At 44.6% G+C, this 67,926-nt stretch overlaps 3 protein-coding genes and 1 long non-coding RNA gene across 5 annotated transcripts; 1 reads left to right on the plus strand and 3 right to left on the minus strand.

The window, feature by feature from the left end:
- Nucleotides 1-9,065: 9,065 nt before the first annotated feature.
- Nucleotides 9,066-10,244, minus strand: LOC140712172 (defensin-7-like). The gene is made up of 2 exons (XM_073017927.1): nt 10,073-10,244; nt 9,066-9,488 (listed from the first exon to the last, which is right to left on the minus strand). Exons 1-2 carry the CDS (start codon nt 10,242-10,244, stop codon nt 9,376-9,378), a joined length of 285 nt encoding a protein of 94 aa, XP_072874028.1. The 3' UTR covers nt 9,066-9,375.
- LOC140712173 (uncharacterized) lies at nt 9,435-28,611 on the plus strand. The gene is made up of 3 exons (XR_012093640.1): nt 9,435-9,515; nt 26,894-26,992; nt 27,962-28,611. It is a non-coding gene; the product is annotated as an uncharacterized lncRNA (long non-coding RNA).
- LOC119618887 (neutrophil defensin 6) lies at nt 26,768-34,576 on the minus strand. 2 transcript variants are annotated; one of them, XM_073017925.1, is made up of 3 exons: nt 34,490-34,576; nt 27,986-28,169; nt 26,768-27,011 (listed from the first exon to the last, which is right to left on the minus strand). In XM_073017925.1, exons 2-3 carry the CDS (start codon nt 28,155-28,157, stop codon nt 26,899-26,901), a joined length of 285 nt encoding a protein of 94 aa, XP_072874026.1. In that variant the 5' UTR covers nt 28,158-28,169; nt 34,490-34,576; the 3' UTR covers nt 26,768-26,898. The 2 variants fall into 2 exon arrangements, with proteins under 2 accessions (XP_072874026.1, XP_072874027.1); XM_073017926.1 differs by lacking the exon at nt 34,490-34,576 and adding an exon at nt 30,898-31,664.
- Nucleotides 34,577-43,170: 8,594 nt separating this feature from the next.
- Nucleotides 43,171-46,533, minus strand: LOC140712174 (defensin alpha 4-like). Its single transcript, XM_073017928.1, has 2 exons — nt 44,525-46,533; nt 43,171-43,556 (listed from the first exon to the last, which is right to left on the minus strand). Exons 1-2 carry the CDS (start codon nt 44,694-44,696, stop codon nt 43,444-43,446), a joined length of 285 nt encoding a protein of 94 aa, XP_072874029.1. The 5' UTR covers nt 44,697-46,533; the 3' UTR covers nt 43,171-43,443.
- Between the last annotated feature and the right edge of the window lie 21,393 nt (nt 46,534-67,926).

Genomic DNA, 67,926 nt, shown 5'->3' on the forward strand with positions numbered 1-67,926 from the left:
ATACTCTGTCCTTATCTGCCCCTTTCCCTTAAATTGATAGATGCCTCTGAGAATATCAGCTCAAATTACTCGTTCATCCTTTTCTCTTGCAACATTAACTCCTCCAAATCCAGTAGACTTAGACCCTGACCTTGCATATCTCTGTCCCTGATACCATTCTCTCCAGCAAACAGTCTTCTCTAATCTTCTTTTTAATCTATTCAGTTGTAAACATCTTTATGTTCCAGTTTAAGATACACCATAAAACCTATCCTTGCCACTCCAAGACAAAATGATCTCTTGTTTCTAAAGTCCTAATGTTACATAAAGCCACATTTAACCCATGATATTCTCCTATATTTCATTCTTAAATGATTTTAGTGTTTGAAAGGTCTAGGATCACATGAACTGACACATGGAATTTTTTCCTCTGTAGGTTTCAGCTTTTTTTCTATGAAGTTGAGTAATACAAATGGAATTTTGTAGTATTATGTGATATTGGGGATAATTAATTAATCAGAATTAATTTATTGATCCCCAGCTATGTGTTAGGCAGTCATCTGGGCACTGTGGAACAACAATGAGCAAAACATGCAGTTTCCCTTCCAGTATAAAGACAACTGTTACCGAGAGTAAGTGAAATGTATAGGATGTGAAATGGTTTGAAATTCTACAGTTAGAAATAAAGAGAGCAAGGAGGATGGAGGTATCCAGGGGAACTTGTTGCAATCTTAAATTGAGAAACCAAGAAAGGTTTCAGTGACCAAAAGATGTTTTAGCTGAGACCCCAGGAGCTGGAGAAATGAGCCGGGCGGACTTCTAGGTGAAGGGCAGGTGCCCCAAAATGAAGTGATCCTGGCCCACTGGACAGTTAGGAATAATTTGCAGAGTTAGTTCAAGGACCTCATGACTCCAACTCCAAGGCAGTTACAGGAACCCAGGAAGGCTGCTTGTTTTTCACCCCCTGAATCCTAATATGTGTCCTTCCCTGTCTACACAAGGGGGAAGATTTGGGAGCATTTATTTTGTCAGACATGAACCCACTGTGTCCTCCTTAAGGTCTGTAGTAGATTCCCCAGCTGTGCAGTGTCTCAGCGGGGTGCCTGGAACCCTGGGCTCCCTCTTTACACAGGCAGAGCCTCAGTCTGGGGCTGAGATCTGCTCGGGGTCTGCATGGTTGGACGTGGACAGTACCTGCTTCCTTTTCCTAGGTGCTGGGCATTTGTGGTTGGTGTTGCTGGTCACAGTTGTGTCTGGACTCATTATATTGTTTTATTCAAGAATGGTGAATAATCCACTTGAAACACTCTCTGCAAACTGTGGTCTCTCTGTCACTGTAAGAGTTCTCGGGGCGTTTTACCAGTACCACCCAATAAGAGTAGCCAAGGCTGGAACAGACATATTTTTATTCAAAAAATGTATTGTGGAATCGCAAACTAGCACTACTAAGTTTAAAGTAAAATAAAGACTCGGGGCTCACGCTGGAATTCTTCCCAGGGCTCTGGGGCTCACGCTGGAATCCTTTCTGGGGCTCTGGGGCTCATGCTGGAATCCTTTCTGGATTCCATAGGCTATTTGCAGGATATGTTGAACTCGTGTTCAAGGTTCAATGGGTGCCTAGAGAAGGAAAGAGAAGAGAGACAGGAAGGGTCACATCACACCTCAGCAAGATGTCAGCCTGGCCTCAGGGACACCGGGAGTGACCCTGTCCTCTTGGAGGAGAAGAGAAAGACAGGCTCAGGAAGGTACATACCCAAGGTGTGCTGGGCCTGGTGGGGAGGCTGCAGTTGGAGGCAGGACCACAGGGGGCGCTGTGGCCTTCCCGGCAAATGCTCTGAGCATCTCAGAGGGCGCTGAGCTCTTAGTTCATTCCCTTTCTCCAGACCTGGTTTCCTGCTCACTTGCTGATGTGCAGGGCGTTCTGAGTATCAGAACCTCAGCGTCCTGCAGCACCAGCAGGGACGCAGATTACTTGGATAGCTTTTCCCTCACTTCTGTTTTCCTGGTGCCCCTTTAAAACTGTATTTTCGGGTAGAATCAGGTCCTCAGCAGTTTTAAGGGAACCCGAGAGAGTGTTACCAGATGGAAGGTCTTGACTGTGGGTTGTCCAGGTTGTTAGTGCATTGAACAAATAATTCAACAAAACGTACAAACAAAACAACAAAAGAACGAAGCAACGAAAGACAAACCAAAGCAACATGAGAATGCAGTAACGAAAGTACAGATTTATTGACACTCCACAGAGTGGGAGCCGGTTCAAGCAAGTGGCTCAAAAGTCCCCCATTTAGGGTTTTTATTAAGCTAAAAGAATTTGGTGTTCTGCCTAATCTTGCCTGGAACTGGCTGCACCTGGTTTTCTTTTCCTTATGCCTTAACCCTTGATTACCCTACTTCCCTATTCTCCTGTCTCAAGGGTGCATTTTTCAGAATACAGTTGAGGAATCTGCATTTTGTTTGTGTGAAGACAACTTTATGAATATGAAAATCTTGATTTTCCCTGGCATGGGTGGAAAATATTAGTGATGAGTCTGTTGCAGTGAGGTGCTCCTATGCTTTTTGTTGTACTCATTACAGGTTTTTTGTTGTTGTTGTTTTTGATTGAGTTTCGCTCTTGTCACCCAGTCTGGAGTAAAATGACATGCTCTTGGCTCACAGCAACCTCCATTTCCCAGGTTCAAGTGATTCTCCTGCCTCAACCTCCCAAGTAGGTGGGATTACAGGCACGTGCCACCACTCTCGGCTAATTTTTGTGCTTTTAGTAAAGACGATGTTTCACCATGTTGGCCCGGCTGGTCTTGAACTCCTGACCTCAGGTGATCCACCCGACTCGGTCTCCCAAAGTTCTGGGATTACAGGCATGAGCCACTGCTCCTGGTCTGAAACCATTTCTTTGATGCTGGGATGACAGGTATGAGCCACCACACCCATCCCATTACAGCTTTCTTAGCTGTCCATTCCAATCTCAATTAAATGTTTTTCAATAGAGCTGTGACAACCCCAGGTCTTCAAAGCCAGATGTGTGATCTGGGTCTGTTCAATGAAGCTCCAACACTTCAGAAAGAACATGGTGTTTTTTTTTTCCTAAGAAGTAGCGATGATATGATTGTGTAAACTGGAAGCTGGCAATGATTGTTTTTCCTAACACATGGGAGTTACCTTTGAGTGAATTCAATAGCAATGAGGCAGAGTGAAAAGACTGAGAAGTAGAAGGAGAAATCGGCCACATAATTTGTGCTTGTAAATCAATTTGTGTGTGAAGCCAATGTTTGTCCTTGATGTTCTTAGAATTTGGAGTTGTATTTTGCCTAAAAAGCTGAATGTAGGATTCTGGTACTTGCATCCCAAAGAGTCTTGACTAAGAGGTGCATTAAACAGCAAGCAGGTACAAACACGGAGAACTTGTAGAAACTTGTAGAAACTGACTAGGTGATTCTGTAATTTATATGGAATAGTAAGGATCCCAGAATAGCTAAATCATCTTGAAAAAGAAGAAAACCTTCCTGTTTTCAAAACATTCTACAAAGAAGTAGTAATCATGACAGGGTGGTCCTGCTGTAAATATAGACATAGATCAGTGGAATGGAATTGAGAGTTCAGAAATAAAAATGTGTGTATGGTTATTAACTGATTTTCTGCAATGGTGCCCAGGCCGTTCAATGGAGTAAAGAAAATTCTTTTCAACAGATGGTGGGGTAAACTAGATGGCCACATTCATCAGAATGAGTTGGACCCTACCTCACAGTACATTTAAAAGCTAATTCAAAATGGGTTAGAAATACAATGTAAAATCTAAAAGCATAAAACTTTTACAAGGCAACGTAGCCGCAAGCCTTCATAACCTCTGTTTGGCAATGGATTCTTAGATATAATATCAAAAGCATGAGCAACCAAAGGAAAACAAGTAATTCGATATTATCAAAATTAAATTCTTTTGTGCTTCAAGTGACACTATCAAGAAAGTGAAAAGGCAACTCACAGAATGAGAGAAAATACAAATCACGTATCTCGTGGAAGACATGTATCCAGAATATACTCAGACCTCTTATGACTAAACACATAAAGCTAAATAAACAAATTTTAAAAGGGGGAAAGGTGGGACCTCGGCTCACTGCAACCTCCGCCTCCTTGGTTCAAGCAATTCTTCTGCCTCAGCCTCCCCAAGTAGCTGGGATTACCAGCATGCACCACCACGCCCTGCTAGTTTTTGTATTTCTAGTAGAGCCGTGGTTTCACCACGTTGGCCAGGCTGATCTTGAACTCCTGACCTCAGGTGATCCGTCACCCTCCTCAGCCTCCCAAAGTGCTGGGATTCCAAGTGTGAGCCACCGCGTCCGGCCTATCTCTTATTTTTATCATGTATGTTGTTGCAGTTAAACATAATCATCAATTATAAAATGCCTCTCCCATTTCACATTTCATAAGAGTGAAGAGATTTTTAAAAAAGAGATTTTCTAGAGTAGATGATGTGACATAATTTTGTTCTCTTTTGAGATTGGAAACATAAGGATTTTTGGAAGATTTCTAGGCAGGGCAGAGAACTCAGTTGTGTTTTAATTGGATTTCCGTGGTTGGGACTTTCTCTCAGCATCAAGGTGAAGGTGAGAACAATATAAAATTGATGTGGGCTTAGTATTTGGCATTTGCCCAGAGATATCAGAGAGTAGGGGGAAAAGAACAAGGTCCTCATTCAATAGTGATTAAGTGATGAAACATAGACCAGGGCTGGATGTGAAAGAATTAAAAGAGTTTGGACAACTGATTGGGAAATAATGGTGTTCCTAGAGAATGGAGGTATTGACGACATTGAGTGACAACGTGGGAGTGGCTGAGTCAGAAAGATTGAGGGGTGGGGATGAAGCAGGGTAGGACGCTGGAATCTGCATTTTTAAGATGAGAGTATCTCCAAGTGATAAGAAGATTGATGTTATGGCTGTGGAGTGGGTGAATAAAACAGAGTATGAGGAAGGTTTCTGAAACCAACAGGTCAAGGATCCCTGAGGTGTGATGTTGGGAGCCATGGGAGAGCACTGCCGTTTCCCACACCACAGCAGGTGTTCTCAAAGCCAGAGCTCTGAACCAGAAGCACCTGCGTCACCTGGGAACATGGTAGCAATAGCAACTCCTGGATCCCACCCCAGACCTGCTGAATCAGACACTCTGTGGAGTGGGTCCCAGCAATAGTGTTTTACTGAGACGGCTGTGGACCTCGGGGAGGTTTACTGCTCATAGATCATCATCGCTCAGGATAGAGACTCTTTCTCCCAGGTCCTTCGAAAAGCAATGGACATAAACGCTTTCTGTTAAATCCCATTGCTGAGGTTGGTGCAGAGTGAAAGAATTCTGAAACTTTTCAGCCATTTCCAGAGATGTGCGTTTTGTGTGTAATTGCATTTGTTTTGTATTTACTTGACCTTGGCAATCATTTATCCAGTGTGAGGTGGCCTTTTAACCAAGGCCCAGGATTCCAATTAAACCTGCCTCCTTCACCCCAATATTTTTTTTTTGAGACAGAGTCTTGCTCTGTCTCTCAGGCTGGAGTGCAGTAGCATGATCTCAGCTCACTGCAACCTCTACCTCCTGGGTTCAAGCGATTCTCCTGCCTCAGCCTCCCAAGTAGCTGGGATTACAGTTGCACGCCACCACACTCGGCTTATTTTTGTATGTTCAGTAGAGACAAAGTTTCACGGTGTTGGCCAGGCTGGTCTCAAATTCCTGACCTCAACTGATCCACCCGCCTCGGCCTCCCAAACTGCTGGGTTTAAAGGTATGAGCCACTGTGCCCAGCAAATTGTGCTTGTTCATTGTGAATTAAAGCTGTCCACTCCACTTTCCCCACTTGTTCAAGGGGAAGACAGCAATTCCCCTATCACCTGGCAATCCTACCCGGGAGCTATTACTCAGCTACCCTCGTCTATCTAAGAGGACAAGATTCTTCTAAGGATAAGTGGTCTTGATTTCCCGGTCTTGACTTAAAGGGGAATTCTGGAATTGTCTGATCTACCTTTTGGAAATAAGAAGTGGCCCCAGCTTACTCCAGATGGAATAGGAGATATCACAGTTAGTTCACATGGTGGTTGGTAAACATACAGACAGACGGGAAGCAGGGAATCTTATCAGGATCTGTATCACGACTCATGAAGTCATCAGAGGCACCAAGCAAATAGATGGCAGACCTGAAATAAAAAGAACATCAGAGGGCTTTGGAGACAATAAGGGAACTTCAAATGGTTTGCTTTCCTGTCTCCCCTCTCCTCCCAGCCCCCATACTCACATATGTAGAAACGTCCAAGCCCTATTCGGCAAAGCCCGTTACTCTTGGGTCCAGCTTTCAGTGAACAAATGCAAACACAGGACGGGTATGATTTCCCCTCATTAGCCATCAGGATCCTGAAGCCTCGTGAGAAGTAATCACCGTCCCCTGTGATGACCGCTGGTCATGAGGACCTTCTCTCTGCTCAGCGCCCTTCTCTCGTTCACCCCACCCCACATCGAAGCCAGAGCATTTTCACTGAAGTGCAATCTGTTTGTGCCAAGGGCTGTTTGTCCTTTTCCTCCTCAGTAGCTTCAGTATGTTTCCACCTTGAGATGTCCTCAGTCATCAGAGGGCGACCTAGCAGTGCCCACACTGTATTTCCAGGCAAGGAAAACCTGCCCTTACAGAAAGATGGGCCGGCAGCGCTACAGTAGCACGTTAAGGACAGTAGGGGGCGCTCCTGCCCCTTATAAACTTACCCCGAGGGACCTGCATAGGTACACTACTGAATAGTGGTATCCAGCAAATTCTTCTTCTTTTTTTTTTTTTTTTTCCATCGTGGTTCTTATTGAGACGGAATCCCGCTCTGTTCCCCAGGCTGGAGTGCAATGGCGCCATCTCGGTTCACTACAACCTCCGCCTCCCAGGTTCACGGGGTTCTCTTGACTCAGCTTCCCGAGTAACTGGGATTACAGGCACACACCACCATGCTTGGCTATTTTTTTATTTTTAGTAGAGATGGGGTTTCACTATGTTAGCCAGGCTGGTCTTAAACTCCTGACCTCAGGTGATCCGCCCACCTCAGCCTCCCAGTGTGCTGGGATTACAGGCATAAGCCACCATATCTTTGTTGGACGCAGACCCGCTCTGTCCTCCCTGGGATCTGTATTGGATTCCCCAGTCGTGCAGTGTCTCAGTGGGTTGCCTGGACCCTCTGCCTGTCTGAAGCTGCCTCTTCAGACAGGCAGAGCCTCGGTCTGGGGCTGAGACCTGCTTAGAATCTGCATGGGGTGAGCGTGGAGAACACCAGCTCCCTTCTCCTGGGGTCTGCGCATTTGTTGTTGGTGTTGGTGGTCACAGCAGTATCTGGGCCCATTGAATTATTTTAGTCAAGATGGTAAATAACCCACTTGAAATTCTGTCTCTTTGCAAACAGTGGTCTCTCTGTCACTCCAGGACTTCTTAAGGCATTCCACCAGAGCCCACCTGGTAAGAGTAGCCTTGGCTCAAACAGACATATTCTTATTCCAAATATGTGTCGTGGAATCACAAACTGAAACTGCTATATTCCAGATAAAATAAGGAGCTGGCACTCACGCTGGACGCCTCCCCAGGGTCTTGTGGTCAGGGATTGATAGGCCATTTGCAGGACATATTGGATAAATGTTCAAGGGACAGTTGGAATCTGGAGAAGGAAACAGAGGGGGACAGGAGGAAGAGTCACATTACACCTCAACAAGATGTCAGCCTGGCCCTACAGAGACACCGGGTTTAGGCAGTGACCATGTCCTCTTGGAAAGGAAGGAAAAGACAAGCTCAAAAGGACACAGGCCCCAAGAGTGAGATATTAAGATGAGCAGCAGTTGGAGACAGCCTGGCAGAGGAGCCATGCCCATCCCGGCACATACTCTGAGGACCTAAGAGGGTGTTGCTGTTGCTGTTGCTGTTCCTCCTGGAAGGTCCTGATAATGAGTCTATCAGAGTGTGGTGCTCCTGGGCTCTTTGTGTGATGTGCGATTCATTATAGCTTTCTTAACAACCCATTCCAACCTTCAAAACAAATTGTTTTTTTTTTTTTTTGAGACAGGGTCTCAGTCTGTTGCCCAGGCTGGAGTGTCTCACTCTGTTGCCCAGGCTGGATTGCAGTGGTACGATCTCAGCTTGCTGCAGCCTCAACATTCCAGGCTCAAGCAATGCTTCCACCTCAGCCTCCCTGATAGCTTGGACCATGGGTGTGTGCCACCATGCCCAGCTAATTTTTTGTATGTTTTTGTATAGACGGGGTTTCACCATGTTGCCCAGTCTGGTCTCAAACTCTTGCAACCCGTTCCAACCTTAATTAAAGTTGTTTCAATAGAACTGATATAACCCCCAAACTTAAAAGGCAGATGTGTGATCCAGGTTGGTTGAATAAAACTCCAACATTTTTGGAAACAGCATGATGGTTTTTCCTTAGAAGGAATGATTTGTTGACTGCATAAACTTTAAGCTGACACTGATGTTTTGCCCAGGACACCGGAGTTCTTTGAGCGTGGATCCAGTGAAAAGGAGGCAGAGTGAAAAGACAGAGCAGCAGATGGAGAGATCAGGGGCATCATTTGACCTTTCATATACATCTGTGTCTGAAACCGAATTCCTCCTTGAAGTTCCTAGAATTTGGATCTTTATTTTATTAGATTGGCCGGGCATGGTGGCTCACGCCTATAATCCCAGCACTTTGGGAGTCCAAGGTGGGTGGGTTACGAGGTCAGCAGATCAAGACCATCCTGGCCAAGATGGAGAAACACCGTCTCTACTAAAAATACAAAAATTAGCTGGGCGTGGTGGCGGGCGCCTGTAATCCCAGCTACTCAGGAGGCTGAGTCAAGAGAATTGCTTGACCTGGGAGGCAGAGCTTGCAGTGAGCCGGGGTCCCGCCATTGCACTCCAGCCTGGGCGACAGAGTGGGACTCCACCTCAAAAACAACATAAAAGAAAAAACCTGGGGCCGGGCGCGGTGGCTCAAGCCTGTAATCCCAGCACTTTGGGAGGCCGAGGTGGGGGGATCACGAGGTCAGAAGATTGAGACCATCCTGGCTAACACGGTGAAACCCCGTCTCTACTAAAAAATACAAAAAACTAGCCGGGCGAGGTGGTGGGCGCCTGTAGTCCCAGTTACTCGGGAGCCTGAGGCAGGAGAATGGCGGGAACCCGGGAGGCGGAGCTTGCAGTGAGCTGAGATCCGGCCACTGCACTCCAGCCTGGGGGACAGAGCAAGACTCCGTCTCAAAAAAAAAAAAAAAAGAAAAAAGAAAAAACCTGGAAATCATGTTGCCAAGTATTTATTTGGAATGAGAACAGGAAATTGAGGACAAGGTATAGAAATAACAATTCCCTTTAATGCTCAAAACAAATTATGAACTGTTTCTCTCTAGACGGCAAGCTTAATAGCAGCAGATTGGGTAGCCTTCGCCATGGATGAAGCAGGTCCCACCAAGATGTTCTCCAAAAAGGCAGTAGAGTACTCTGTAATGGCAGATCAAGCCCTTCGTTGAGCCTGGGGACCCAGAGAGAGTATCGGAAAGTGAGTATGGGGTCAGCAGTGGGTGGTAAAGGGAATCTTGGAGAAGTCACCTGTTGGCTGATGAGTGATGTTGTCTGTATTGCAGCCGGTAGCAGAAACAATCTCAGACAATAGGAATAAATACACAGAGCAGTGCTGGTCACACAGGACTCGAGACTCATTTTCCTTGGCTTCACTTTTTTGCCCTCCTGCCCCATCACACACACACCTGAACACTCTTAGGCTCCTCTCCAGGTTCTAAAACATCCTATATAGACAGGGTGAAATATTTTCTATATACTTAGACTTATTTGTCTGGATCCAGAAGGAACTAGGTAGCATCCCCCTTATATTTTAAACCTAGTGAATTTCACAGTCATATCTTGGAATCATGTTTTTGGAGAAAGAAAAATCTCTTAGATTTATTTGGATCTCTATTCCATTTAGAAATGAGAACATCCAGGACCAGAGATGTTAAGTAAAGCCACCTAAGTGACATCTGCCACTGAGACCCAATTCCAGAGCCTGTCTCCTGTCCTTCCCTCTAGTCTGTAGCTCTGCATGCTGGCGTCTCTCACCTGGAACCTGAAGAGAGGAGTCCTCATCTCCTGAAAAGTAAATGAGCACATCCTGGTCGCCTGCTGGAGGCTGCTCCTGGGCTGGCATCTCCTCAGCTCTTGCCTGGAGCGGCTCTGCCCAGGTCTGGAGGGCCACCAGGAGAATGGCAGAGAGGAGGGTGAGGGTCCTCATACCTGTGGTCACCTGGAGGAGAGGAGGGAGAGCAGGAGTGGTTGTACGGGGACGGAGGAGCCAGCCTGGATTAATAGCTCTGCTGTGAGAAGGCTCAGAGATGGATGCTGCAGTGAGAGGAGGCGTGCATTTCGTTGGAGAGGGTGCAGGTATCCATTGGCTTCCACATCCTTCTGAGGCTCCTCTGCTCTCCCAGCTTTCGTTCTAGCATGAATCTCTAGGTTTAGTGTCTGTGCTAGGTTGGAGCTCATGGTGATGATAAGGATCCTACCATTTTTTCCATTTTTACCTGCTTAGATATTTATTTTTAATATTGCAAAAAATAATAGAAACAATGCTTTAATTCAGTAATTTCAGGGAATAAATGCCTCTTATTTTCTAAAAGTGAGCCCTCTTCTCTTCAGAGATCCAGACCCTCATAACAGACCTGAATTCCACTGGAGTAGAGAACTAATTCATTGCAGGATTCAAGGGCATTACCACCCTCGTGAAGGGGTGTTTGAGGTTAGGGGATGAGCAGTCTCCTATAGGAGCTGGTAGAGAGGACAGCAACCTCATCAGGCTATAGGTGAAACAAATTCAGTGAGATAGAGATATAATTGATTGAAAGATAAAAATATGTTTATTATTTTCAGCTCTATTTACATACATGGGACAATTAAACATTGTATGTGTCTAATGTATACTACCTTAGAATTTGAGATATGTGTATATGTGGTCTTTTTTCCTAAACCATGTACAAGAATCAACTCAATGGATTGAAGACCTAAACATAAAATCTGAAACCATAAACTACTAGGGGAACATATAGGGATAAAGCTTTTTGACATTAATCTGGGCAATTATCTCTTGGCTCTGACATCAAAGGCACAGGCAATAAAATGGAAATACACAAGCGGGGCTGCCTTGAACGCTAAAGCACCTGCAAAGCAAAGGAAACCATCAACTAAATGAAAAGGCAACCCAGAACATGAGAGAAAATATTTGCAAACCCTACATGGTAGAAGGGGTAAATATCCAAATACACAAGGAGGTCAAACAACTCAATAGCAAAAAACAATGAACCTAATTAATAAATGGGCCAATGAGCTGGAATGATGGTTCACACAGGCAATCTCAGTGCTTTCAAAGGCCAAAGAAGAAACATTGCTTGAGCCCAGGAGTTGGAGACCAGCTTCAGCAACATAGTGAGACCCCATCTCTTTAAATAAATAAATAAATAAATAAATAAATAAATAAAACATAAAAACTAAAGAACATGAATAGACTTTTCTCAAAATAAAATAATGTTTTAGCAGTATGGCGATTCCTCAAGGATCTTGAAATAGAAATACCGTATGACCCAGCCATCCCATTACTGGGTATATACCCAGAGGATTATAAATCATGCTGCCATAAAGACACATGCACATGTATGTTTATTGCGGCACTATTCACAATAGCAAAGACTTGGAATCAACCCAAATGTCCATCAGTGACAGACTGGATTAAGAAAATGTGGCACATATACACCATGGAATACTATGCAGCCATGAAAAAGGATGAGTTCGTGTCCTTTGTAGGGACATGGATGCAGCTGGAAACCATCATTCTCAGCAAACTATCGCAAGAACAGAAAACCAAACACCACATGTTCTCACTCATGGGTGGGAATTGAACAAAGAGATCACTTGGACACGGGAAGGGGAACATCACACACCGGGGTCTATTGTGGGGAAGGGGGAGGAGGGAGGAGGGATGGCATTGGGAGTTATACCTGATGTAATTGATGAGTTGATGGGTGCTGACGAGTTGATGGGTGCAGCACACCAACATGGCATATGTATACACATGTAACAAACCTGCACATTGTGCACATGTACCCTAGAACTTAAAGTATAATAAAAAAATAATGTTTTAGGAGCTATTGGTATGATCATCTCTGTTGGACATGTTAAGTAGGACACGTGTGTTTGGAAGGAAACTGCCTGAATTTAGTAGCTCATAGCCACTACCCTCTGCAACAAAGAGTCCCACACAGCAAAATATGCCCTCACTGGGTCCCTCTGGGGTGGCCCCATAGTCACGGGTCAGATTGAGAACACAGCTTCAGGGGTGAAACTGCAACATGAAAGTTTAAGTTTTGTATTGTATTACTTACAGATTGTTAAGCTAGGCAAGGCCACCAGAGTGGGCAGAGGACAGTCCCCTGTCCCAGGGCTCATGTTGCTACACGTGCAGCTGTGCACAAGCAGGAAAGGACTTCCCCTATTTAAGGGTCTTTTGGGAACAGGTGTCCTAATTTTCAGGGTTACTTTCGATTGAGTAGTTTAAATACCTGCTGGTAAGAACAGTTGAGAAATTTGTTGGGAAGCTGGCATTAAAATAGGAGTTCACAGAGGGATGCCTTGTCTATGGTCAGCCCTGGCCAGGCCCCAGGCAGCAACCAACTATGAATTCTCCACGACTCCTAAGATAATTGACCCTGTGATGCCTACACTGGTGGCTGAGGCTGAACTACCTGGACCAAAGGAATATTGAAAGCCACTGGGACAGCCTGGCCTGTGTATCGTAGTATCTACTCCGTAAGGAGACTAGGCTAAGAATGCCACCCACACACAGACGAGGATTTGGAATCTGGCTTGAACCAGCCTCCTTGGAACCTGGGGTCTAAGCATAGAAACAAGTCAAAGCGGTTTGGACAAACAGGTGTGTTGGAGAATGCCCGGTGAGATGAGGACCAACTCGGTTTGTGTTGCTAAGCAGGGCAGGTTTGTTGGACTTTCTGGAATTAAGGATGTACATACCACAGGTGGTTTCTTAGAGGGAACACTCGCCTCTTTGCTTGACCTTAGAGAGTTCAGGCTAAACAATTTGCTAGGACTGTTTGGGCCTAGAAATCCTGAGATTTTTAGGTGAGACCTAATGTGTCTCAGAGGTCCCACAAGGGAGGGGTCCAAGGGGACAGCAAGACTGGTGCTGTGTGCTCAAACACCTTGTTCCAAAGCCAGTTCTGGGTAGGCTTAATGGCCACCATGCACTCGGCGTGAGTGGGATGATTACTTTGTGCTTGGGATAACCAGGTTTGAGCTGGTATGGTCCTCCCTGGGTTATTTGAGGGGGAGTCCTAGGGGGACCAATGCACATTTTAAAATGTACCAATCTCCACCCTCCTCCTCCTTCTCCTAGTGCGGTAGACGGAATAAGGTATCTGGAAATGAGAAAAGAATGCAGTCACTCCTGAGGCAATAAATCCCTATGGTGAGGTTGCTGAACCCAGTGTGCAGGCCGGGCAGCCCCTGCCGCCCTGGGAAGATCATGCACAGCGCTGGTCCCACAGGCTGGGTGCTCAGGGCCTCCCTGCAGCTCTGTGTGAAGGCAGCAGGCACTGGGCTGTGCAGGACTGGGGACAGTGGAGTGAGAGCTGAAGCGTCTCCCTCAGTCTTAAGGAGGGAGGAGGCATCTCAAGCCTCGCTAGGGGTGGTCGCTGTTCCAGAGCAGTGGGGTCGGCTGCCCCTCTGAGGAAGCAGTGAGCTCCTGATCTGCAGCAGACCCAGCAATTCCACCGTTGGAGGAAGTGGGTACTGGACTCATCCCAGCAGAGGAAGAAATTCGAGCCGTTTGGGGAACTGGGCCCCAGATGATGGTTTTAGGTTCTAGGGCATCAGTAGGTGCCTGAAGAGCTCAGTGGATGTGGATGTAGAGGCAAAATGAGAAGGGGTGTGTGTGCATGTGGGGAAGGTCTGGTGGTTTTGGGAAACGTCCAGTGTCCTGCAGAAGTCAAACCTGAACCAGCCTCCTGCACACAGAACACACTCCAATCCATAGGCATTTCCTCAGTAACACATGAGACAGCTGTAATGGGGAGAGCTGGTTAGATTTGCATGTGGTGTTGTTACACACAGGTCTCCCAAGTCCATAGTTTTTGCATAGCTTGTAGGGCATCCTCATGGTGTGACCTAGGCCCTATGGTTTCCTTGTACTAGAGGGTGTAGCTAATGGGGTTACATGAAGACAAATGGTGTTCCCAGCAAAATACCACTCTATGAAGTCACCTGCAGGGTACTCAACAAGGCATGAGCTAAGAGAGCAGCAAAGCGGGGGTTCAGGTACTGGATGTAAGCCAGCACCATGTCCTGGGGGTGGCGAGGTCCCTACCCTGTAGCAGTAAGGAGAGGCTGGTTTAGTGGTGACCTCACCATCAAGGTGGGATTCCTTGGAGTCCCCTGGTTCTAGTGAGGCTGTGGTTTTTCTTGACAGCCCCTTGGGTTGGGGCACTGTGGTCTGAGGTTGTGACCATCCATGACCCCCACCCCAGTAGATTTTTCTAGGAATTTCTATAAGTGTAGACTTCCAGTGTAGACGTGGTGGAAACTGTTCTCTCACACACATGCATTTGAATTTCCAGAGAATATTGAAGTGAGCCTGCACTAGGTTGGAGCTGACTCTCCATAAGTGCGTTGACACCATCACCATCAGGCTGGAGTAAATATTCTGGGGAAGCTGTGGGTGGGGGTGTAGGTATAGGTGTGAGAGGAGAGAGGCCTCTAGGAGCAGCAAGGATATTTTCACACAGCTGAGGCTGTCTGGTGGCCCCAGCAGACACAGAGTGTGTGGACCTCGGGCAGGGCCCTGGAACATGGTTTTGACCTGGTAGAGAAGGACAGTCATGGAACGTAGCGTGTGTGTTATCATGGGGCAGGGCGGAGGCTGCGTGGGGGTGAACTCTGAGGACCCTCCACCTCCCATCTTCTCAGAGAGCACCGCCCTGTCCCTCCCCTCAGCCCTTTGTCCACCACCCTGAAGGGAAGGTCCTGGTGCTGCCTGTGCCACACAGCGACTCCCAGGCCTCCAGATCCAGCTGGGACAGGCAGGAGCTCTGAGTCCCTGCCCTTTGTTCCCTTTTCCCAGTCACCTCTCACAAGCTTTCTATGTGTCTGCTGTTGGCATCTGCAGCAATTTTCCAAAAACCTGTGAGGGAATAACTCCCTTGTGCTGTTTAAAATGTGTCCCTAAATCATTGACTCTCCTCACACAGAAAAGGAGGTGACTTGTCTCTTGTTCAATCGAGACTGGGTAACATCTTGACCAACTGAATGCACCTGACTTAGTGCCATGCTGTTTTTCTGGGATCAGGCCTGATGAACTGGTATCTTTCACTTCCTCTCTATTGGATGGTGCTGCAACCTGAATGTTTTTGTCCTTCTGAAAATCATATGTTAAAATCTTGAATCATTAGTTGATAGTGTAAGAGGTGGAGCTTTTGGGAGGTAAGAAGGTCAGGAGGGCACAGGCTTTATAAGTAGCACTAACGCCCTTACAGAAGATGCCCCCGAGAGCTCCCTCTCTGGTGAGAGGGTTCACTAGGTGAGAATACAGTGAGAAGATGCCGTCTATGAATCAGAAGGGCAGTTCTCATGACACCAAATCTCCTGGCACATTGATTTGGACTTATCAGTCCGTGAGAAACACATTTCTGTTTTTATAAGCAGCTTGGTTTACGGCATTATTTTGCTAGCAGCCCACACAGACTATGAACGCTGGTGACTTTGGAGCCCAGGCATCGTGCTTGGAGGAAGCCTGAGCGTTGCACAGGGAGAGGAACTGAGCCCACCTACAAGGACTGGCTAGAGAATGCAAAACAACCTGCTTCCTGGGGAAAAATAAACCTCTGATTTGCAGTGTTTTAAAATTTCTGTTCTTAAAATTCTCCCAGCTATGGATGATTTAACAATTATTTCACAAAAACTCCTCTCTCATGAGCCAGCATGATCCGACCCCAGCATGTCACACAGTCCCTTCCCTCAGTCTTGCCGGAGCTGTCAGCTGAGCCAGCACCGCCTGCCCCTGTGCAGGAGTGTCTCAGCCCTGAGGTCTTCAGATCCCAGCAGAACCTCTTCTCTGATACCCCTGGAGGGAGCCAGGCCCCAGTTGCAAATGCGTGAGTGAGGACATGATGATGCTGTTTCAATCCTCTAAATTTTGTGGTGGCTTTTTACAAAGCAGCAGGTGAACAGGGAGAGAAGTTCTCCTTGTCATGGAGAGAAGTTGGACTTGAGCACTTTTTGCATGTCAACTTTTGCTTCTCTAAAATATTGATAGATCTTCTCAGTTTATTTTCAAAGTGTGACGCAGAGACCATCATGGTGGGGGAATGGGATTGTGGACTTTTTCCAGTGACTCACTGATCCCCTGTCAACTGTTCTTAGTTTAAATTCTTCCTTCGGGAGCAGGGGCAGTATGGGACCCAGGTGTGGTGCCAACCTCCACCCTCAGTGACAGATTCAGAGTCGGCCATGGGACTTGGGCGTTGGCTGGAACAATGGGAAGGAAGTAGGGATTTCCTCCAGGAGATCAGGTACGAAGGTCACAGAGAGATGACCATGATTCACATGGCTGTCACTGCGGAGAGAGCCCAAAGTAAGACCAAGAGAAATAAATGGGAAGACAACAATGTGACTCATGCTTTGAGTCCTTAAATCAAGCATTTCCTGAAGCCAGAATTCCCCCTCAATTCCAAGATATAGGAGTCAAAATGTTAACTCAGCTTGTCATGGTTTGACGTTTGAATTCAAGACCCCACTAAGATGTCTGAAAAACATCAAAATTACCAAACTCAGAGAACTTGAGCGGCAAAGACGGTGCAGTGCACAAGGACAGGAGATGAGAGCAGATGACAGTTGTCCCGGGGATAGCTTGGGCCTCAGGCTCCCTGGCAATTCCCATGCACAGCCCCGGGGGAGAAGAGCCTTGTTGATGTTGATCAGCAGGGAAGGAGGGACGGCTACGAGAGAGGCTGGAAGGACAGCGGGTGAGTCAGGGATGGGGACCTTCATAGTTGATGTTCAGAAATGGAGGAATTCCAGGTGGTGGCAGGAGTTAGTGGGTGACCATGGGTAGAAGGCTGGGGCAAAGAGGAAGGGGGATCACTGTCATCCAGGAGGACAAAGCACTGAGAGGTTGGGAGGGTGATCTGCCAGGAAATATTAGAGTGAACTCTTTCCCTTAGTTTTTAATTTAATTTTATTTTATTTTTTATTTTTTTATTTTTTTTATGAGTTATTTGGCCTTTAGTGGCAAAGGAAGAAATATAGAACTTCAGAAAAGGAAACGAGTACTTTTCTCATCTCTTACATTCTGGTTTTGTTTGTAAGCAGAGTTCAGAACAAACAGAGATACAGAAAAAACAACTCTATACTTTTCTTGTAAAAGAAAAATTTCAGCAAGACTTTCAAGAAGTGTCAAGGAAACGTTTGTTGAAGACTGTTGCAATAGGAGTCAAAACGAAGTAATAGGAAGAGCCCTTTGACTCAACTTACCTCAAACCAAAGGCAGGAGAATTTAAGCCTTGGGGGGAGCTAGCAGGATGGTTCTGGAGGTCGTTAGGAGGGAAGTTGGCTAGTGTGATTGGGCCATCTGTGTTTGCTCGGTTGTGCTGTTGGAGTGAGGCTCCTATCCTCCCACAGAGACAGGGCTGCTGCCCTCTTGGGTAATTGCATTTATAGGGATGAGGCATCTGACTTATTCGTTATTCATTGTTCTGCCACACGAGTGGTTCAAGGTAGAAAATCTCTTGTATATCATCAGTGAATGTAGAGTGTTTGTGCATCCCAGTGAACAGTTCTGGGTGTTACTTGAGGCCGAGCAAGTGGCCCTGGTTGTTTGGAGACCCTCACACCTCTCCCTGAATTCTCTATCCTAGAGTTTGCAGCTGTCATTGCTCACCCTAGACTACAGTAGCAGAAGCCACATGTGGTGCTCCCATTGTGCCTTTATCCAACAGAGGAGCAGGGAGGCTCCATCCTCATGTGACCCTTTCCCTTGGATTGATGGATGCTTGTCAGCACATCAGCCTGAATTCTACTCCATCCTTCTCTCTGGCAACATCCATTCCTCTGAATTCAGTGGAGGTCGACCTGACCTTGCATATTTCTTGCCCTGATATTATTCTCTCCACTGAACATTGTACTCTACCCCTTCTTTTAATGTACCCACGTTTTAAATACCTCTGTGTTTCCCCATGAAGCATTTTCTTGCACTCAAAACCAAAATAGTCTATTTCTTTCTTCTAAACTCCTATTGCTTCATGAAGCCACATTTTCCCAAGGATATTTTTCTATTTTCAGCCTTCAATGTTTTTAATTGACTTTTTTTTCCCCATGCTGTCACAGAAACCTGATACGTGGACTGCATTGCTGCTGTAGTTTTCATTTTTTCCTATGCAGTTTAGTAATAATGATCTAATTTTATATCATTATGTGATATTGAATATAATTAATTTTATCATAATTTATTGATCTCTTACTATGTGCTAGGCAGCCATGTGAACACTGTGGTCCAATAATGAGCAAAACATGCAACTTCCCTTCTAGAGTAGGGAGGGAAATGTTACAGAGAGTAAGTGAAGTGTACAGAATATGAGATCGTTACAATTCTACAGTTAAAAATAAAGAGAACAAGTGGGATGGAGACTGCTCAGGAAAGTTGCTGCAATTTAAAATTGAGAAATCAGGAAAGATGTCAGTGACAAAGTGAAATTTTAGGAGAGACCCCAGGTCTGGGAAATGAGCCAGGTGTACTTCTGGGTGAAATGCAGATGCCCTCTGGATACAGTCAACCTGACCCAGCCCACAATTTGGAACAATATGGAACGTTAGTTCAGGGACCTCAGGACTTTAAAGCAGTGGTGGTTACTAGCAACCAAGGGAGGCTCCTGGCCTTCACAATCTGAAGTTCTGTGTGTTTCCTTCACCATCTAAACAAGGGGAAGGGTGGGATCATTTGTCTGTCAGAATGCCTGTGTCCTCCCTGGAATCTGTGTCGGGTTCCCCAGCTGTGCAGTGTTTCAGTGAGGTGCCTGGACACCTGAACTGCCTCTTCAGACAGACAGAGCCTCATTCTGGGGCTGAGACCTGCTCAGAATCTCATGGGGTGGACGTGGGAAACACCTCCTCCCTTCTCCTGGGCTCTGGGCATTTGCGGTTGGTGTTCGTGGTCACAGCAGTATCTGGCCCTTGAGATGTTTTGGTCAAGAATGGTGAAAACCCACTTGAAATTCTGTCCCTTTCTTTGAAGTCTGCAATCTCTCTGTCCCACTCAAACTCTTTGTTTCATTTTACTAGTGACCACCTAAGAGTAGGTATGGCTTGAATATAGGTTTTGTTATGTTCTGTTTCTAACTTCATTTGTTTCAAGCAATCTTTAAATTTCCTTCTTATTTTTTTATTGACCCATTGGTCATTCAGGAACATGTTGTTTAATTCCATGTGTCTGTACAGTTACCAAGGTTCCTCTTATCATTGATTACAAATTGTATTCCACTGTGGTCAGAATACTTGATATAATTTTGATACACTTGATACAGTTTTGGCTCAAAAATTTGTTGAGAGTTGTTTTGTGGACTAATATACGATCTGTTCTGGAGAATGTTCCATGTGCTGATGAGAAGAATATAGTCTGCATCAGTTGGATGAAATATTCTGTAAATGTTAGTTAGGTCCATTTGGGCTAGAGTGTAGTTTAACTCTGATGTTTGGTTTTGTTAATTTTCTGTTGAAATGATCAGTTCTTTACTGAAAGTGAGTTGTTGGAGTTTTCTACTGTTATTGTATTGCAGCTTATCTCTTTAGATCTATTAATATTTGCATTTGAATGCTCTTTAAATTTTTATAACCTTTTGCTAAATTGACCACTATATCATTATGTAATGATCTTGTTTGCTTCTTTTTGTAATTTTTGACTCGAATTCTATTTTGTCTGATAGAAATATGGCTACATTTGCTCTCTTTTGGTTTCCATTTGCATGGAATATCTTTTTTCATCCCTTCACTTTCAATCTATCTGTGTCTTTATAGATGAAGTAATTTTCTTGTAGGGAGCATATAGTTGGATCTTGATTTTCAATCCATTCAGCCAATGTTTGTCTATAAATTGAAGAATTTAGTTTATATTTAATGTTATTATTGATGGGTAAGAACTTACTATTGCCATTTTGTTACTTGTTTTCTGGTTGTTTTGTAACTCATCTCTTCCTTTTCTTTCTTCTTTTATAACTTTCCTCCTTAGCAGTTAAATGATTTTCTCTGGTAGTGCTTTACTTCTTTGCTTTTAAAAAAGTATATTCCATGCTGGGCGTGGTGGCTCACGCCTGTAATCACACCACATTGGGAGACCAAGGCTGGTGGATCACGAGTTCAGGAGATCAAGACTATGCTGGCTAACACGGTGATACCCCGTCTCTACTAAAAATACAAAAAATTAGCCGGGGGTGGTAGCAGATACCTGTAGTTCCAGCTGCTTGGGAGCCTGAGGCAGGAGAATGGCCAGAACCTGGGAGGTGGGGCTTGCAGTGAGCTGAGATCATGCCGCTGCACTCCAGCCTGGGTGACAGAGTGAGACTCTGTCTCAAAAAACAAAAAAGAAGTGTATGCATTATAGGCTTTTGCTCGGGGGTTACTATGGAGATTATGAAATGTGTATAAGAAGTTATTTTGAACAAATGACAATTTAACTTTGATCACAAAGAAAGTAGAAGAAACTAACAAAGAGAGAAAAACCTAAAAAACTCTGTACTTTAACTCCCTCCCCCTCAGCATTTAGACTTTTTTTGGTCTCAATGTATGTCTTTTTATATTGCCTATCTCTTAACAAATTATTTCATTATTTTCGATAGATTTGCCTTTAAGTATTCATACTAGAGATATGAGAGATCTGCATACCACAATTATAGTATTACAGTATTCTAAAATTGTCTGTGCACTTACTTTTACCAATTAGTTTTATACCTTCAGATGTTTTCTTATGGCATGTTGGCACCCTTTTCTTAAAGACTAAAGAATTTCCTTTTATAATTTTGTATTAAGACAGACAGGTCTGGTAATGAATTTCCTCAGTTTTTGTTTGTCAGGCACAATTTTATTTCTACTCAGTATATGAAAGATAGCTTTGCTGGGTACAGTATTCTTGGTGGGAAGATTTTTTCCTCAACCTACCCCCCAGCACTTTGAGCATATCATCCCTCTCCTTGTTGGTCTGTAGGATTTCCACTGAGAAGTTTGTAGCCAGAAGAATTAGAGCCCCTTTACGTGTAATTTGCTTGTTTCTTCTTGCTGCTTTTAGAATCCTTTCTTTGTCCTTTGAGAGTTTAATGACTACATGCCTTATGATAGTCTTCTTTGTGTTGAATCTGTTTGATGATCTTTGACCTTCGTGTACCTAGATATTTATATCTTCCTCTACATTTGGAAAGTTTTCTTTCTTATTATTTATTTAAGTTTTGTAGCCCTTGCCCTCTCTCAGCTCCCTTTTGAAGGTCAATGACTTTTAGATTTGCTCTTTTGAGGTACTTTCTATATCTAATTGATATTCTTCATTCTGTTTCCCTTTTTTTCTGCTCTTACTTTGTATTTCAAATAATCTGCATTGAGCTTACTGAATTTTTTTTACTTGATCAATTCTGTTATTGAGAGTCTGATAGTTTTCTGCCAGGGAGTTTATTTTTCAGTTCCAGGATTTCTGTTTGATTTTTAGAAAACTATATTGATCTCCTTGCTAAATTTTTCTGATACATTTCTGAATTACTTTTCTGTGTCATCACAAAGTTTGCTGAGTTTCCTAAAAACTGCTGTTTTGAATTATTGAACATTGCCATGTTCTTAGGATTGGTCACTGGCTCCTTTGTCCATCGGGGGAGGTCTTCATTTTCTGTTTACTATTGTTTCTTATGCAACATCAGGTGTACCGAAGATGAAAGGATGGGTTTCCATGTACCAGGCCTCCATTTCTTCACCTCTCAAATCTAAATAATTGTCTCTCTCCTACCTCATGTGTAGTAGGGAAAGGAATTGGTGTGATGCCTAACACAATGGCGGCAATGACTGGATATTAACCAATATTGCCATATTTCCTTGATCCTAAGATGGTACCTGTCATATATATATATATATATAGTTTCCATAACTGAATACCTAAGACTGGGTAACTTATAAAGAAAATACACTTTTTTCTTACAACTCTGAAGGCTGGTAAGTCTGAGGTTTAGAGGCTGCATCTGGTGAGGGCCTTCTTGCTGATAAGGAGTCTCTGCAGTCCTCAGTGGTACAGGGCATCACATGGTGAGTCGGGACACACTGAGAGAAACTGGCTTTTACAACAGACTCACAGCAGACTCACTCTTGTGACAATCTACTAACATGTTAGTTCATGAAAGGGTTAATCCATTCGGGGGCATAGAGCCCTCAAGACCCCATCAGCTCTTAAAGACCCCACGTTTTAATAGTGTTATATTGAGGATTCAGTTTCAACATGAACTTTTGGAGGACACACTCAAATTATAGTAATACCAATTACATAATTATATAAGTTTATCAAAATAAATACAAGCAAAACCACTATCAGATTACTTTTACACATAGATGTAAGATGGATCAATAGCTTCAGAAGCAAGGCTGGGTGTGGGGGCTCAAACCTGTAATCCCAGCGTTTGGGAGGCCAAGGTGAGTGCATCACCTGAGATTGGGAGTTTGATACCAGCCTGGACAACATGGTGAAACCCTGTTACTGCTACAAGTATAAAAAATTAGCTGGGCGTGGTTGCATATGCCTGTAGTATCAGCTACTTGGGAGGCCAAGGCATGAGAATCGCTTAAACCTGAGAGGCAGAGGTTGGAGTTGGCTGAGATCACACCACTGTACTCCAGCCTGGGTAACAGAGTGAAAGTCTGTCTTGTAAAAAAGAAAAAACAACAAAAAAAGACAGTTTCAAGCATTTAGTCTATGAAAAACGTGATATAGAATATGATAGAACTAAGATATTGTTGAAGTCCTTCTAAAGAACTGGAACAAGACTGAAATACAGAGACTTAGAAGATTGCTCAGTAAAACTGAAGGACCAGTGTGATGGTTAATTTTATGTGTCAACTTGGTTGGTTTGCAATGGACCAGATATTTGGTCATACATGATTCTGGGTATTTATGTAAGGGTGTCTTATTGGATGTGATTAAGATTTAAGTTGGTGGACTTTCCGTGAAGTAGATTGTCTTGTTTAGTGTCGGTGGTCCTCATCCAATCCGCTGAAGGCTTGAAAAGGGAAAAGGTTGACCTTCCCTGGGCAAGAGAGAATTCTGCCAGCAGACAGGCTCCAGACTTGAACTGCAAGTTTGACGCTTCCCTGGGCCTCCAGTATGATGGCCCATCCTGGAGATTTTTGATTTGCTAGCTCCTTAGTCACATGAGGCATTTACTTGAAAACAATCTCTCTATACATACACATTATTTTGGTTCTGTTTCTCTGGAGATCCCTGACCAAGACACACAGTTTAGGTAGGCGCTTGATTTGTGTGGTCACCTGAATTTTCTGCAGCAGAGAAAAGGAAGATCTGCAGTTAGACTGACTGGGGTTGGGACATGAGAATGAGGATGTGTGGGAGATATATGCAGGACACATTTGAAATGAGAGTGAAGTGCCTTGTATCAGGCCTTTTTGTTTAGCTCCATGCTGAGCCAAGAATTTCCATTAACAGTTAGAAAAAGCCTCCCATTGCCTGAAGGAAGGGTGAAGAACATCTTCTGTTTATCTTGGTTTTTGCATAACCTGCTCTCCTCCTGACCAGAGACTTGATGCTCAATGTAATAGCTTTGGGCCCGAGGAAACATTTATTTTGTTTCTTACTGTAAGTTTTACTCACAGTAGAGAGTAGGGTATTCTTCCCCATGACTTTGGAGTCCTACTTCTTGGAAGTTATTCATATCCTCTGATCACTGTGCTAATATAAGACAAGAGTCTTAGCTTCAAGGGAAAATGGGACGTTGAAGAGATCTGCCTGGAAAACCTAGAGTTGTTTATACTGTAGCTGCTCTGAATGGAGCAGCGGAGCCTCTAACAAACCCCCACTTTGTAGCTGATGTTTACATAAAGGCTGATGAGGAACAGGAGATACTATTCAAGATTCTTATAAAAACAGAACCCATTGACCCAGCACAGTGGCTCATGCCTGTCATCCCAGCACTTTAGGAGGCCGAAGTGGGGACATCATTCAAGGTTAGGAGTTCGACACCAGCCTGGCCAATATGGTGAAACCCCATCTCTAATAAAAATACGAGAATGAACTAGGCGCATTGACACTTGCCTCTAATCCTAACTACTTGGGAGAGTGAGGCAGAAGAATCACTTGAACCTGGGAAGTGGAGGTTGCAGTGAACCAAGATTGTGCCACTGCACTCCAGCCTGGGCGACAGAGGAAGACTCCATCTCAAACAAAACAAAACAAAACAAAACACCCAAAAAACAAAAAGCAGAACACATCAAAAAGAAAGGGCAGAGACCAAACAACCAGTTAGTTTTGGCTGTGAGTAAAGCAGTTAAATAGAGTAGCATCACGGTGACTTTTAGGCAACCAGGTGAGACCTGGAACATCCTTCCCTTTCACCTATAGGCCAACCTGACCTAAGTTCACAGACTTTGTAGAGTGACTTTAACTTACCAAAAGATGTACTTGTATTCAGCATCTGAGGTCTCTCCACTACCCGTTCTGGTTCCTGCTGCCAGAGAGCCTCGCCTCTTGGGTGGTGCATGAGAAGGCTCTCCCTCCTCTACAGTGCTCTCTGGCTGGCCCTCCAGTTCCAGGACCAGGTGTGACAGCAAGAGTGGAAGAGAGTCCTGCTCAGAAGGGTTGCTGAGGCAGAGAACCAGCCCCCACCACCTATCTCCCAGTAAAGTGGAGAGCTCTCACTAAGGACCATCAGATGAGGAAAGGCAGCACCAGCCTGCACTAGCTTGGTAGGTTCTTTAATATTGGAAGGACTCTTGTGCACAGAGAAAAATCTGATCACTATTTACACTAAATTTAAACCAGGTCTTGAGTATTAAATACTGATACAAAGGTGATTATTTAAATTCCCTTCATCTACATTGATGTCATACATTTAGTATGCCTGGTTGTTTTCAGACACATCTAACACCTTCAAGAATAGATAAACATATTCCTGAATGATGATCCCAAGCTTATTCATTCATTATACCAATAGTGATATAGAAGGGCCCATATCATGGATTTGATATCTTTTCTTATTTGTTTTGATATTATTCCTTCCTGTGATTTTCGTGATCTTCTGAGACCCCAGATTACTAAATGAGGTTGCAAGTCTAGGCTCAAACAGCTGATCCTTGATCAGGAAACAGTGCTTTGTATGTGTCTAAGATGAATCAAAGTCAGGCTACTTGTTATTTACTATCAGGTTGAGACTTTTTGTTGTTGTTGTAATAAAAATGTTTGTTTGTGTTTTGTTTTGTCATATCATGGCACTGTTCAGTCCCTGTCTTTTATATAAATTTTAATTCTAGAAACTTGCCTTTCTCACAAATATGTTGTTCTTAAGTTTTTGCACAGCCGTAAGTGTATGGCCAATTGTCTTATCATTATGATTATTGACTTGGTTCATTGGCATAATTAAAAACATATTAACATATCTTTTCTCACTAGCATTTTATTAAAATGAGTATAGCTTTATTATAATGAGTAGAATTCATATGCTTGAAGGGATGGAGAATTGAGACAAACTCCTTCATTAAACATTGCTCTAATTAACCTTTTGGGGACCAGTAAAGGACCATTTGTCTCGTTGGTTATTGGGCTTCATCCTCTATGGTCACCAGCTTCTGAGTTCTTCTTGTATGTGGTTATTAATTGAATCACTGATGCTCGTCAGTCTCTCCTATTTTTGGCACAGTTTTAACTTTTTCCTTGTTAAACTTTATTTTATTCTATCTTGTTGATACAGTGATATATCACTTACCAAAATAGAGTGAAATGAAGCTTAATGTATAGCATATGTATTTAACACATCTGCTTAAAATTTCAAAAATTATGTATAGCAGTGCTTTCCCACTTTTTAAAATTAAAGGACAAGTGAACATAGCCCATCAGATCTATCTTTCCTTTGAGCCAACAACCACTTTTTGCCTCTCATTGTAAACTTCTATTGTTTGAGAATCATTAGGAATGCATTAAACTTTTAAGTTTCAAACTATTCCAATTAACAGTTATATCCTGTCAGGCATGGTGGCTCAGCATGAAATCCTAGCACTATGGGAGGCTGAGGAGGGCAGATCACTTAAGCTCAGGAGTTCAAGACCAATCTGGGCAACATGGTGAAACCCTGTCTCTCCAAAAAGTACAAAACATTAGCAGGGTGTGGTGGCACATGCCTGTAGTCCCAGCTACTCAAGAGGCTGAGGTGGGAGGATCATTCAAGCACAGGAGGTCAAGGCTGCAGTGAGCAGAGATTGCACCATTGTATTCCAGCTCGGGTGGCTAAGTGAGACACTGTCTCAAACAAGAATAACAGCAACAAACCCAATTTTATTCATTTTTGCTATTTCGTTATTGCTCTATGATGCTCGAATAGTGCATTATTGGAATGCAAAGACCAGTTAACTTAATGTAGATCAGAATTCTCTATACAAAGGAACCGTACAATCCACCACATAAAAAGACAAAAGGGAAAAAAAGGAAAAAGAAAAGAAAATTTAAAAGGTCAAACACACTAAGTTTAATGCTTGAACTTTATTTTGGAGAGAAAAATTTAGAAAGACACAAGGTACACAGAGTGAAGTGTTTTTTCTTTTTCAGGACCTTGGATTGAATCTTGCACGGCTTTGGTTTCTATCTAGGAAGCTCAGCGACAGCAGAGATTGGAGAGGCGGCCATTGATGTTGCAACTCCCAGAGTAGGTCTCACGCCTGGAACAACGGCCAGTTCGGCAATAGCAGGTGCGTCTCGCCTGAGAACCTGTGGAAAGAAGAGAGGGTCAGGCACAGCGAGGGAGGTGGGGAAAAGGACAGGCAGAGCCAGACTAACTGAGATAGTCTAAACAAGAGACACTGTATCAGTCATGTTAGGATGGAGGAAATTCATGTCTTTGTCATAAATGACAAGAAATTGTACTAGCTATGTGTTAGTCATGCAAGATCATAGCTCTTTCCCCATCTGAGTCTATTCAGGACATGTTTATTACCTGCTCCCTTTTAAAACAATATACCTCTCAACCCCCGGGTTACCTACTCTTCATTCTGCTTAATCCATACCCCTAATCTTGACCTCCATGTATGATCTGCATGTCCTAACAAGGCTCCCTAATGCACCTAGATCCGTTTCTGAGTTGCTGCATTGTGCATGCTCATGTCATGGACTCAAATACTTTGGTGCTCAAGGAGTCTTTGAAGACCTTCCAAATTCAAATTCTTCATTCTCTCTTTCTCTTTTTTTTTTTTTTTTTTAACATTTTACTTATGCACTTATTTTAATTGACAAATAATAATTGTGTATATGTATGAGACACAATATGATGTTTGGATCTAAGTATGTATTGTAGAAAGATTTAATTAAGCCTATTAGCCTACATTGAAACACACCCATAGGTTCCTCTCTAGGTTCTAAAAGCTTTACCAATGGACAAAGTAAAATATTCTCTCTATAACTAAGTCTACCCATTCAGACCTGCAAATAACAAGTCAGTGTAGCTCTTTCTATCTTAAAAGTAGCAAATTTCACAGAAATATCTTGAAACTAAAAGTCTTAGAAGAAAGAAAATCTTTTAGATGTGTTCAGTTCTCACTGATTAATTTAGAGATGAGAAAATCAAGGTCCAGGAAGATTAAGTAAAGTCACTCAAGTGAGGTAGACTTTTCCACACTTGACGCCAGAGCCTGTCTCCAATCCTTTTGTTCTACATTTTGCAGATCTGCAAGATTGATGTCTCCTACCTGAGGCTCTAAGAGTAGAGAGTCCATTTTCTTCAAAGGAGATAGCAAAGTCCTGGTCGTCTTCCCCAGGCTGCTCCTGGGTTGCAGCGTCATCAGCTGTTTCCTGGAGTGACTTAGCCTGAGCCAGCAGGGCGAACAGGAGAATGGCAGCAAGGATGGCGAGGGTCCTCATGGCTGGGGTCACCTGGTGGAGGGAGAGCAGGAGTGGATGTGTGGAGAGTGAGGAGTGAGCCTGGATTTATAGCTCTGCTGGGAGAAGGCCTGAGACAGAAGCTGCAGTGAGAGGAGGTGGGCATGTGATTGGGAGGGGAAGGGCTGCCTTCATCCTCTAGATCCCTTTGATGCTCCTCTTTCTCCCGGCTTTCATTACAGAGTGAGTCTGTATGCTTAATGCCTCTTCTTGATCCAAACTGTTAATGATGATAAGGGCACTACTATCCTATTCTGTTTCCCATATGCTTGAGTATGTACTTGGTCTGATCTCCCGACCTTGCGATCCCCTTGCCTTGGCCTCCCAAAGTGCCGGGATTACAGGCGTGAGCCACCGAGCCCGGCTGATATAGTGATTTCAAATTTTTGGAGATATACCCAGAAGTGGGATTGCTGGGTCCTATGGTAATTCTATGTTTAGTGCTTTGAGGGACCTCCATACTATTTTCCAAAATGGCTGTACTAATTTACATTTCCACCAATGGCACACAAAGGTCCCCTTTTTTTTGTATCCTCACCAACACATATTATTTGTCTATTTGTTAAAAGCCATTCTAACAGATGATTACCTCTTTGTGATTTTAATTTGCATTTTCCTGATAATTAGTGTTGTTGAGTATGTTTTCCATATATCTGTGGGCCAGGTTTATTGCCCATTTTTAAATTGAGATGTTTGTCTTCTTCTTATTGAGTAGTTTGACTTCCTTATATATTTGGAATATTAGCCCCTCATCAGATATATGGTTTACAGATACTTTCTCCTAGTCCATGGATCATCTCTTCACTTTGTTTCCTTTCTGTGCAGAAGTTTTCTAGTTGATGTAACCTCCTTTGTCTATTTTTGCTTTTGTTGTCTTTGCTTTTGGAGTCCTGTTGTAGAAATAATTGCCCAGAGAAATGTCATAAGGATATTCCCCCATGTTTTCTTCTAGATTTACAATTTCGGGTCTTTTATGCAAGTCTTTAATCCATTTTGAGTTGATTTTTGGGTATAGTGTGGAATAAGTGTCCAATTTCATTCTTCTGCTTGTGGATATCTAGTTTTCCTTACACCTTTTATTGAAGAGACTGTCCTTGCCCCATAGTGTGTTCTTGGCATCTTTGTTGAAGATCAAATAATCATAAATACTTGGGTTTAGTTTTGGGCTTTCTCCTCCTTTCCTTTGGTTATTGTGTCTGCTTTTACGCCAGACTATGCTGTTTTGCTTACAATAACTTTATGATACATTTTAAAATCAGAGAGCATGATGCTTCTATCTTTGTTATTTTGCTCAAGATTACTTTGGCTATTCACTGTCATTTCTGATTTCATACCAATTTTAGTATTTTTTTTAATACTGTTTTTCTTGTCCTTTATTCTGGGTCTAATCTTGCCTCTCCTATACTCAGGGCTGGGACAAAAACAGGATTTGCATCCATAATATGGACATTCACTCTTAGAAGGCATGTACCCCCGATCGATGATTTAATTATTTAACATAAAAATTAATTTAACTGTGCTAAAAAGTAGAGGGCAAGGAAATTGGCCTGAAAGAAAATACTTAAGATAACAACAGAATCTGGTTTTATAATAGGGTTTTGTATTCCAGGATATTCCAGGGAACAAATAATGCTTAGAAGTGTGTTTATTACTGGTAACAGTCAAGCAGATGGGAGACAGGAAGAGTGATAGGGGCCTTCGTGAACATGAAGAGCAGGTGTTTCAGTGCAGCCGCTGGATTGTAGAACTGTTAAAGGTCTGAACTATCAACCCAGAGGTTGCCGCTCTCCCACAGCCACAGGGGTTTGGGGTAGCTCATTGCCCTGGGATGCTGCTTCCTCCAATTAGCACAGAGCTGGGGTCTTTTCACTCCCCTTAGTCCTCAAACTCCTTCGGTCCCTTGAGAGACATTGACCTATAGGAAGCTCACCGCCCTGAGGACCCTTGTCCTTCTCTGGAGCCTCTTGGAGAAAGTGCACCAGGGCCTAGCCTTGGAGCAACCTGGGACAGAGGACCGAGATGTAGGTGTCCTCTTTGCAGGAATGAATACTGCATTATAGGCTTCAGGTAAGACAGCAGGCCAATGTGCTGTCTGTTGGGAGCTGTGGTCTCAGTGGTGTCGTCAACTAACTGTGGGATCATTAGTGAATGACTTCACCTATCATGGCCTCTGTCTTTCGACTCCGAATTGGGGGCCATAGACTCTCTCCAAGGGGTGTTGGGTGCAAAAATTTGGTTTTACGGCCTGTGCATGTCAGTCTGAGCAGCTTCGGCCTCAAAGACTAAACCAGATCTATTAGAGTCTGCACTTCAGGGTGTGTGTGCACCTGTGCGTATGCTTGTAATTTTTTATGTATGTGTGCATGTGTGGTGAGGGGAGTGTGTTGGGAGGTGGAAACTGGGGATGTATGTGTTGTACGTGTGCATGTGCATGTCTATGAGTCTGAGTGCCTGTGTGCAGGGAGAGGGGACTATGTGATATAAATGACAGAGAGCATGAAAGGAAGAACCAGATCTTAAATGGCCGACAGGTGGCCAGTTATGATCTCTTTATTCTGCTCTAATAGAATCTGCAAGGTATGTTTTCCATGAGCAGACACAGTCCTCCTCTGGGCTGCTCTGATCTGATTTCCTGTACCCCGAAACCCAGCACTGTGCCCAATATTCTGCTCCCTCTTCCTCAAGGTCACCAGGTGAGGGGCACCTGCAGTTGCAGACCCACCTGTTGCCACTGGGCGTCACTCTGGGACCTGTATCCTCAGCGACACCTGCTACAGGCTCAGTTGTCCTTGTGCTTTGTTAATTGAGACCCAGATCAGGGCAAGATTCCACTTGAAAATCTGGAAACGAACAATTTAGTCTCTTTACCTTGTGCTTTATCTTCTGTCTATCTCCAAAAATGTGTTTTCACAGTAAACTCAATGTATTTGGGCCATGTAGTCTCCCCTTTTCTTTCTCTTATTTTTTTCTTTACTTTTTTTCTTACCTTTTGTTTCTATTGTCCTGGTCATTTTCATAGAGATGTCGATGCTGCACTTTCTACCCTGAGGAGCTGGATCTCAGGGTAGAAAGGTCTACTTGTCCAGGTCACTCAGGGCCAGGACAGAAGGAGGATTTCCACCCATAATATGGACATTCACTCTTAGAAGACATGCACTCCCCTGATGGATGTGTTAATTATTTAACATAGGAATTAACTTAACTGTGTTAAAAAAGTAGGGTGCAAGTGAATTGGCCTGGAAGAAAATAAGATAGCAACAGAATCTGGTTGTATACTAGAGGTTTTGTATTCCAGGATATTCTAGGGGACAAATGATGCTTAGACGTGACCCTATTTATTGCTGGTAACAGGCAAGCAGATAGGAGACAGAGAGAGATAGGGGCCTTCGTGAACATGAGGACCTCTGGCTCCTCCTGGTGGGCACCTACAGCCCAGTTTTGCACTATTGGATGAACCTTCTACACTTGTTCAGAGGCTGCCAGACACCAATTGCAAGAGCACAGCTGTGGGGGCATCCTATGTATCCACATGTATCCACAAAAGTAGTGCTTCTTAAAGAAAAGGCGATGAGCTTCCCATCCTCTTTAAGAAAGAGGCACTACTTTTGTGGATACATGGGATATGTGTGGTTGGTCCCTTATTTGTTCGTTCCTGGAGAACCATAGAGATTAGTGCCTGTCAGGACTTAGTACCCGGTTGTTGCATCTTGAAAATGGCTGGGAAGGAGCCTCGCTAGACAGGGGTATTGACCAGCTCTCGAAAAGGGGTGCTCAGGGGCAGCGCTGATGAACGCTGTAAAGCAGCGCTGCCATCTTGCTCTGGCTGTGAGGAAAGTGGACATTCTTGGGGAAAATGCTCATACGGGAGGATCTGTCAATGCAGATGTGAAAATGAAAGCCGGCCTCTGACGTTTCAGGTAAAGACGCAGGAGAGGCGCACCACCTGGACCATGCATCAGCAGGCTACCCTCCTTCCTGGGAGGCAGAGGCCCTGGATGGGGTGGGGGAGAAGGTGGGTGCCCACTTTCTCAGAGAGGGTGTCAGGATGAGGAAGCCAGAGTTTTTGCAGACGAGAAATTTACCACTTTGGTAAACTTTCACTGCCCTCTGGGGCTCCAGACACTGACACAATTTGGAAGAGTTTGTCTTGTGGCAACCATTGTGCTTTGTGCACTAGCTCTGAGCTGTATCTGGAGGACAGACTTGAATGATGTTCATCTCTCACTATTCATTCTTACTGTCTCATTTGAGACTTTGCAATCGCTGCCAAAGAATTTTTTCTTGTCCAAGATTCTGCCAGTGCTCTGAGCTGATGAGTCATGGAAACCCTGTATGTTGGCATCTGGATTAGTCAGCTCAGAATATCATAACAAATTTCCACAGACTGAGTGGCTAAAACAACAGGAATTTGTGTTCTCACAGTGCTGTAGACTGGAACTCTGAAGGTGTTAGCATGCTGGTGTTCTCTGCAACCTCTCTCCTTGGCTCATAGACAGCCGTCTTCTCCCTGCATCCTCACGTGGTCTGTCCTCTGTGTGTGACTGTGTCCTAACCTCTTCTTGTAAGAATTCCAGTCATATTGGGTTTAATGCCCACTCTCATTACCTCATTTTAACTTAATGACTTCTTCAAAGACTCTCCAGATACAGTGCGACATTCTGAGACACTAGGGGTTAAGTCTTCAACATACGAACTTTGGGGTAACACAGTTCAGTCCCTAACAACCTCCTCTGAAAAAAGCCTGGTGGCTGGTGTGGACAGTGGGGGAAGTTGAGGACAGAGGTGGTCAAGAGCCAGGGCTCATACCTGCAAACCATGATAAGACCTTGATATTTTCAGTGGAAAATAGACTACAGTGGACCAAAGTGTCAGCAGGAGCCCCGTTACAAGGGGGCTGTGGAAGCCTGGGCTAGAAGTCAGTGTATATTGCACCAGGGAGCCAGCAGTGCAGGGGATAAGAAGTGGCCTTATTCAAAATTTATGTTGAAGGTACAGCGGCAACAGCAATTGCTGATGTAAGAATATGGAATATGGGGCTATGTGAAGAATATTTTTATTTTTTGCCCTGAACAATTTCAGAGAGACACTAGTGCCATTTTCTGAAATGACAACACCTGTATGTGCACGTGGTGCCTGCAAGCTGGGGAGATGTACAAGGAAGAGTTTGGTTTTGGACACTAGGGATGAGATACCTGTGGGAGATTCTAGTGGATATGTCAGGACACAGGTTCTGGAGTCTGGAGTTCAGCTAGGTGGTTGGAACTGAAGATATAAATGGAGGAATCATTCCGAAATTCACAGCATTTAGCACTATAGATTTGGACAAGATTACATGGAGAATGAATTAAAGAGAAGATTAAAATTTCAGTAATATTGGGTGATTGCCTTAGTGAATTATGTGAAAATTGAATAATATTGGGTGATTGCCTGAATGAATTACATGGACTTTGGGGTTAAAAGTTTGATATTCAACATTATTGTAGAGTCTGGAGAAATTTTGACAAGCTGTTTCTGAAAGCAGCTTAGGCTAAGACAGCTGTAAGTGGCTGTTATTCTTTTTCTAGTTGTCTACTCGTGCCTGTGGGATGAACTGCATACATTAACTAATCTTTCAAGGCTTTCATTGCTGCACTACTCTGCACAGTCCCTAGCAAAGCCTCTCCTTGGGAAGCCAATGGCAGGACTCTAATTCCTAGAATTAAAAAGACCTAAATGCAACACCCGAAACCATGAACTACTAGAAGTGCATATAAGGATAAAGCTTTTGACATTGATGTAGGTAATGATTTCTTGGCTATGGCAACAAAGGCACAGGCAATAAAAGGGAAAATAGACAAGTGCGGCTGTATTAAATGCTAAAGCATCTGCATAGCAAAGGAAACAATCAACTGCATGAAAAGATAATCCAGAAAATGAGAGAAAATATTTGCAAAACCTACGTGGTAGAAGGGGCAAATATCTGAATACATAAGGAAGTCAAACAACTTAATAGCAAAATTCAAACAACCTGATGGAAAAACAGACCAAGGACCTAAATAGGCTTTTCTCGAAAGAATGTTCTAAAGAGCTACAATCGTCTTTACTGGACATATGAAGTAGGACACGTGTGTTTAGAAGGAAACTGCTCGAGTTTCTCTGTTAACTTAGCTGGTAACCAATGCCCCCAGCAGCCACCAGAGATTCAGACAGATGTTCACAGCAGGGGATTCACCCGCTGGGTCCCTCTGGGATGGCCCCACAGTCAGAGGTCAGATTGGAGGTATAGCTTCAATGATGAAAACTCAGTGTAAAAGTTTAAGTTTTGTGTTACTTACAGCTCTTCTAGCTAGGCAGGGCGACCAGAGAGGGCAGACAGCAGTCCTCTGTCCCAGGTCTTCTGTAGCAAGCAGCAGCTGTGCACAAGTGAACTTCCCCTATTTAAAGGTCTTTTGGGATGAGGTGTCCTAATTTCTAGGGTAACTTTCTGTTGGGTTCATTCAACAATTGTGGTGTCAAGGACGGTTGAGAAATTTGGTGGGAAGGTGAGGTTAAAGTTGAACTCCACAGAGGAACCCCTTGTCTACCTTGGCCAGCCCTGACCAGGCCTGGGCAGCAACCAACTCTGGATTCTCCATGGCTCCTAACACAATTGACCCTGTGCTGCATTGGTTGTGGCTGAGGTGAACTACCTGCACCAAGGGAGTATTTAAAGACGCCGGGACAGCCTGGCTGCATATCGTAGTATACACCGTGCAAAGAGACTAGGATAGGAATGCCACCCACACACAGAAGAGGATTTGGAATCTGTTTCTGAAGCAGTGTCCCGAGGACTTGGGGTCTAACCATAAAAACAAATCAAAGCCATTTGGCTGAGCTGGGATGTTGGGAGTACCCCGGTGAGACTGAGTGCCACCTGGGCTTCTGTTGCTCTGTGGAACAGACTTTTGTGGGTTCTCCTGAGTTATGGATGTACACGCAGCATGTGGTTCCCCAGAGGGGATAGTCCTTGCTTGGCCAATGAACAGTTCAAGGTTAAACAATTGTCTGGGATCATCTGGGCCAAGAACTGGTCTGAAGCGTTAGCCTTCGGGGTCGGGGTGGCCTTTCCAGATGACCACCCAAAAAGGGATGTGGGAGTCTGGGCATTCACTTTACTGCTGGTGTTGTACAGCTTCTCAGCCCTTGTGGGTCTTCAGAGAAGCATTTAGCAAAAACTTGAGTGGTGCTTCCTGGGAGGCAGAGGAGGTTTCCATCTGTAACTCGTATACGTTGGAGCACAGGTTTATCGCTGAGTCCATGATCATGTCTGGATGCTTTCTGTGAATGCAAGGCTCCAACCCTTCAGGCTGCAGTCTGGGTTTGTGCTGCAGCGTCGTTAGCCCATTTGGATTGAAGCCTGTGCATCCAGAGAACCACCTTCTCATCCTTAAAACAGGGTGATCTGAGGTTGTGAGGGCTGCTGGTGTTTAAGCATTGGTGCCATGGGACCCAATCAATATCTAAGAATTGAGTTGCCCACCTTGGACACAGGTCAGGTTGTATTTGGGGTACAGCCCCTCTAACAGGACTCACAGGGAATTCCCCAGTTTTCCAGCCTGGAGTACAAATTGTGACTAGGGGTGTCCTGTTCCCAGCAGCTCTCTAGGCTGCAAGGCCTGGGTGTAACAGCTACCGCAGAAGCCATGTGTGCACGAGATACCAAGCAAGGCCAATCATCGAGAACACTGACATCTTGTCACTCAGGGCTTTCTTCCCAGTGCTTCCATGGGTCAGCTCGCACCCACTTTTCCTTGGAGCCTTTCTCCCCCATGGCTACGTTTGGTGATGGCACTTCCATATGGTCTTTGCCTGATGTAGTTGTTGTCTCTAGTTTGAAGGCTTCTTCTCCTCATTTACTGCCTCTGACTGCACCCTCGGTGGGTTCTGGAGCAATAATCCCTACTTCCTGCCAGGAGGAGTAAGTGGGAAATATTAGCTAACCTTTAAACCCGGTAAAAACGGGAGCTTGTGCCAGAAGTTGCCTGTCAAATGGAGAGGTGTGGTCTAGCAAAAGCCTCGTGGCCCTGCTGGGTGCCAGTGGGCCTGGGGCGTCAGTCCTCAGAAGATCATAGTTTACTATCCATCCACAATTCGTTGTTCAATAAATGTTCGATGTTGAGATGGTGGATGTCCTGTGATGGTGTGGGGAGGTCTCATTATTGGAGAACATGTAAATGATGTTATCTCTAACGGAAAAATAAGCTAAATCTTCCGTGATCACCAAGGTGGGCACCACAGTGGGTCTATCCCAACTGTGATGAAGCGATGGTGGCCATCGGGTTGAGAATTAAAAAAGTGATGGCCCTTGGAAGGATCTTGGTGCCTTGGGTGTCCGTAGCACATCCAGAGACATTAATAACCATGACTTTAGGAGGCCACCGCGCTGCTTGAGGAGGCTGGTGGCTTGGGGATGATGAACTAAATGAGACTCCCTTAACCCACCGCAGTGTTGTGATGCCCTGAGGGGGGAGCCTCCATCTGAATCAATGATACGCGTGGTTCTAAAGGAGAAAGCAAAGAAATGCCACGAAAAGAGAACACCTGCTCCACCCAAGGCATAAGGAGTTACCTTCCCTGGAAGTTTACATGTGCAGAAGCCCATAGCCAGGACAAGTGTGCTTTGTCCAGAGGCTCTGAGAGTTGTGATGGGCGGTAGTGAGGGCCTCCCCGTGAAACTCAGAACCAGGGAGCCAGGCATGGCCTGGAGAGATCACCTGCTGGGCCAGCTACAGACTGTATCCTGCTGTGGCCCCAATGCATGCGAAGGGCTTCTGAGTGATGATATTGGTGGGCCTCAGCAGGATGGACAAGTGGGGTATAGCTGTCTCCAAAGACACGATGTCCCCGCACATGGAGGGCCTGCCGCGAAGTGGCTGGCACACTAGTGGCGAGGATTTGGTTTTTAACTGCAAGGGGCCTTTGTCAGCCCACTGAGGACCAACTGATGCCCAGAATCTTTACAACAGTGCTGGAGGGGCCGTGAGTGTGTCCTGCAGAAACCTGGGCACTGTCCAGGAAGAGGGAGAGCGGGTGCAGCAGCCCTGCCGTAGATGTGTGGCCTGGCCCAGGCGGTGGCTTTCCATGCAGCACCCAGAGCGATTTGGGGAGCTCAGGGAGAACAGAGACCCTCCAGCTGGCTCAGAGTCACTGATGGCTGGTGTCGCTGGAGGGGTGACCTTCTCTGCCCCAACCCAGTCTTGTGCTCTCCTTCCCTCCCATTCTTGGCTGCAGGACTGGGAACCTCCTGCTGGGACGCTACTCTGTCTGCCTCGTGGCCATGCTCCCATCCTTGCCTCCTCCATAGACTGCGGTCAGGACTCGGCAGCCCAGAGCCCCAGCAGGCTCTCAGTCTGCACTGAGGTCACACCCAGGCATTGTCTCCATCCTTCACCAAGTCAGTCCAGCAAATTCTTCTTCTTCTTTTTTTTCTCGTGGTGGTTGTTGTTGAGAGGGAATCCCGCTCTGTCCCCCAGGCTGGAGTGCAATGGCGCCATCTCGGTTCACTACAACCTCTGCCTCCAAGGTTCAAGCGGTTCTCTTTCCTCAGCCTCCCGAGTAGCTGGGATTACCGGCACACACCACCATGCTGGGCTATATTTTGTATTTTTAGTAGAGATGGGGTTTCACTATGTTGGCCAGGCTGGTCTCAAACTCCTGACCTGAAGTGATCCGCCCACTTCGGCCTCCCAAAGTGCTGAGATTATAGGCATGATCCACCGCACCTGGCCTGGAGCCATTTCTTTGTCGGACACAGACCCACTCTGTCCTCCCTTACTTTTCCAGTGACTCACCGATCCCCTGTCAACTGTTCTTAGTTTAAATTCTTCCTTCGGGAGCAGGGGCAGTATGGGACCCAGGTGTGGTGCCAACCTCCGCCCTCGGTGACAGATTCAGAGTCAGCCATGGGACTTGGGTGTTGGCTGAAACAATGGGAAGGAAGTAGGGATTTTCTCCAGGCGATCAGCTACGAAGGTCACAGAGAGATGACCATGATTCACATGGCTGTCACTGCGGAGAGAGCCCAAAGTAAGACCAAGAGAAATAAATGGGAAGACAACAATGTGACTCATGCTTTGAGTCCTTAAATGAAGTATTTCCTGAAGCCAGAATTCCCCCTCAATTCCAAGATATAGGAGTCAAAATGTTAACTCAGCTTGCCATGTTTGACGTTTGAATTCAAGACCCCACTAAGATGTCTGAGAAACATAAAAAATACCAAACTCAGAGAACCTGAGAGGCAAAGACGGTGCAGTGCACAAGGACAGGAGATGAGAGCAGATGACAGGTGTCCCGGGGGCAGCTTGGGCATCAGGCTCCCTGGCGATTCCCATGCACAGCCCCGGGGGAGAAGAGCCTTGTTGATGTTGATCAGCAGGGAAAGAGGAACGGCTACGAGAGAGGCTGGAAGGACAGCGGGTGAGTCAGGGATGGGGACCTTCATGGTTGATGTTCAGAAATGGAGGAATTCCAGGTGGCAGCAGGAGTCAGTGGGTGGCCATGGGTGGAGGGCTGGGGCAAAGAGGAAGGGGGATCACTGTCATCCAGGAGGACGAAGCACTGAGAGGTTGGGAGGGTGTTCTGCCAGGAAATATTAGAGGAACTCTTTCCCTTAGTTTTTATTTTTATGAGTTATTTCGCTTTTCGTGGCAAAGGAAGAAATACAGAACTTCAGAAAAGGAAATGAGTACTTTTTTCATCTCTTACATTCTGGTTTTGTTTGTAAGCAGAGTTCAGAACAAACAGAGATACAGAAAAAACAACTCTATACTTTCCTTGTAAAAGAAAAATTTCAGCAAGACTTCCAATAAATGTCAAGGAAACATTTATTGAAGACTGTTGCAATAGGAGTCAAAACATTGTAATAGGAAGAGCCCTTGGACTCAACTTACCTCAAACCAAAGGCAGGAGAATTTAAGCCTTGGCGGGAGCTAGCAGGATGGTTCTGGAGGTCGTTAGGAGGGAAGTTGGCTAGTGTGATTGGGCCATCTGTGTTTGCTCATTTGTGCTTGTTGGAGTGAGGCTCCTATCCTCCCACAGAGACAGGGCTGCTGCCCTCTTGGGTAATTACATTTATAGGGATGAGGCATCTGACTTATTCGTTATTCATTGTTCCAGCACACGAGTGGTTCAAGGTAGAAAATCTCTTGTATGTCATCAGTGAACGTAGAGTGTTCGTGCATCCCAGTGAACAGTTCTGGGTGTTACTTGAGGCCGAGCAAGTGGCCCTGGTTGTTTGGAGACCCTCACACCTCTCCCTGCTTTCTCTGTCCCTAGAGTTTGCAGCAGTCATTGCCCACCCTAGACTGCAGTAGCAGAAGCCACATGTGGTGCTCCCAGTGTTCCTTCATCCACACAGAGGAGCAGGGAGGCTCCATCCTCATCTGACCCTTTCCCTTGGATTGATGAATGCTTGTCAGCACATCAGCCTGAATTCTACTCCATCCTTCTCTCTGGCAACATCCATTCCTCTAAATTCAGTGGAGGTCGACCTGACCCTGCATATTTCTTGCCCTGATATTATTCTCTCCACCGAACATTGTACTCTACCCCTTCTTTTAATCTACCCACGTTTTAAATACCTCTGTGTTTCCCCATGAAGCATTTTCTTGCACTCAAAGCCAAAATAGTCTATTTCTTTCTTCTAAACTCCTATTGCTTCATGAAGCCACATTTTCCCAAGGATATTTTTCTGTATTTCAGCCTTCAATGTTTTTAAATGGATTTTTTTCCCCATGCTGTCACAGAAACCTGATATATGGACTGCATTGCTGCTGTAGTTTTCATTTTTTCCTATGCAGTTTGGTAATAATCATCTAATTTTATATCATTATGTGATATTGAATATAATTAATTTTATCATAATTAATTTATTGATCTCTTACTATGTGCTAGGCAGTCATCTGAACACTGTGGGCCAGTAATGAGCAAAACATGCAACTTCCCTTCTAGAGTAGGGAGGGAAATGTTGCAGAGAGTAAGTGAATATACAGAATGTGAGACCGTTACAATTCTACAGTTAAATATAAAGAGAATAAGTGGGATGGAGATTGCTCAGGAAAGTTGCTGCAAGTTAAAATTGAGAAATCAGGAAAGATGTCAGTGACAAAGTGAAATTTTAGGAGAGACCCCAGGTCTGGGAAATGAGCCAGGTGTCCTTCTGGGTGAAATGCAGATGCCCTCTGGATGGAGTCAGCGTGGCCCAGCCCATAATTTGGAACAATATGGAACATTAGTTCAGGGACCTCAGGACTTGAAACAGTGGCGGTTACTAGAAACCAAGGAAGCCTCCTGGCCTTCACAATGTGAAGTTCTGTGTGTTTCCTTCACCATCTAAACAAGGGGAAGGGTGGCAAGGGTGGGATCATTTGTCTGTCAGAATGCCTGCGTCCTCCCTGGGATCTGTGCTGGGCTCATTCAAGGTTAGGAGTTCCAGACCAGCCTGGCCAACATGGTGAAACCCCATCTCTACTAAAAAAAAATACAAAAAACTAGCCAGGTGAGGTGGCGGGTGCCTGTAGTCCCAGCTACTCTGGAGGCTGAGGCAGGAGAATGGTGTGAACCCAGGAGGCGGAGCTTGCAGTGAGCTGAGATCCGGCCACTGCACTCCAGCCTGGAAAATAGAGCGAGACTCTGCCTCCAAAAAAAAAAAAAAAAAAAAAAAAAAACCACAGAAAAACAAAAATTAGCAGGGCACAGTGGCACTTGCCTCTAATCCTAGCTACTCGGGAGGGTGAGGCAGAAGAATGACTTGAACCTGGGAGGTGGAGGTTGTGGTGAGCCATAATCGTGCCACTGCACTCCTGCCTGGGCGACAGAGGAAGACTCCATCTCAAACAAAACAAAACAAAACAAAACAAAACACCCAAAAAACAAAAAGCAAAACACTTCAAAAAGAAAGGGCAGAGACCAAACAACTAGTCAATTTTGGCTGTGAGTAAAGCAGTTAAATAGAGGAGCATCATGGTGACTTTTAGGCAACCAGGTGAGACCTGGAACATCCTTCCCTTTCACCTACACGCCAACCTGGCCTAAGTTCACAGACTTTGTAGAGTGACTTTATCTTCCCAAAAGATGTCCTTGTATTCAGCATCTGAGGTCTCTCCACTACCCGTTCTGGTTCCTGCTGCCAGAGAGCCTCGCCTCTTGGGTGGTGCATGAGAATGCTCGCCCTCCTCTATCTTGCTCTCTTACTGACCCTCCAGTTCCAGGACCAGGTGTGACAGCAAGAGTGGAAGAGAGTCCTGCTCAGAAGGGCTGCTGAGGCAGAGAACCAGCCCCGACCACCTATCTCCCAGTAAAGTGGAGAGCTCTCACTAAGGACCATCAGATGAGGAAAGGCAGCACCAGCCTGCACTAGCTTGGTAGGTTCTTTAATATTGGAAGGACTCTTGTGCGCAGAGAAAAATCTCATCACCATTTACACTAAGTTTAAACCAGTTCTTGAGTATTAAATACTGATACAAAGGTGATTATTTAAATTGCCTTTATCTACATTGATTTCACACATTTAGTACGCCTGGTTGTTTTTAAACACATCTAACACCTTCAAGAATAGATAAACATATTCCTGAACGATGATCCCAAACTTATTCATTCATTATACCAAAAGTGATATGGAAGGGCCCATATCATGGATTTGATATCTTTTCTTATTTGTTTTGATTTTACTCCTTCCTATGATTTTCTTGATCTTCCGAGACCCCAGATTACTAAACGAGGTTGCAAGTCTAGGGTCAAATAGCTGATCCTTGATCAGGAAACAGTGCTTTGTATGTGTCTAAGATGAATCGAAGTCAGACTACTTGTTATTTATTATCAGGTTGAGACTTTTTGTTGTTGTAATAAAAATGTTTGTTTGGTTTTTTTTTGGTCATGTCATGGCACTGTCCAAGCCCTGTCTTTTATATAAATTCTAATTTTGAAAACTTACCCTTCTCACATATATGTTGTTCTTAAGTTTTTGAACAACTGTATGACCAATTGTCTTATCATTATGATTATTGACTTGGTTCATTGGCATAATTAAAAACATATTAACATATATTTTCTCACTAGCATTTTATTAAAATGAGTATAGCTTCATTATAATTAATAGAATTCATATGCTTGAAGGGATGGAGAGTTGAGACCAACTCCTTCATTAAACATTGGTCTAATTAACCTTTTGGGGACCAAAAGGGACCATTTGTCTCATTGATTATTGGGCCTCATACTCTATGGTCACCAGCTTTTGAGCTCTTCTTCTATCTGGTTATTAATTGAATCACTGATGGTCGTCAGTCTTTCCTGTTTTTGGCACAATTTTATCTTTTTCCTTGTCAAACTTTATTTTATTGTATCTTGTTGATACAGCTATATATCACTTACCAAAATAGAGTGAAATAAAGCTTAATGTATAGCATATGTATTTAACACATCTGCTTAAAATTTCAAAAATTATGTATAGCAATGCTTTCCCACTTTTTAAAATTAAAGTACAAGTAAACATAGCCCATCACATCTATCTTTCCTTTGAGCCAACAACCACTTTTTGCCTCTCATTGTAAACTTCTATGGTTTGAGAATCATTAGGAATGCACTGAACTTTTAAGTTTCAAACTATTCCAATTAACACCTATATCCTGTCAGGCATGGTGGCTCAAGCATGTAATCCTAGCACTTTGGGAGGCTGAGGAGGGCAGATCACTTAAGCTCAAGAGTACGAGACCAATCTGGGCAACATGGTGAAACCCTGTCTCTCCAAAAAGTACAAAACATTAGCAGGGTGTGGTGGCACATGCCTGTAGTCCCAGCTACTCAAGAGGCTGAGGTGGGAGGAACATTCGAGCACAGGAGTTTAAGGCTGCAGTAAGCAGAGATTGCACCACTGTACTCCAGCTTGGGTGGCTAAGTGAGACACTGTCTCAAACAACAACAACAAGAAGAAACACAATTATATTCATTTTTGCTATTTTGTTATTGCTCTATGATGCTCAAACTGTGCATCATTAGAATGCAAAGACCAGTTAACTTAATGTGGATCAGAATTCTCTATACAAAGGAACCATACAATCCACCATATAAAAAAGCAAAAGGGAAAAAAAGGAAAAAGAAAAGAAAATTTAAAAAGTCAAACACACTAAATTTAATGCTTCAACTTTATTTTGGAGAGAAAAATTTAGAAAGACACAAGGTACACAGGGTGAAATGTTTTTCTTTCTTCAGGACCTTGGATTGAATCTTGTATTGCTTTGGTTTCTATCTAGGAAGCTCAGCGACAGCAGAGTCTGTAGATGCGGCCACTGATGCTGCACCTCCCGGAGGAGGATTCACGCCTGAAACAACGGCCGATTCGGCAATAGCAAGTGCGTCTCGCCTGAGAACCTGTGGAAAGAAGAGAGGGTCAGGCACAGGGAGGGAGGTGGGGAAAAGGACAGGCAGAGCCAGACTAACTGAGATAGTCTAAACAAGAGACACTGAATCACTCATGTTAGGATGGAGAAAATTCATGTCTTTGTCGTAAATGACAAGAAATCGTACTAGCTATGTGTTAGTCATGCAAGATCATAGTTCTTTCCCCATCTGAGTCTATTCAGGACGTGTTTATTACCTGCTCCCTGGTAAAACAATATACCTCTCAACCCCGGGGTTACCTACTCTTCATTCTGCTTAATCCATACCCCTAATCTTGACCTCCATGTATGATCTGCATGTCCTAACAAGGCTCCCTAACGCACCTGGATCCGTTTCTGAGATGCTGCATTGTGCATGCTCATGTCATGGACTCAAGTACTTTGGTGCTCAAGGAGTCTTTGAAGACCTTCCAAATTCAAGTTCTTCATTCTCTCTCCGTTTTTTTTTTTTTTTAACATTTTACTTATTTACTTATTTTAATTGACAAATAATAATTGTGTATATGTATGAGACACCATGTGATGTTTGGATCTAAGTATGTATTGTAGAAAGATTTAATCAAGTCTATTAGCCTACATGGAAACACACCCATAGGTTCCTCTCTAGGTTCTAAATCTTTACCGATGGACAAAGTAAAATATTCTCTCTATAACTAAGTCTACGCATTCAGACCTGCAAATAACTAGTCAGTGTAGCTCTTTCTATCTTAAACGTAACAAATTTCACAGAAATATCTTGAAACTAAAAGTCTTAGAAGAAAGAAAATCTTTTAGATGTCTTCGGTTCTCACTGATTAATTTAGAGATGAGAAAATCAAGGTCCAGGAAGATTAAGTAAAGTCACTCAAGTGAGGTAGACTTTTCCACACTTGATACCAGAGCCTGTTTCCAATCCTTTTGTTCTACATTTTGCAGATCTGCAAGATTGATGTCTCCTACCTGAGGCTCTAAGAGTAGAGAGTCCATTTTCTTCCAAGGAGATAGCAAAGTCCTGGTTGTCTTCCCCAGGCTGCTCCTGGGTTACAGCCTCATCAGCTCTTTCCTGGAGTGACTCAGCCTGGGCCTGCAGGGCGAACAGGAGAATGGCAGCAAGGATGGCGAGGGTCCTCATGGCTGGGGTCACCTGGAGGAGGGAGAGCAGGAGTGGATGTGTGGAGAGTGAAGAGTGAGCCTGGATTTATAGCTCTGCTGGGAGAAGGCCTGAGACAGAAGCTGCAGTGAGAGGAGGTGGGCATGTGATTGGGAGGGGAAGGGGCTGCCTTCGCCCTCAAGATCCCTTTGATGCTCCTCTTTCTCCCGGCTTTCATCACAGAGTGAGTCTGTATGCTTAATGCCTCTTCTTGAAGCAAGCTGTTAATGATGATAAGGACATTACTATCCTGTTTCCCATCTGCTTGAGTGTTTACTTTTATATATTCAGACAAGATAAACAACAGTGCTTTCATTCAATAAATTTGGGGATCAAATGCCTCTTTTTTTCCGAGGACGGTCCCTGGTACTCTCTGGATAACTCTCTGGGGTCAGACCTGGGTCCCAGTGGAGTAGAGAGTTAATCCATTTTTTCTTTCTTTGCAGAGAAACTAATAGAGTGTATCTCCCACTTATTCTACCTTATGAAAATGAGAGGATCTCAATCAGATCTGTAATATCTATAATATCAATTTGAATTCATGAATTAACAGGGAGACTGGGAGGGACTAATTTCCTGTATCGGTGATTCCAGCTTTCATGGCCCTTGTTTTACCCCGGTGGCCATTTAGCACCAGGTTTTAAACCATCTGTATTTGTACTGCTGCTGTGTTTCTCACTGGACATTGCTGAGTTTGCAGATAGCATTCCATGATTGCTTCCTAGCCTACATCTCTCTGGCATTGTCTCTCTGAATCTCTAGAAATGACTGAAGAAACAATTTGGAACATTTTTATTCCAGTTCTAACCTTTCTCCATGAATTCTGTCATGTTTTTGATCACCCAGAGTCCTTATTAATTGTAGAAATTGGTATCTTCAGTCTCTCTTCTTCCTTCTCTGACCCCAAAATTGTTGGGTGAGCAGAAAATCTGGAAAGAGAAATGGATGATTTAAAAACCACTGTCCAGGCCCTGTGGTATGCTCAGACAGCAGATCTGAGCACTGACGAAGCCAGAAGATCCCCAGTGGCCCATCTTCCCAGGACCAGGCCCCCGTCGGCAGCCCATTGCTCAGCCTTGGACACAACTCTGTTGCCAATCAAGTTTCTTATTATTTCTGGCAGAAGTATTTCTAGAGAACTCCCCTGGGCTGGGCGCAGTGGCTCATGCCTGTAATCCCAACACTTTGGGAGGCCAAGGTGGACAGATGATTTGAAGATAGGAGGTTGAGAACAGCCTTGCCAACATGATAAAACTCTGTTTCTACTAAAAATAAAAAAATTAGCTGGATGTGGCAGCGGGTGCCTATAGTCCCAGCTACTCTGGAGGCTGAGACACGAGAATCACTTGAACCTGGAAGGCAGAGGTTGCAGTGAGCTGAGATTGCACCACAGCACTCCAGCCTGGGCAACAGAGCAACACTCTGTCAAAAAGAAAGGAAGGAAGGAAGGAAGGAAGGAAGGAGGGAGGGAGGGAGGGAGGGAGGGAGGGAGGGAGGGAGGGAAGGAAGGAAGGAAGGAAGGGAGAGAGAAAGAAAGAAATGAAAGAAAGAAAAGAAAGAAAGAAAGAGAAAGAAAGAAAGAAAGAGCAAGCAAGCAAGAAAGAAAGAAAGAAAGGAAGATGAGAAAACTTCACTGACATTATGGAAAAAATTTTTAGTTTCCTAATGTGTTTGTAAATAATTATTTAGATAAAATGCCTTTCCCATTCCTTCGTTTCTTTAACTGTAGCAAGGTGCCCATTATCTATTGTCCTCTTGACTTCAAACCTGCTGTCATTTAAAATAAAACCTGAAAAACTGTTTTTCTTGTCCTTTATTCTGACTCTAATCTTGCCTCTCCTATACTCAAGGCTGGGATAAAAACAGGATTTGCATCCATAATATGGACATTCACTCTTAGAAGGCATGTACTCCCTGATCGATGATTTAATTATTTAACATAAAAATTAATTTAACTGTGCTAAAAAGTAGAGGGCAAAGAAATTGGCCTGAAAGAAAACACTTAAGATAACAACAGAATCTGGTTTTATAATAGGGTTTTGTATTCCAGGATATTCCAGGGAACAAATAATGCTTAGAAGTGTGTTTATTACTGGTAACGGTCAAGCAGATGGGAGACAGGAAGAGTGTTAGGGGCCTTCGTGAACATGAAGAGCAGGTATTTCAGTGCAGCCGCTGGATTGGAGAACCGTCAAAGGTCTGAACTATCAACCCAGAGGTTGCCGCTCTCCCACAGCCACACAGGTTTGGGCTGGCTCATTGCCCTGGGATGCTGCTTCCTCCAATTAGCACAGAGCTGGGGTCTTTTCACTCCCCTTGGTCTTCAAAATCCTTCAGTCCCTTGAGAGACATTGACCTATAGGAGGCTCACCGCCCTGAGGACCCTTGTCCTTCTCTGGAGCCTCTTGGAGAAAGTGCACCAGGTCCTAGCCTTGGAGCAATGTGGGACAGAGGACCCAGATGTAGGTGTCCCCTTTGCAGGAATGAACACTGCATTATAGGCTTCGGGTAAGACAGCAGGCCAATGTGCTGTCTGTTGGGAGCTGTGGTCTCAGTGGTGTCGTCAACTAACTGTGGGATCATTAGTGAATGACTTCACCTATCATGGTCTCTGCCTTTCGACTCTAAATTGGGGGCCATAGACTCTCTCCAAGAGGTCTTGGGTTCAAAAATTTGGTTTTACCGTTTGTGCATGTCAGTCTGAGCAGCTTCGGCCTCAGAGACTAAACCAGATGTATTAGGGTTTGGAGTCTGCACTTCGGGGAGTGTGTGCACCTGTGCGTATGCTTGTAATTTTTTATGTATGTGTGCATGTGTGGTGAGGGGAGTGTGCTGGGAGGTGGAAACTGGGAATGTATGTGTTGTACGTGTGCATGTGCATGTCTCTGAGTCTGAGTGCCTGTGTGCAGGGAGAGGGGACTGTGTGATAGAAATGACAGAGAGCATGAAAGGAAGAACCAGATCTTAAATGGCCGACAGGTGACCAGTAATGATCTCTTTATTCTGCTCTAATAGAATCTGCGAAGTATGTTTTCTGTGAGCAGACACAGTCCTCCTCTGGGCTGCTCTGATCTGATTTCCTGTACCCCGAAACCCAGCACTGTGCCCCATATGCTGCTCCCTCTTCCTCCAGGTCACCAGGTGAGGGGCACCTGCAGTTGCAGACCCACCTGTTGCCACTGGGCGTCACTCTGGGACCTGTATCCTCAGCGACACCTGCTACAGGCTCAGCTGTCCTTGTGCTTTGTTAATTGAGACCCAGATCAGGGCAAGATTCCATTTGAGAACCTGGAAAAGAACAATTTAGTCTCTTTACCTTGTGCTTTATCTTCTCTCTATCTCCAAAAATGTGTTTTCACAGTAAACTCAATGTATTTGGGCCATGTAGTCTCCCCTTTTCTTTCTCTTATTTTTTTCTTTCCTTGTTTTTCTGACCTTTTTGTTTCTATTGTCCTGGTCATTTTCATAGAGATGTCGATGCTGCACTTTCTAACCTGAGGAGCTGGACCTCAGGCTAGAAAGGTCTACTTGTCCAGGTCACTCAGGGCCAGGACAAAAAGAGGATTTCCACCCATAATATGGACATTCACTCTTAGAAGGCATGTACTCCCCGATGGATGAGTTAATTATTTAACATAGGAATTAACTTAACTGCGTTAAAAAAGTAGGGTGCAAGGGAATTGGCCTGGAAGAAAATAAGATAGCAACAGAATCTGGTTGTATACTAGAGGTTTTGTATTCCAGGATATTCCAGGGGACAAATGATGCTTAGACATGACCATATTTATTGCTGGTAACAGGCAAGCAGATGGGAGAGGGAGAGATAGGGGCCTTCATGACCATGAGCACCTCTGGCTCCTCCTGGTGGGCACCTACAGCCCAGTTTTGCACTATTGGATGAACCTTCCTCACTTGTTCAGAGGCTGCTGGACACCAATTGCAAGAGCACAGCTGTGGGGGCATCCTGTGTCACCCGTGTGCTGACTCTGAGATACTGAGCAAGTGGCATAACTTCTCTGTGCCTGTGTTTCCACATTTTCTAAAGAGGAATAAGGGTAACAGTTATTATATAACAATAGCACCTACCTCACAGGATTGTCTAAGGAATAAAAAGGGTAAGGGCGTTGAAGTTCTTAGCTCTGTTCTTGGCACACACGTGTCAGTCATGCAGTGTGTCATTTTAAATGGCCTGTGAGGTCTTTCCAATTCGAGTCCAGTGTTCACATGCCCACCACCTGCTCATGGCGGCCTAGGCAGAGGGCTGAGCTTGTTCCTGTCTTGGTCTTGTTTAGATCTAACACCCAAGGGCAGGACTCATTGGAGATGTATAATGTATAATGGTGGTGAGCTGTCTGTGGCAGGTGTGACTGCTAATATTCTATAGTGTGTAAATAACAGTTTACTTTGTCACTTCATTTTGTGACCATCAGTAGCAGAATGAAGAGATGTGAGTAAAAGCCTAGCATGGATTCTAAGATTTTGACTTGGGGTTGGAGGAGCTCAGGTAGTTCACGTAACTTTAGCACGTCTTTATTATGAATAATATGCCATAGTTCTTGGTTGCATTGAGAATGATGCTGGCCGGGCGCGGTGGCTCACACCTGTAATCCCAACACTTTGGGAGGGTGAGGCGGGTGGATCATGAGGTCAAGAGATCGAGACCATCCAAACTGGAATTCCCAGTTTTCCAGCATAGGGTACAAATTCTGACTAGGGCTGTCCTGTTCCTAGCAGCTCTCTAGGCTGCAAGGCCTGGGTTTAACAGCTACCCCACAAGCCATGTGTACATGAGATACCACACAAGGCCAATCATGGAGAACACTGACATCTTGTCACTCAGGGCTTTCTTCCCAGTGCTTCCATATTGACACAGATTATGGGGTCAGCTCACATCCACTTTTCCTTGGAGCCTTTCTCCCCCATGGCCACGTTTGGTGATGGCACTTCCATATGGTCTTTGCCTGATGTAGTTGTTGTCTCTAGTTTGAAGGCTTCTTCTCCTCATTTGCTGCCTCTGACTGCACCCTCGGTGGGTTCTGGAGCAATAATCCCTACTTCCTGCCAGGAGGAGTAAGTGGGAAATATTAGCTAACCTTTAAGCCCGGTAAAAACGGGAGGTTTTGCCAGAAGTTGCCTGTCAGATGGAGAGGTGTGGTCTAACAAAAGCCTCGTGGCCCTGCCAGTGGGCCTGGGGTATCAGTCCTCAGAAGATCATAGTTTACTATCCATCCACAGTTTATTGTTCAGTAAATGTTTGATGTTGAGATGGTGGATGTCCTGTGATGGTGTGGGGAGGTCTCATTATTGGAGAACATGTAAATGATGTTATCTCTAAGGGAAAAAGAAGCTAACTCTTCTGTGATCACCAAGGTGGGCACCACAGTGGGTCTAGCCCAACTGTGATGAGGCGATGGTGGCCATGGAGTTGAGAATTAAAAAAGTGATGGCCCTTGGAAGGACCTTGGTGCCTTGGGTGTCCGTAGCACATCCAGAGACATTAATAACCATGACTTTAGGAGACCACCGTGCTGCTTGAGGAGGCTGGTGGCTTGGGGATGATGAACTAAATGAGACTCCCTTAACCCACCCCAGAGTTGTGATGCCCTGAGGTGGGAACCTCCATCTGAATCAATGATACGTGTGTTTCTAAAGAACAAAGCAAAGAAATGCCACGAAAAGAGAACACCTGCTCCACCCAGGGTATAAGGAGCTACCTTCCCTGGAAGACTATACGTGCAGAAGCCCATAGCCAGGACTAGTGTGCTTTGTCCAGAGGCTCTGAGAGTTGTGATGGGCAGTAGTGAGGGCCTCCCCGTGAAACTCAGAACCTGGGACCAAGGCACGGCCTGGAGAGATCACCTGCTGGGCCAGCTACAGACTGTATCCTGCTGTGGCCCCAATGCATGCGAAGGGCTTCTGAGTGATGATATTGGTGGGCCTCAGCAGGATGGACAACTGGGGTATAGCTGTCTCCAAAGACACGATGTCCCCGTATATGGAGGGCCTGCCGCAAAGTGGCTGGCACACTAGTGGCGAGGATTTGGTTTTTAACTGCAAGGGGCCTTTGTCAGCCCACTGAGGACCAACTGATGCCCAGAATCTTTACAACAGTGCTGGAGGGGCCATGAGTGTGTCCTACAGAAACCTGGGCACTGTCCAGGAAGAGGGAGAGCGGGTGCAGCAGCCCTGCCGTAGATGTGTGGCCTGGCCCAGGCAGTGGCTTTCCATGCAGCACCCAGAGTGATTTGGGGAGCTCAGGGAGAACAGAGACCCTCCAGCTGGCTCAGAGTCACTGATGGCTGCTGTCGCTGGAGGGGTGGCCTTCTCTGCTCCAACCCAGTCTTGTGCTCTCCTTCCCTCCCATTCTTGGCTGCAGGACTGGGAACCTCCTGCTGGGCCGCTGCTCTGTCTGCCTCGTGGCCATGCTCCCATCCTTGCCTCCTCCATAGACTGTGGTCAGGACTGGGCAGCCCAGAGCCCCAGCAGGCTCTCAGTCTGTGCTGAGGTCACACCCAGGCATTGTCTCCATCCTCCCCCAGGTGATTCACAAACTTTAACACTCAAATTAGAACAAAGGGATTCTTCTCTGTGGTCCTTTTCACTTTTCTCTTTTGGCTGCAGCAGAACCTTGGCAGAATTCTGTGGTTTAAACAAAAAAGGTGCTACGTCTAAAACTTTTTTACAGTACTTTCACTTCCATGTTGATCCATAGCCCCCAACCCCAGCCTGATTTTTCCACTGATTGGGGCCAGTGTAGACAATCAGTATCCACACTGTAGACACTATATGTAGACACAATTTAAGCTGTTTTTTCAGACCCATGCATTTGAATTTTAGGGAATATTGAAGTGAGTCTAGACTCAATAAAAACCTTGACATCATCAGGCTAGGGCAAACATTCTGGAGAAGCTGTGGGTGGGACTGTAGGTGTGAGAGGACAGAGGCTTCCAGGAGCAGCATGCATATTCTCACACACGCTTATGGTGTCTGGTGGCCCCAGCAGACACAGTGTGTGTGGACCTTGGGCAGGGCGCTGGTGTTATGATTTTGACCCGGTAGGAAAGGGTAGTCACGTAACATAGCATGCGTGTTAGCGTGGGTCAGAGATGCGTGGAGGTGAGCTCTGAGGAGTACCCTCCACCTCCCAGTTTCTCAGAGTGTGTCGCCCTGTCCCTCCCCTCAGCCCTTTGTCCCCCGTCCTGCAGGGAGGGTCCTGATGCTGCCTGTGCCACACAGCCACTCCTGGGCCTGCAGATCCAGCTGGGACAGGCAGGAGCTCCGAGTCCCCTGCCTTTTGTCTGACTTTCCCAGCCACCTCTTACTAGCTGTCTATGTGTCCGGTGTTGGCGTCTGCAGCAGATGTCTGCAGCAGGTTTATTTTACAATAAACCATAAGGAAATAGCTTCCTTGAGCTGTTTTCAAATATGACTCCTAAATCCTTGTACTCTTTTTCATAGATAGGAAGGTTTCTGTTTTCTCCTGTTGGATCTAGGGCGGGTGACATTTTGACCGACAGACTACATGCAACTAGATGCCATGCTGTTTTCTGGGATTAGGCCCTAGTGAACTGGTGTCTTTCACTTTCTCTGTGTTGGATGGTGCTGTGGCCTGATACATTTTTCCTCTGAAATTCGTATGTTGAAGTCTTAGACCCTAAGATGATAGCATTAAAAGAAGGGGCCTTTTTGGAAGTGAGCAGGTCAGCATGGTGGGGTCCTCATGAATGAAATGAGTGCCCCTGTAGAAGAGGTCCCAGAGAGCTCCTTCATTCCTTCCATCAGATGAAGACACAGTGAGAAGATGTATATGAACCAAAAAGCTGGTCCTCACCAGAGGCTGATTCTGCTACCACCTTGATTTGGACTTCTCAGCCTCCACAGGCAATTCTGAGTGGTGGCAGGAGTTAGGGTGTGGAGGGTTGGAACAAAGAAGATGAAGGGTCACTGTTGTCCAGCAGGACAGAGCGCTGAGAGGTAGTGAGGGTGACCTTCCAGGCAATATTAGAGTAACTTGGTTCATGGCATTTTAAATTTTTTTTAGCAGACCACATGTGCTAAGAGGGCTGGTGTCTTTGGAGCCCAGATACCACGCTTGGAGGAAGACTAAGCATTCCACAGGGAGAGGAACTGAGCCCACCTGCAGGGATGGGCTAGAGAACACAGAGCAACCAGCTTTCTAGGAAAAAACAAAACTGTGATTTGCAATGTAAATTTATGTAAATTTCTGTGGTTAAAATGCTCCCAGCTGTGGACAGTTTAAGAATTATCACACAAAACTCCTCTGTCATGAGCTGGCCTGATCTGGCCCCAGCACATCACAGGGTCTCATCGTTCAGCTTTCTCAGAGTGCCCAGCTGAGCCAGCACCACCCGCCACCTGTGCATGAGTGTCCTGGTCCTGCAATTTTTGAGATCCCAGCAGAACCTCTCCTCTCATGCCCATGGAAGGATCCAAACCCCAATTGCAAATGTGTGAGTGAAGAACTGATCATGCTGTTTCAATCCACTACTTTCTGTGGTGTCTTTTCACACAATCCTAGATGAACAGGAGGCACAGTCTTGGTGAAAAGTTGAATGTGTCCTTTTTTTGTGTGTGTAAATCTCAGCTTCTCTATAATGTTGATGAAGTAGGACAGAACCCTCTCTCCTTATACCCAAAGTGTCACAAAGAGCCCATCGTCATGGCAGCATGGAACTGTGGAGTCTTAGGAGTGACCGAAGAACCCCCTCACTTATTCTTAGTTTAAATTCTTCCTGCTGGGAGCAGAGGTGGTGCGGGAGCCAGGTGGAGTCTCAACCTGTCCCTGCAGTGACAGACTCAGAGGAGGCCATGGGACTCAGGAGTTGGCTGGAACAACAGGGAAAGAAGTAGGGATTTTCTCCTGGAGATTAGCGACAAAGGTCATAGACATATGACCACGATTCACATGGATGTCACCTGGGGAGACAGCCCAAAATAAGATCAAGAGAAACAGAGGGGGAAAAAAGGTAAAAACAACAATGTAACTCATGCTTTGAGTTCTTGGATCAAGCAATTTCTAAAGCCAGAATTCCTCCTCAATTCCAAGATATAGGAGTCAAAATGTTAACTTAGCTTGTCATTGGTTTCTGACATTTGAATTCAAGACCCCATTAAGAGATCCGAAAACCATCAAAAATACCGAACGCAGAGAACCTGAGGCAAAGATAGTGCAGTGCACAAGGACAGGAGATGAGAGCAGATGACAAGTGTCCCGGGGGCAGCTGAGAGCAGACGACAGGTATACTGGGGGCAGCTCGGGCATCAGGCTCCCTCGTGATTCCCATGCACAGCCCCAGGGGAGAACAGCCTTGTTGATGTTGATCAGCAGGGAAGGAGGGACAGCTACGTGAGAGGCTGGAAGGACAGTGGGTGAGTCAGGGATGGGGAGCTTCATAGTTGATGTTCATAAATGGAGGGATTCCAGGTGGTGTCAGGAGCTGGTGGGTGGCCATGGGTAGAGGGCTGGTGCAAAGGGTCGGGGAGTCACTGTTATCCAGGATCTCAAAGCATTGAAACGTAGTGAGAGTGACCTTCTGGCAAATATTAGAATGAAAAATAACTTCTCGTAATCTTAAGTTTCTTCGTGAGTTATGGGACTTTTAGCAGCAAAAGAAAAAATATGCCAAAGTTCAGAAAAGGGAACAAGTACTTTTCTCATTTCTTACATTCTTTTTTCATTGTAAACAGAGTTCAGAATATCATATAAACAAGCACAAAATATCAGCGGCAACACTAAAGAGTCAATATCCTTTGTTTTAAAGAAAAATTGCACCAGACACTTTTTTGAAATGCCAAGAAATTGGTTATTGAGGAATGTCCCAATAGGTGTTAACTCTTTGCAATAAGGAGAGCAGTTGAACTCAACTGTCTTGAGGTGAAACACAGGGGAGTTTAAGCCCTAGAGTGAGCTGGTGGAAAAGTACTGGAGGTTGCTGGCGGGAAGGTTGAGCAGTGTGATTGGGCCATCTGTGTTTCCCAATTTGTATTTATGGAACTTAGGCTCCTATCCTCCCACAGAGAAAAGGGTACTTTCTTCTTGGAAAATGACATTTCAAAGGGTTAGCTTCATATTTGACTTATTCTTTATTTTCTCCTCCTACCGTATGAGTGGCTTATTTAAGTTAGAAATATCAACATTCCATAAATGTCCTGTGTGTGTGCATTCCATTAATAAGCTTTGTGTTTTATTCGAGGCTAAACAAGTTGCTCCCATTGTTTGCAGACCCTCACACTTCTCCCTGCATTCTCTATCCTTAGTGTTTTCAGCTGTCATTGCTCACCCTAGACTGCAGTAGCAGAATCTTCCTGTGGTTCTCCCAGTATGCCTTTATCCACACAGAGGAGCAGGGATACTCTGTCCTCATCTGCCCCTTTCCCTTAAATTGATAGATGCCTCTGAGAATATCAGCTTGAATTACTAGTTCATCCTATTCTCTTGCAACATCAATTCCTCCAAATCCAGTAGACTTAGACCCTGACCTTGCATATCTCTGTCCCTGATACCATTCCCTCCAGCAAACAGTCTTCTCTAATCTTCTTTTTAATCTATTCAGTTGTAAACATCTTTATGTTCCAGTTTAAGATACACCATAAAACCTATCCTTGCCACTCCAAGACAAAATGATCTCTTCTTTCTAAAGTCCTAATGTTACATAAAGCCACTTTTAACCCATGATATTCTCCTATATTTCATTCTTAAATGATTTTAGTGTTTGAAAGGTCTAGTATCACATGAACTGACACATGGAATTTTTTCCTCTGTAGGTTTCAGCGTTTTTCTATGAAGTTGAGTAATACAAATGGAATTTTGTAATATTATGTGATGTTGGAGGTAATTAATTAATCAGAATTACTTTATTGATCCCCAGCTGTGTGTTAGGCAGTCATGTGGGAATATGTGTGCCCAGATGACTGCCTAACACATAGCTGGTACAACAATGAACAAAACATGCAGCTTCCCTTCCGGCATAAAGACAACTGTTACCGAGAGTAAGCGAAATGTATAGGATGTGAAATGGTTTGAAATTCTACAGTTAGAAATAAAGAGAACAAGGAGGATGGAGGTATCCAGGGGAACTTGTTGCAATCTTAAATGGAGAAATCAAGAAAGATTTCAGTGACCAAAGTGTGTTTTAGCTGAGACCCCAGGAGCTGGAGGAATGAGTTGGGAGGACTTCTGTGTGAAGGGCAGGTGCCCCAAAATGAAGTGATCCTGGCCCAGCGGACAGTTAGGAATAATTTGCAGAGTTAGTTCAAGGACCTCATGACCACAACTCCAAGGCAGTTACAGGAACCCAAGGAGGTTGCTTGTTTTTCACCCTCTGAATCCTAATATGTGTCCTTCCCTGTCTACACAAGGGGGAAGATTTGGGAGCATTTATTTTATCAGACATGAACCCACTGAGGTCTCCTTGAGGTCTGCAGTAGATCCCCCAGCTGTGCAGTGTCTCAGCGGGGTGCCTGGAACCCTGAGCTCCCTCTTTACACAGGCAGAGCCTCAGTCTGGGGCTGAGACCTGCTCGGAATCTGCATGGTTGGACCTAGACAGCACCTGATTCCTTCTCCTGGGTGCTGGGCATTTGTGGTTGGTGTTGGTAGTCATAGCTGTGTCTGGACTCATTAGATTGTTTTATTCAAGAATGGTGAATAATCCACTTGAAACACTCTTTCTTTCTTTGCAAACTGTGGTCTCTCTGTCACTGTAAGAGTTCTTGGGGCGTTTTACCAGTACCACCCAATAAGAGTAGCCAAGGCTGGAACAGACATATTTTTATTCAAAAAACGTATTGTGGAATCACAAACTAGCACTACTAAATTTAAAGTAAAATAAAGACTCGAGGCTCACGCTGGAATTCTTCCCAGGGCTCTGGGGCTCACGCTGGAATCCTTCCTGGGGCTTTGTGGTCATGTTCTGGTAGGCTATTTGCAGGATATGTTGAACTCGTGTTCAAGGTTCAATGGGTGCCTAGAGAAGGAAAGAGAAGAGAGACAGGAAGGGTCACATCACACCTCAGCAAGATGTCAGCCTGGCCTCAGGGACACCGGGAGTGACCCTGTCCTCTTGGAGGAGAAGAGAAAGACAGGCTCAGGAAGGTACATACCCAAGGTGTGCTGGGCCTGGTGGGGAGGCTGCAGTTGGAGGCAGGACCACAGGGGGCGCTGTGGCCTTCCTGGCAAATGCTCTGAGCATCTCAGTGGGCACTGAGCTCTTAGTTCATTCCCTTTCTCCAGACCTGGTTTCCTGCTCACTTGCTGATGTGCAGGGCGTTCTGGGTATCAGAATCTCGGCGCCCTGCAGCACCAGCAGGGACGCAGATTACTTGGATAGCTTTTCCCTCACTTCTGTTTTCTCAGTGCCCCTTTAAAACTGTATTTTCAGGTAGAATCAGGTCCTCAGCAGTTTTAAGGGAACCCAAGAGAGTGTTACCAGATGGAAGGTCTTGACTGTGAGTTGTCCAGATTCTTAGTGCATTGAACAAATAAGTCAACAAAACGTACAAACAAAACAACAAAAGAATGAAGCAACGAAAGACAAACCAAAGCAACATGAGAATGCAGTAACGAAAGTACAGATTTATTGATGCTCCACAGAGTGGGCACTGGTTCAAGCAAGTGACTCAAGAGCCCCCGATTTAGGGTTTTTATTAAGCTAAAAGAATTTGGTGTGCTGCCTAATCTTGCCTGGAACTGGCTGCACCTGGTGTTCTTTTCCTTATGCCTTAACCCTCGATTACCCTACTTCCCTATTCTCCTGTCTCAAGGGTGCATTTTTCAGAATACAGTTGAGGAATCTGCATTTTGTTTGTGTGAAGACTTTATGAATATGAAAATCTTGATTTTCCCTGGCATGGGTGCAAAATATTGGTGATGAGTCTGTTGCAGTGAGGTGCTCCTATGCTTTTTGTTGTACTCATTACAGGTCTTTTTTTTTTTTTTTTTTTTTGATGGAGTTTCGCTCTTGTCACCCAGGCTGGAGTGCAATGGCATGCTGTCGGCTCATGGCAACTTCCATTTTCCAGGTTCAAGGGATTCTTCTGCCTCAGACTCCCAAGTAGCTGGGGTTATAGGCATGTGCCACCACTCTCGGCTAATTTTTGTATTTTTAGTAGAGACGAGGTTTCACCATGTTGGCTGGTCTGGTCTCGAACTCCTGACCTCAGGTGATCCACCCGACTCGGCCTCCTAAAGCTCTGGGATTGCAGGCGTGAGCTACTGCCCCTGGTCTGGAATCATTTCTTTGGTTCTGGGACTACAGTCACAAGCCACCACACCCAACCCATTGCAGCTTTCTGAACTGTCCATTCCAATCTCAATTAAATGTTTTTCAGTGGTGCTGTCACAACCCCAGGTCTTCAAAGCCAGATATGTGATATGGGTCTGTTCAATGAAACTCCAACACTTCAGGAAAGAACATGGTGTTTTTTTTTGTTTGTTTTTTGTTATGTTTTGTTTTGTTTTCCTAAGAAGTAGTGATGTTAGGATTGTGTAAACTGGAAGCTGACAATGATTGTTTTTCCTAACACATGGGAGTTACCTTAGAGTGAATCCAATCAAAATGAGGCAGAGTGAAAAGACAGAGAAGTAGAAGGAGAAATCGGCAGTGTAATTTGTGCTTGTAAATCAATTTGTGTCTGAAGCCAATGTTTGTCCTTGATATTCTTAGAATTTGGAGTTGTATTTTGCCTAAAAAGCTGAATTTAGGATTCTGGTACTTGCATCCAAAAGAGTCTTGACTAAGAGGTGCATTAAACAGCAAGCAGGTACAAACACGGAGAACTTGTCACAAAGACTTTATTTGGAGAAAGAAAAGAAAATTGAAGACAAGGTAAAGGAGTAATAAAAGTTCTCTAGATCTCGAAGCAAATGATGAACACATTTCCTCTGTGCTCCATGTTCAGAGGCAGCAGAAAAGACTGCAGATCCCACTATTGGTGCAGTCCCATAGCGGTGTTTGGAAAAATGACAGTCTGATATTCTGCAATAGCAGACCAAGCCCCTCATTCAGCCTGGAGACACAGAGAAAGCATCAGGCATCAGGACTGGGGTCACAGGTGGTTGATAAGGAGAATCCCTGTGCGGTTACCTACTGGGCTGATTGCGTTCACCACGGTGGCCACATCACAGCAGCAGCAAAAGATCGGCTCAATCAGTAGGAATCAACATACGCAGCAGTGCTGCTCACAGGTAGGATTAGAGGCTTATTCTCATTTGCTCACTTTTTTTTTTATGATGCTGCTTCTTCACACACACAGTTGAATATACCCTTAGGTCCATTCCCATTTGTGAAACTCCTCTAACGAACAAAAAGAAATATGCTTCTTTCCAAGTGGGTTCTCATCCTTGATGCCAGAGAGACTCCCCAGTATGTTTCCACATAGCATAAGATTACTAAATTTCGCTGACTTTTCACAGAATCAAATATCTTTGGAGGATCACTGTCCATTGAATGTCATCTGATTCTGTCTTTTCAGTATCCACATGAGGAAACTGAGGCCTGGGGAGGTGATCACCTAAGAGAAAGAGTCAGCTGTTGAGTCTGACTCTAGAGGTGCCTGGTTTTTCCTCTCTAGACTCCTAGCTCTGCAATGCTGGCAGCTCTCACCTGAAGCTCTAAAACCTGAGCTTGTGTCCTCTGTGAAGGAGATGGCAAAGTCCTGGTCGTCTGTCCCAGGCTGTTCCTGGGCTGTAGCCTAGTCAGCTCTTGCCTGGAGTGGCTCAAGCCAGAGCCTGGAGGGGCACCAGGAGAATGGCAGCGAGGAGGGTCAGGGTCCTCATGGCTGGGGTGACCTGGAGGAGGGAGAGCAGGAGTAGATGTGTGGGGAGTGAGGAGCCAGCCTGGATTTATAGCTCTCCTGGGAGAAGGCCTGAGACAGATGCTGCAGTGAGAGGAGGTGGAGCATGTGATTGGGGAAGGGAAGGGCTATCTTTGCCATCAAGATCCCTTTGATGCTTCTCTGTTCTCCCAGCTTTCATCATACAAGTCTGTTTATTGAGTGTCTGTTCTGGGTCAAAGCCAATAGGGATGATAAGGACCATGATATAATTTTCTGTGTCTCATCTGCTGGAACATTTCCTTCTTAATGTCCAAAAAAGAAAAGAAACAGTGCTCTTATTCAATAAGTTCAGGCAATAAATGCATCTTATTTTCTGAAGATGAGCCCTGCTATTCTCTGGTGGTCTAGACCCCGAGGCCAGACCTGGACTCCACTGGTGTACAGAGTAATTTATTGCAGGATTCCGGGGCATTTCCACCCTCGTGAAGGAGGCTTTTGAGGTTCTGGAAGGCATAGTCTCCTGCCGCTGCTAGTGTGGAGAGGACAATGGCCTCATCAGGGTATCAGGGAAATAAGCTCAGTGGGATACTAGCTAAAGAGTTGGTCTGAGTAAGATTAAAAAAGTTTTTTTATTCCCAACTGTATTGAGAGGAGTGACAATTAGAAATTATATCTGTTGAAAGTACACAACCTGATAATTCGATGTATATCTACATTTGTACCCTTATCTCACACGTATGTAAAAATCAACTCTGAATTAATTGAAGACCTAAATATAAGTCTTGAAATCATAAAACTTACTAGAAGAACGCATAGCAATAAAGCTTCCTAACATTGAACTGGGAGATTATTTCTTGATATTACATTAAAGGCAGAGATAACAAAAGCAAAAATAAACAAGTCGGAGTTCATTTAACTGTAAAACATCTGCATAGCAAAGGAAACAATTAACTGAGCAAAAAGACAACCTAGCAAGAGAGAGAAAATATTTGTAAACCATACATGTAATAAAGGTAAATATCTAAATATATAAAGAACTTAATAAAAAAATAAGTACTAATGATAAATGTGACTAAAGAACTAAAAGAAACCATTATTACATAATTAAAGGAAACTGATGACAATATCTTTTCAAAGGCAGAATATAATAAAGTGAAGTTACAGAGAAACACATGAAATTCTGGAATTGAGGAGTAGAATAATTGAAATGTAAATGTTATTAACGGCTGCTCAATAGTATACTTACACTGGCAGAACCAAGAATTAGGAAACGTGTACACTGATAGATAAAAGATTACACAGTCCAGAGAACAGAGAAAAAAGATGAAGAAATAAGAATACAGTTAGGAAAATATGAGACACTATTAGGCCTGAAAACACTCACTGGGTTTAGAGGGGAACTCTCTCCATCTGTTAAGGCAGCAGTCCCCAGCATTTTTGGCACCAGGGACATCTGTGGCAAACCCACAACTAACATCCTACTCGATGGTTTAAAAAAAAAAAAAAAAAGATGCTGTCCTACTGAGCTCAGAAGCCAGCCAAGGATAGCTGAAGTCACCACTTCTACTCAACATTGTGCTGGAGGTTCTAGGGCAGTCAGGCAAGAAAAAAAATTAAATGACATCCAGGTCAGAAAAGAAGAAGTAAAATAATCTCTGTTTGCAAGACATGATCTTTTATATATAGAAAATAAAAAACAATTTATTAAAAAACTATTAGAAGTAATAAGGGAGTTTAGCATGGTTGAAAAATAAAAGACCAGTGCACAAAAATCAATTGTATTTTTTCTTTCATAATAAGCTTTTCAAAAATGAAGCTAAAAACTCCTTTTACAAATAGCATCAAAAGGAAAACAGCTAGTAGTTGAATTAACAACAATGTGCAAAACTTATACTCCCCACACCACAAAAAGTTGACAAGTTTTTAAGATTATCTCAACAACTGGAAAGAGATCTTGTGCTCATAGGTTGTAAGGCTTAATGTGAGATGTCAGTGCTCCCCAAACTGATCTGCAGATTCAGCTCAATCTATTCCAGAATCCCTAATGACTTCATTCTAGAAACTGACTAGGTGATTCTAAAATTTGTATGGAATAGCAAGGATCCCAGAATAGCTAACTCATCTTGAAAAAGAAGAAAAGTTTCCTGTTTTCAAAGCATCCTACAAAGAAACAGTAATCATGACAGGTCCTGCTGTAAACATAGACGTAGATCAGTGGCATAGAATTGAGAGTTCAGAAATAAAAATGTGTCTATGGTTATTAACTGATTTTCTTTGTGGTGCCCAGGCCATTCAATGGAGTAAAGAAAATTCTTTTCAACAGATGGTGGGGTAAACTAGATGGTCACATTCATCAGAATGATTGGACCCTACCTCACATTACATTTAAAAGCTAATTCAAAATGGGTTAGAAATCTAAATGTAAAATCTAAAAGCATAAAACTTTTATAAGGCAACGTAGCGGCAAGCCTTCATCACCTCTGTTTGGCAATGGATTCTTAGATAGAATATCAAAAGTATGAGCAACAAAAGGAAAACCAGGTAATTGGATATTATCAAAATTAAATTATTTTGTGTTTCCAGTGACACTATCAAGAAAGTGAAAAGGCAAGTCACAAAATGAGAGAAAATACTTACAAATCACGTATCTCGTGGAAGACATGTATCCAGAATACACTCAGACCTCTTATGATTAAACACTTAAAACTAAATAAACAAATGTAAAAGCGGGCAGAGGATCTCTTTAGACATTTCTCTAGGGAAGATATGCAGATGGTCAATAAGCACATGAAAAAATTCTTGACATCATTATTGATTAGGGAAATTCAAATCAAAAGCACAGTGAAATACCACTTCTTATCCACCAGGGTTTTCTAGAATCAAAAAGGCAGATAATAGACAAAAGTTCTCCAGGATGTGGAGAAATTTACTGCTGTTGGGAGTGTAAAATGGAGCAGTCTGTGGGGGAAACAGTTTTAGGGATTCCTTAATAAGTTAAACATAGAATTACTCTGTCAACTAGGAATTCCGCTCCTAGGTATGTACCCAAAAACTATGAAAGCATATGTCCACACAAACACTCATGGGGAAGTGGAAGAAGCCAGACTCAAAAGACCATGCCTTACATGATTCTATTTATATGAAATATCCAGAATAGGCAAACCTATGGGGACAGAAAACAGCTTAGTGGTTGCTCATAGGTAGAGGGATGGAAATATAGGAAGGGAGGAATGGAAAGCCCTGGGGTTCTTTGTGAAGTGATGAGCATTAATTTGACTGTGGTTATTGCTGTACATGTCTGTGAATACACTAAACACCACTGAATTCTGCACTTTAAACGAGTGAATTGTACGTCATGTGAATTTTATCTCAATAAGTAGCTTTAAAAAAACAAAGTAATGCTGGGCGCAGTGGCTCACGTCTGTAATCCCAGCACTCTGGGAGGCCAAGGCGGGCAGATCACGAGGTCAGGAGATCGAGACCATCCTGGCTAACACGGTGAAACCCCATCTCTACTAAAAATACAAAAAATCAGCTGGGCATGGTGGTGGATGCCTGTAGTCCCAGCTACTTGGGAGGCTGAGGCAGGAGAATGGCGTGAACCTGGAAGGCGGAGCTTGCAGTCAGCCGAGATCCTGCCACTGCACTCCAGCCTGGGCTACAGAGCGAGACTCTGTCTCAAAAAACAAACAAACAAACAAACAAACAAAAAAACAGAAAAAATGGTAAAACCAATTTTTTTAAGTTACCAAATGCATTTCCTTTTTCTATATATGGTGCACTAGTGCTTTGGGGCCAAATATAAAATGAAATATGCGTGAGATGATGGAAATTGTGTTATATTGCTACATTAAGTGTGGTTTATTATGTGACCTGGATTAGTGTAATCTGAGAGATACTTGTCCTTAAGTTTTTCCAAGCAAACCTTGTTTACTCAAATGTGGAGGCAACTATTTACTGCTTTTCTTCACTCTCAACTTTTTTGTAAGATCGTTTGTTCAAAAAGCTCTTTTGGGACAACTAAAATGTTAAATATTTTATGATATATGATACTATTATCATTTTGTTTGTTTGTTTGTTTGTTGTGAGACAGAGTTTGCACTGCTGGCAGGCTGGAGTGCCATGGCACGACCTCGGCTCACTGCAACCTCCGCCTCCCTGCTTCAAGCAATTCTCCTTCCTCAGCCTCACCAAGTAGCTGAGATTACCAGCGTTCCCCACCACGCCCTGCTAATTTTTGTATTTTTAGTAGAGACGGGACTTCACCACGTTGGCCAGGCTGGTCTTGAACTCCTGACCTCAGGTGATACGCCACCCTCCTCAGCCTCCCAAAGTGCTGGGATTCCAAATGTCAGCCACCGCGTCCGGCCTATCACTTATATTTATCGTGTATGTTGTTGCAGTTCAACATAATCATCAATTATAAAATGCCTCTCCCATTTCACATTTCATAAGAGTGAAGAGGTTTTTTTAAAAGAGCTTTTCTAGAATAGATGCTGTGACATAATTTTGTTCTCTTTTGAGATTGGAAAAGTAAGGATTTTTAGAAGATTTCTAGGCAGGGCAGAGAACTCAGTTGTGTTTTAATTGGATTTCCGTGGTTGGGACTTTTTCTCAGCATCAAGGTGAAGGTGAGAACAATATAAAATTGATGTGGGCTTAGTATTTGGCATTTGCCCAGAGATATCAGAGAGTAGGGGGAAAAGAACGAGGTCCTCATTCAATAGTGGTTAAGTGATGAAACATAGACCAGGGCTGGATGTGAAAGAATTAAGAGTTTGGACAACTGATTGGGAAATAGTGGTGTTAGTAGAGAGTGGAGGTGTTGACAACATTGAGTGACAGCCTGGGAGTGGCTGAGTCAGAAAGATTGAGGGGTGAGGATGAGGCAGGGTAGGACACTGGAATCTGCATTTTCAAGATGAGAGTATCTCCAAGTGATAAGAAGATTGATGTTATGGCTGTGGAGTGGGTGAATGAAACAGAGTATGAGGAAGGTTTCTGAAACCAACAGGTCAAGGATCCCTGAGGTGTGATGTTGGGAGCCATGGGAGAGAACTGCCGTTTCCCACACCACAGCAGGTGTTCTCAAAGCCAGAGCTCTGAACCAGAAGCACCTGCGTCACCTGGGAACATGGTAGCAATACCAACTCCTGGATCCCACCCCAGACCTGCTGAATCAGACACTCTGTGGAGTGGGTCCCAGCAATAGTGTTTTACTGAGACGGCTGTGGACCTCGGGGAGGTTTACTGCTCATAGATCATCATCGCTCAGGACAGAGACTCTTTCTCCCAGGTCCTTCGAAAAGCAATGGACATAAACGCTTTCTGTTAAATCCCATTGCTGAGGTTGGTGCGGAGTGAAAGAATTCTGAAACTTTTCAGCCATTTCCAGAGATGTGCATTTTGTGTGTAATTGCATTTGTTTTATATTTACTTGACCTCGGCAATCATTTATCCAATGTGAGGTGGCCTTTTAACCAAGGCCCAGGATTCCAATTAAACCTGCCTCCTTCACCCCAATATTTTTTTTTGAGACAGAGTCTTGCTCTGTTTCTCAGGGTGGAGTGCAGTACCATGATCTCAGCTCACTGCAACCTCTACCTCCTGGGTTCAAGCGATTCTCCTGCCTCAGCCTCCCAAGTAGCTGGGTTTACAGGTGCACGCCACCACGCTCAGCTAATTTTTGTATGTTCAGTAGAGACAAGGTTTCACCGTGTTGGCCAGGCTGGTCTCAAATTCCTGACCTCAACTGATCCACCCGCCTCGGCCTCCCAAACTGCTGGGATTACAGGTATGAGCCACTGTGCCCAGCAAATTGTGCTTGTTCATTGTGAATTAAAGCTGTCCACACCACTTTCCCCACTTGTTCAAGGGGAAGACAGCAATTCCCCTATCACCTGGCAATCCTACCCGGGAGCTATTACTCAGCCACCCTGATCTATCTAAGAGGACAAGATTCTTCTAAGGATAAGTGGTCTTGATTTCCTGGTCTTGACTTAAAGGGGAATTCTGGAATTGTCTGATCTACCTTTGGGAAATAAGAAGTGGCCCCAGCTTACTCCAGAAGGAATAGGAGATATCACAGTTAGTTCACATGGTGGTTGGTAAACATACAGACAGACGGGAAGCAGGGAATCTTATCAGGATCCGTATCACGTCTCATGAAGTCATCAGAGGCACCAAGCAAATAGATGGCAGACCTGGAACAAGAAGAACATCAAAGGGCTTTGGAGACAATAAGGGAACTTCAAATGGTTTGTTTTCCTCTCTCCCCTCTCCTCCCAGCCCCCATACTCACATATGTACAAACGTCCAAGCCCTATTCGGCAAAGCCCGTTACTCTTGGGTCCAGCTTTCAGTGAACAAATGCAAACATAAGATGGGTACGATTCCCCCTCATTAGCCGTCAGGATCCTGCAGCCTCGTGAGAAGTAACCACCGTCCCCTGTGATGACCGCTGGTCATGAGGACCTTCTCTCTGCTCAGCGCCCTTCTCTCGTTCACCCCACCCCACATCGAAGCCAGAGCATTTTCACTGAAGTGCAATCTGTTTGTGCCAAGGGCTGTTTGTCCTTTTTCTCCTCAGTAGCTTCAGTATGTTTCCACCTTGAGATGTCCTCAGTCATCAGAGGGCGACCTAGCAGTGCCCACACTGTATTTCCAGGCAAGGAGAACCTGCCCTTACAGAAAGATGGGCCGGCAGCGCTACAGTAGCACGTTAAGGACAGTAGGCGGCGCTCCTGCCCCTTATAAACTTACCCCGAGGAAATGCATAGGTACACTGCTGAGTAGTGGTATCCAGCAAATTCTTTTTTTTTTTTTTTTTTTCGTTGTGGTTGTTGTCCAGACGGAATCCCGCTCTCTCCCCAAGGCTGGAGTGCAATGGCGCCATCTCGGTTCACTACAACCTCTGCCTTCCAGGTTCAAGCGGTTCTCTTGCCTCAGCCTCCCGAGTAACTGGGATTACAGGCACAGCATCATGCTTGGCTAAATTTTGTATTTTTAATAGAGATGGGGTTTCACTATGTTGGCCACCCTGGTCTCAAACTCCTGGCCACAGGTGATCCGCCCACCTCGGCCTCCCAGTGTGCTGAGATTACAGGCATGAGCCACCACGCCCGGCCTGGAGCCATTGCTTTGTTGGACACAGACCCGCTCTCTCCTCCCTGGGATCTGTATTGGGTTCCCCAGCCTTGCAGTGTCTCAGTGGGTTGCCTGGACCCTCTGTGTGTCTGAAGCTGCCTCTTCAGACAGGCAGAGCCTCGGTCTGGGGCTGAGACCTGCTTAGAATCTGCATGGGGTGAGCGTGGAGAACACCAGCTCCCTTCTCCTAGGGTCTGGGTATTTGTTGTTGGTGTCGGTGGTCACAGCAGTATCTGGGCCCATTGAATTATTTTGGTCAAGATGGTAAATAACCCACTTGATATTCTGTCTCTTTGCAAACAGTGGTCTCTCTGTCACTCCAGGACTTCTTAAGGCATTCCACCAGAGCCCACCTGGTAAGAGTAGCCTTGGCTCAAACAGACACATTCTTATTCCAAATATGTGTCGTGGAATCACAAACTGAAACTGCTATATTCCAAATAAAATAAGGAGCTGGCACTCATGCTGGATGCCTCCCCGGGGTCTTGTGGTCAGGGATTGATAGGCCATTTGCAGGACATATTGGATAAGTGTTCAAGGGACAGTTGGAATCTGGGAAAGGTAGCAGAGGGGGACAGGAGGAAGAGTCACATTACACCTCAACAAGATGTCAGCAGAGACACTAGGTTTAGGCAGTGACCATGTCCTCTTGGGAAGGAAGAAAAAGACAAGCTCAAAAGGACACAGGCCCCAAGAGTGAGGTATTAAGATGAGTAGCAGTTGGAGACAGCCTGGCAGAGGAGCCATGCCCATCCCGGCACATACTCTGAGGAGCTAAGAGGGTGTTGCTGTTGCTGTTCCTCCTGGAAGGTCCTGATAATGAGTCTATCAGAGTGTGGTGCTCCTGGGCTCTTTGTGTGATGTGCGACTCATTATAGCTTTCTTAACAACCCATTCCAACCTTCAAAACAAATTGTTTTTTTTTTTTTTGAGACAGGGTCTCAGTCTGTTGCCCAGGCTGGAGTGTCTCACTCTGTTGCCCAGGCTGGATTGCAGTGGTGCAATCTCAGCTTGCTGCAACCTCAACATTCCAGGCTCAAGCAATGCTTCCACCTCAGCCTCCCTGATAGCTTGGACCATGGGTGTGTGCCACCATGCCCAGCTAATTTTTTGTATGTTTTTGTATAGACGGGGTTTCACCATGTTGCCCAGTCTGGTCTCCAACTCTTGCAACCCGTTCCAACTTTAATTAAAGTTGTTTCAATAGAACTGATATAACCCCCAAACTTAAAAGGCAGATGTGTGATCCAGGTTGGTTGAATAAAACTCCA

The sequence above is a fragment of the Chlorocebus sabaeus genome, chromosome 8 (genome assembly GCF_047675955.1).
Source record: "Chlorocebus sabaeus isolate Y175 chromosome 8, mChlSab1.0.hap1, whole genome shotgun sequence".
NCBI lineage: Eukaryota > Metazoa > Chordata > Mammalia > Primates > Cercopithecidae > Chlorocebus > Chlorocebus sabaeus.

What these genes read in the sequence shown, in the direction of transcription:
- LOC140712174 (XM_073017928.1), bottom strand. Translation starts at nt 44,696, where the DNA reads ATGAGGACCCTCGCCATCCTTGCTGCCATTCTCCTGTTCGCCCTGCAG. An exon ending in CTCTACTCTTAGAGCCTCAG is followed by an intron (nt 43,557 to 44,524) that starts GTAGGAGACATC and finishes TTCTTTCCACAG; the next exon opens with GTTCTCAGGCGAGACGCACT.
- LOC119618887 (XM_073017925.1), bottom strand. Translation starts at nt 28,157, where the DNA reads ATGAGGACCCTCGCCATCCTTGCTGCCATTCTCCTGTTCGCCCTGCTG. An exon ending in CTCTACTCTTAGAGCCTCAG is followed by an intron (nt 27,012 to 27,985) that starts GTAGGAGACATC and finishes TTCTTTCCACAG; the next exon opens with GTTCTCAGGCGAGACGCACC.
- LOC140712172 (XM_073017927.1), bottom strand. Translation starts at nt 10,244, where the DNA reads ATGAGGACCCTCACCCTCCTCTCTGCCATTCTCCTGGTGGCCCTCCAG. An exon ending in CTCCTCTCTTCAGGTTCCAG is followed by an intron (nt 9,489 to 10,072) that starts GTGAGAGACGCC and finishes CTGGGTCCCCAG; the next exon opens with GCTCAACGAAGGGCTTGATC.